Source organism: Lynx canadensis, chromosome B2, assembly GCF_007474595.2.
Source record: "Lynx canadensis isolate LIC74 chromosome B2, mLynCan4.pri.v2, whole genome shotgun sequence".
Taxonomy (NCBI): Eukaryota; Metazoa; Chordata; class Mammalia; order Carnivora; family Felidae; genus Lynx; species Lynx canadensis.
The window spans coordinates 133,683,704-133,755,792 of record NC_044307.1 but is presented as its reverse complement, the minus strand read 5'-3'; the positions used below and the strand labels follow the sequence as shown (position 1 = coordinate 133,755,792).

Sequence of the window (72,089 nt, the reverse complement as noted above, 5' to 3'; positions counted from 1 at the left end):
ACAATTTTCTCTTCTTTTGGTTTTCGTGAATGTTCTCTCTTGGATTTTTCCTCTTACCTGGTTCCAAGCTCCCACTCCTCACTCGTCGCACAAATGTTGATGCAACGGCTACGTTCTGTCGCTCAACCTTTCCTCTTTTCCCTCTGCACGCTGTCCCTGGACCATCTTATCCATCCCTGTGGCTTTAGTTAGTACATGACAATTACCCCCAACTATTTATCTCCAGAACAGATCATTCGCCAAAGGTGCGGACTTATGGCCCACTTCCAACCACCCATCTCACCATAATGACCTCAGGCTCAATGCATCCAAAATGGAGTTCATCCCCTTTCTGGCCCTGCAAACAGATTCCATCTCTGGTGTCCCGTTCATGAATGAATGCACCATTCGTAGAGGTGTCTGCAAAGTCATATATGGCCCCTCCCTCTCCTTCACCCCCACATCCGTTAATGAGGAGTCCGTGACAGGGACCCATATTATTTTTCAGGGTACGCTTTTGTCTAAACAGAGCTATTTCTTGTCTCTTGCAATTCTTATCCTCAGGCAGCCTGTTTGGAGAGAGAGGGAAAAGAAACTGGTCTTTTCCTTGACTAGAGAATGGCACGAGGTAGATGAAAAGAAAGAGCCACAGTGGAGCTTTACCCCTGAGGTGGCATCTCTTTCTTCCCTGTCCTATGACTACAAAGCCATATGCAGACCAGGCATGATCAGTATGCCATTTTCTTGCTCCTAGATCTAGGTGTGTATTAAAAAAGAAAAAAAAAATCATAGGTTTGCTGCAAAAAAATAATTCCAGGTACTTTAAAACGTAGAGAAAATGCAAGAATTTGCCCAATATATGATTGTCAAAGAAAAAGAATACAAAATTAGATATTTTTATGAACATCCAGACCTGTACTAATATATTACCACTAGCTACAACAATCTATTTAAATCAAAATTAATTTAATTAAATGTGATTTATTCATTTATTGGGGTGCCTGGGGGACTCGGTTGGTTAAGCATACAACTTCGGCTCAGGTCACGATCTCATGCTTCATGGGTTTGAGCCCCATGTCGGGTTCTATTCTGACAGAGCCTGGAGTCTGCTTTGAATTCTGTCTCCCTCGCTCTCTGCCCTTCCCTCACTCACACTCTGTCTGTCTGTCTCTCTCTCTCTCTAAAAAATAAACATAAAAAATTTTTTTTAAAAAATAAAATTGCATCCCTCAGTTGCATGAGCCATATCTCAAATGCTCAACAGTCACATATGTAATGGCTACTATATTGGACAGTGCGGGATAAAACATTTCCACCACTGCAGACAGTGCTACATGATGGTACTGGTCTAGACTAATATAATTAGAGAAATAAGAATGCTACATAGGGGCGCCTGGGTGGCTCAGTCGGTTAAGCGTCCGACTTCAGCTCAGGTCACGATCTCACAGTCCGTGAGTTCGAGCCCCGCGTAGGGCTCTGTGCTGCTCTCAGTCCAGAGACTGGAGCCTGCTTCCGATTCTGGGTCTCCCCCTCTCTCCGCCCCTCCCCCATTCACGCTCTGTCTCTGTCTCTCAAAAAATGAATCAACATTAAAAAAAATTGAAAAAATAAAGAATGCTACCTAAAGTAAAGGGGGGTAGGATAGAATGAGAAGAGAAGGCCAGTGGTGGATTCGCAAACAGCCGCACCCTTGGCCTTTATGGTCTCAGGAGAGGCGCTCACCACAAGAAGGAGGTCTTGGGGGACGCCCAGGGAAGGACTGCCCATGGATGCACAGAATGACAGCGTTCAGAAAAGCTTGAATGAGACTAGTCCAGATATTACCACCCACTGGTTCGTCCGCAGACAACTTCACTGCCCTCCCCCCAAGGCCCGAGCAATGGGTGTCACTGCTGGGGTCAGGCACTCAGAAGAATGGCTGCTGGTTCTGAGGTACCAAGACTCTGCTAACAAGTACACCTGAAGGGGCGGTTTGTGCGTGATTGGCGATTGTGTGCATTCGGCTCTTCCATCATAACCAGAATGTCGTGTATTTGCATTTTGACGTGCCTCATTGAGTGAACAAGAAAGCAGTAGCCAGCACCAAATAGCCACACCTATATTTCATTACAAATGCAGTCTCCACGATGGCAGGATTTAGGCCTAGTTCCTCCTAGTACTCAGAACAGTGCCTGGCACACGGAAGGAGTCAGTACACATTTGTCACATGGAAAATACTTTGGGCATGCAAATACCATCAGTCATATACCTCAAGAAAAAAAAAAAATTAACAATACCCAGCCTATAAAATAAAGTACATCCTCTTAGTAAATCTGAGAATCGGAGACCTGCTCCCAAGCTCTGAGAGACGTATCTTCCCTCTTACTCACCTACTCCTCCTAGACTCCAGAGCCACTGGCCAACGTCCATTCTTCCACAAAACAACCATGCAATTCTATCCCTTTAGGTGTTTGCTCATGCGGCTCCCCCATCTGGAAATCCCTCCCTCCTTCAATAGTCACAATCCGGTCCACCTTTGAAGGAAGGTGACTACTCACCTACATGATACACATCTTCTCTTTACTTCTGCCGTTGAGTACTAGGAATTTATCTGGCACCGTCTTCGCGTTTTCATGGAGCTTGAGTTGAGTTCTCCACACATCGTCTCCTCCTCCACAAGGTAAATCCTTTGTTCATTCCTCCTTGGGTGCCCTCGGAGCCCAGCACGGTACCTGCCGGGCACACACCGCCCAACAATTCTTCTCTAACGGGAGCATTTAGGAATTGGTTGGGCCTCCGTCCATCACACAGTCTTAATAGCGTATTGGTCAAACATGAAAATGAATTATGACGACAAACGCAACCAATTATTGGTCACTTACTGTATGCAAAGCACGGCACAAATAGTTCATATAGTCCCCACAGAGGCCAGGTAACTTGCCCAAGGCCACGTGATTTAGGTGGCAGAAAGCAACTCAAATCCCTGTCCCACCCCTTCTTTTCCACACCTGCTTGATCATCTGTAGTAAGTATGGCCTCATTGATTTGTTTTCACTTTGTTAACATTATTCTGGATGCTATTATACATAGCATGTATAGATATGAGTGATTATTACCCACAAATAACTTTCAATCTCTGCCATATGCTTTCCTATGATTATTAACTCCCAAATTTTTAGAAGCATTTTTACTACAAAATGTGAGCTACAACCTGTTAATATTTTCTCATTTGCCAACCAACATTACCATCAAGGGAAACATTGGATTAATTTTTTTTCTACAACTAGGTAATTCCTCAGAATCATTTTTGAATCATGCAAAGAATAAACTCACCCGTTATTGTACAGATATATTTATTCTCATATAAATTTTTAGAACTGATATGATTTCAAAGCTTCCTCAGGATCTCCAATGGCCCAGAGCAAGTTACCCTCCTAACTTAAAGAGCATTCTTTGGGAAACAAGGTGGAAATGGACACACTACATTTGTTGCTCAGTATTATTTCCTATTTACGAAGCCACATAAATTATAAATAGAGACGGAATAGTCTACTAAAAACACAACTAAGTAGCATAGTATCAAAATAATTAAACCTAATAATTGAACCTAACTATTAATTCGAGTCAAAAGATCCAAAGGAAAGATTAAAAAAACTTGGGGCTCCTGGCTGACTCAGTCAGTAGAGCATGAGACCCTCGATCTTGGGGTTTTAAGTTCGAGCTCCATGTTGGGTGTAAAGATTACTTAAAAATAAAAAACTTGGGGGGGGGGGCACCTGGGTGGCTCGGTCGGCTAAGTGTCCGACTTCAGCTCACATGATCTCACCGTTTGTGGGTTGGAGCCTGCATCGGACTCTGAGCCTGGAGCCTGGTTCAGATTCTGTGTCTCAGTCTCTCTCCTCCCCTCCCCTGCTTGCACTCGCTCTCTCAAAAATGAATAAATAAAATAAAATAAAATAAAATAAAATTAAATTAAATTAAATAAATAAATTTTTAACGTTTATTTATTTTTGAGAGAGAAAGAGAGAGAGAGGGAGAGCAAGAAGCATGAGGGGGCGTGGGGTAGAGAGAGGGAGACAGAGGATCTGAAGCAGGCTCTGCACTGATAGCACAGAGCTCGACGCGGGGCTCGAACTCACACACCGTGATCTCATGACCTGAGCTGAAGACAGATGCTTAACCAACTGGGCCACTCAGGCGCCACAAAAAATCTTAAAAAATTATACAACAGTGGGGTTATAAACATCTGACAGGCACTAAACTAAATGTGTGGTTCTTTCTTGGCCTTTCTTACTCTCTCAGTTGTGTATGAATTCACTCCACGAAGCAGGCTTTGTACAAGTGTTTCAACTTCTCCCGGTGGTAAGACACAGTCAGAGGCTCTGCCTCCTTCCTGACACTGCATTCAACAGACCTATTATCTTTGTAGATTGGACCTTTGTAACAGGGCACTCAATGCCAGAATACATCCCTCATTGGCTTATTTTTTTCTAATTATCAGTTGAAATTACACTAGAGTTTATGATACAAAAACACTACACACGAGATTTACATATACACATATATATTCAGTCGTTACATGCTTGCTTTGTTAACTCATTCATCAAAATTACATATAGCCTGGCTATTTTCTTTACTGAAAATGGCTACTTTGGTTTATATCAATGTTGTCTCTGGGGATTTTAAGCGTAAGTACAGATTTAATTTTTCATTCAGAAATCACTTTTGTGCCAATTCTTTCCTCACACCTCCCAAATGTATGAAACTGCCAAGATTTTCAGAAAATATATTTACTCATTCTTGGAATGTACTTGGAAGGAGATTAAAGTATGGAAAAATAAAAGCAGATAAATAGGATTTGTGGGCTAAAAGAGATATATTTAGTTCATTTTGTTGTCAAGTTCAAGAAAGAGAGGAAAAATAGGAAGGACGGAGGGAGGGAGGGAGGGAGGGAGGGACGGTAGTAGGGAAGGAAGGAAGGAAGGAAGGAAGGAAGGAAGGAGAGAGGGAGGGAGGGAGGGAAGGAAGGAAGAAAGAAAGGAAAGAAGGAAGAAAGAAAGTAAAGAAAGAAGAAAGAAAGGAAGGAAGGAAGGAGGAAGGAAGGGAGGAAGGAAGGAAGGAAGGAAGGAAGGAAGGAAGGAAGGAAGAAAGAGTTCCATAATTTGAGGCAGCAATTCTAATGTTTCTCAAAACTATACCTTAATCAATTACATCCATCAAATTATTACAGAAACTTGTCTTAACATGTATATAAATATTACCCTATTTTGTATTCGGTGGAGGCAATGAAATAATTTTCCAACAGGAGTATTTCTCATGCAGACACTGGAATTTTATTCAGATAAGACTATTGGAAGTTATGGTTTGTTATGTATCCAACTGGATAGTTATGATTCTTTAAAATACAGAAGATATTATGTAGTCTCACCCAGAGGCCCACTAAAAAAATATCTGGCCGCTAAATTCCTTCAGTTTATTCATCATGGAGATATTTCCAGGGAGTAGAAAGTACCGAGCATTGGTATAAAGCTGCTTACTCATTTTTCTAATTAAAAACAAGCAAAAAAAAAAAAAAAAAAACCCAACAACAACAACAACAAACAACCCAACAACTTTTAAACATTGTCACTTAAGACAAAACAGGGAGAATCAATCTGTGTAACTGAAATGGATTGGGGGGGGGGGAGGGGGAACTTTAAAAATTCCAAAATGCTCATTTTCCTCTCAGAATCCATAAGGCGATTTCAAATGGCAATTTAACACTCTTTAGGGAATGGGAGAAGAAAAGGCAATTTAAATCAGTGTGATAAAAATTAGTTTCCATTTCAAGCACCTGATAATATGCAATATGCTGTATCCATAATATGACTGGTGCCCACTGGAAGTCTTCCTCTCACAAATTCTAAGGACATCTAGGATAGCAGAGGTGAAGTGAACTTCCTAAGGTATTTAGCTCTGAGCCTTAGTTCCTGACCTGTAGAATGGAACAGGAACAGTAACTACTTTATTGGGTTATTATGAGGCTTCAACGGAATTTGTATAGAACTTGATCTGCCTTGTGAGTGTACTTGTGGGTTTTTTTTTGTTTGTCGGTGTTTGGTTTTTGTTGTTTTCATAAGGTCACCTAGTAGGGAGTTTAGAGTTTCTTTCCTCCTGGTCTCAAGGCCCCGCCCTCTTTCCACTATACCGCACATATGCTGAGCACAAAGAACGGGAGCCCAAACTCCCGGAGACATTTAGAAACTCCAAACACTTTCACAGGATTCCAATATTTAAAGGCCAAATAATAAAGTTTTAGCTGTCACGTGGAATTCTAATTACAAGAGAGAGTTTCTCTTACCCTAAAGCATGAGTGAGAACAAACCCCTACTTCCAACAGTAGGCACGTATACTGGTGCTCTATCATCAGCCATCATTATTAAAAATTGAAATACCCAACACACACACACACACACACACACACACACACACACACACACACGGAATATTACACAGCCAGAACAAAGGAGATCTTGCCATTTGCCACAATAGGGATAGACCTAGAGGGTGTTATCCTAAAGGAAATAAGTCATACCGAGAAAGACAAATACCATATGATTTCACTCATAGGTAGCATCTAAAAAAACAAAACAAATGAATAGCAGATAAAAGGCAGACTTGGGCCTATAAATACAGAGAACAAACCGATGATTGCCAGAGGGAAGGGGGTACAGGGATGGGCAAAATGGCTGGAGGAGAGTGGGAGATACAGGCTCCCAATGATGGAACAAATAAGTCACAGGAATAAAGGCACAGCGTAAAGAATATAGTCAATGATACCATAATACCATTGTATGGTGACAGATAGTAGCTACACTCGGTGGCCAGTGCGGCACACATAAGAGAAATTGAATCACTATGTTGAACCCCCTGAGACTATAGTAACATCATGTGTCAACTATACTCAAAGATAACACCTTTTTTTAAATGAAAACACCCAAATAAATTATTATCATTCCCTGGGGCAAGGTGCTAAATTCTATAAAATAATTGTTAAATCATTGTTTAAAGACTTCCCACAAGCCAGCGATGTCTGTGTAACACAGACTTCAGTAAAGCCAAGTACTTACCAATATGTAATATGTGTCTGTGGGATAAATCACGTCAGTAGACACGCTGGAGAACAACGCTAGCACGGGCTCAACTACAAAAAAGAAACAAAAGACGTTCTTATCTGGGTCCAAGCATTCGAATTTTGTTTGAGACAAAATTACTGCTACGTAATTATCAACAAAGTAGGAGGGCAGAAAGTAAAATGAGATGGGCGGGCAAAATCCCCTTGTAACTTGAGAGACCAGCGTATTTCATGGACACACGTTTTCCCAAACACGTATGAAACCAGGGTGGAGAACAATACGTGGAGAACTACAGTCGATTTTGACCAGCAGCGAGTGAGGTCGTGGCCACGTATGCACGTGTGCAAATGTGGCTGCCATTCCTGGGGACGTGACTGCCAAGCCACAAGCTCACAACATTTCGGCTGACGAACCATTTCATAACCATTTGAGGAAAGAATCGGTTCCTGTCTGAAAACCTGCAGACAACTTCCAGTAAGATCAACAAAAGTGCCCGCATCCAAACTCATAGACTGATTTGGATGAGATCCAGAAGTGACAAGGCGCTCGGGGCGGCTACATCGACAGGGCTCCTGCTGGCCAGATGGTGACACCATGGGGACAACAGGAGCAGGGACTGGAGGGACCTGAGTCGAAAGTGATTCAGAAGACTGTCTAAAAAAAACCTCATAGGATTACCTCACATTTACTTAGTGATCTTTTATGTTTATGTGTGTCTGAGTGATAAATCATAAACATCTGTGTGTAAATGTATCTAAGCTAGTTCTTTCGAGAAGTTGAAAACAAAAATCCTAATTGAGGGGCGTCTGGGTGGCTCAGTCGGTTGAGCGTCCGACTCTTGACTTCAGCTCAGGTCATGACCTCACGATTCTTGGGATGGAGCCTGAGTCAGGCGGTGCGCTGACAGCCTGCATCCTGCTTGGGATGCTCTCCCTTTCTCTCTACCCCTCCCCTGCTCGCGATCTCTCTCTCTCTCTGTCTGCCTCTCAAAATAAATAAATAAACATTTTTTTAAAACAAAGAAGAACAAAATCCTAATTGAAAACCATGCCGTGTAAGAGTTGGGCTGGAGGACTTCCTCTTGCTCAAGGGCACACGCTGGTGGTCTTGCCCTCTTGGATCTCAGACTTGACGAAATGCAACATATTTCCTACCTTCTTCACCTAGTCTGCTGACCTCCCAAACACCCTCTTGTAGGACAAACCCTGCTCTTGTCAATCTGCCCTCCTACTTCTTAATTTGTCATCCTCACGTTTCGTCTCATGTTAAATTTGGCCCCATAAAACATAAATACAGGTTAAGAGGACAGGCTTAAACTTACACTGTTGAGATTCAAATTCCAGTGTTCCCAATTAATGGCTGTGTGGCCATTAATTAACAAAATCCATCTTTACCTCAGCTCCCTCATCTGTAGAATGGGAATAATGATGGTATCTACCTCACAGGGTGACTGTAAAGGTTAAAGGAGAAAATACATGTAAAGTGCCTTGAACTGTCCTGGGCACACGTTAAATGTCCTTTTAAGTGTTGGCAGTTCTACTTTTTTTGAGAGCGAGAGAGAAAGAGAGCGCACGCGTATTCAAGTGGGAAAGGGGCAGAGAATTCGCAGGGGGCTCCGTGCTGACAGCAGAGACCCCCAGGCAGGGCTCAAACTCGAGAACCACGAGCATGTGACCTGAGCCGAAGCTGGATGCTTAACCCACTGAGGTGTCCCCGCCATTGTATTGTTTAATGTGGTTGTTTTGTCACCAATTCTGGAATGCGAGCTCTTTTTCTGACTTATCTTGCAAACAATTCAAGCTCAGGAGTCGGAAACCTCTCCCTCTGGCCCAGGCCTCCCCTTCCCACCTGCCAAAGACACTGCCTCGTTGACTGTGGAGAGGACTCCTACTTCTCCAACACCAGACCCTCTGTGGGTTCTCTTCCTCGTTAGCGTGTTCACCTTCCACAGGACCTCTTTGAGGGGGTGTTACCAACCTCACTTTTCTGGTGGTGCAACGGGCTGGCAGGGACTCAGTAACCTAAGGTCACTGAGCCACGTGCCAGGGGTTGCGATTTGCAGCCCGGGTCTCGTGAGTCCAGAACATTCATGCTCTTCCCTGCCTGCCACCTGATGCATGCACATCCACGGGACCAAAGAAAGACAAGGCATGTGACCACCGTACACCTGCCGGTTTCTGCTTACATGGTAAGCAGTCATGACAATACTCAGCAGCTCTGTGGGATTCAAACCCAGATCCGAACATCCTGGACCGACACTTCTTTTCTTCACCTTTTTTTTTTTGGCCTTCGTATGGGTTAGAAAGGAGAAGTAACCTTTAAGAAGAAATAACTATTTCCAGGGACAGAATCATGCGTTCACATATTTACGTTAAATATAGCTAGAAGGGGAGCATGTCCAAAATGCAATCTAAGAGAGAAGTTAATGTTTATGTAGGGAAGGTATCAGGATATGTTCGCATTTTGTCTAGCAGCATACCATACGCTCGCATGGATGCCATGAATACATTAAACATAGTTTGATTATTTTTAATTGCAGGAATTGATTGCTATTTTATTAGCTTTAATTGCAGGAATAGATGATACCCCTCTCACAATTCAGATTAAAACAAAAATAGGGCCAAAAGAAAATTGTAATTCAAATACGCGTGTCATTTTAGTATTTTCATGTGCCTTCACAGATTGCCATATTTAATACCTGCTGGCACAAGAAAACCTAAATGAGTATGTAAAATTTTTAGTGTTTTATTTATATTAGAGAGAGAGACAGAACACGAGCAGGGGAGGGGCAGAGAGAGATGGAGACAGAATCTGAAGCAGGCTCCTGGCTCCGAGCTGTCAGCACAAAGCCCGATGCGGGGCTCGAACCCACAAGCAGTGAGATCATGACCTGAGCCGAAGTCGGACACTCAACCGACTGAGCCACCCAGGTGCCCTTGTAAAATTTTGTTTTATAAATTATTTGCATTTATAGTTTTATCCAAAAGACAACAGGAAAGTCAGAGGCCCTGAAAACAAAATCCCACCCCAAGGTGAACTTCTGATAAAGAGAAACTTGGTTTCCAGGGTTTTGAGGTGAAAGGCAAGCTCTCCTCTAAACACAAAGGCCACAGGTTTCCTCCCTGTTCTCAGAAACCAGGAAACGCCCTGCTAGAACCAACTGGCACAACTTCAGGGTTCGGTCTCCTTAGGCTTTAGTCCTTCACTCATATGTCAATGTCACTGAGCACCTGCAGTGTCCCCCAAAATACAGAGGAACTACGGAAGTATGGGGAACACTAGTGGGGACAAATCAAATGAGCGCAGAGCCTCGTGCAAGCCACGGTAAAAACCAGACCGTGTCACTCCATGACTTCTCTGCTGAAGAACATGAAGTTGTACAGATACTGTCGCCTAAGCCCTCCGTGGCTGTGTCTACGTGATGCTGGGCCCTGGACACATTTACAGACCAGAGAGCAGCGAAGGTATAAAAAGCACGGGACTAGACAGCTACTCACCAGGAAAACCAAAGCTGTATTGAGGGCTTCCGATGTATAGGTCAGGATTTAGAAAAAATGAAACGTATATTCTTCACCCGAAATGGCTATTTTTGTAAATGTGGTTACGTAGACTAATTTCCAAAATGAAGTGGACGTTAAATTGATCGAGCTCAACGGATGTAAAAGAATGCATGCTGAAGATCTACAGTTCACCATCGGTGCTCATTATTCAACCAAGAAACAGATGAGATTCCACAGACATCCTGTTACTGGTACATGGAGAGATTTGAAAGTGGAGGAAGTTGGCCAAAAAAGTGTCCATAGTTACACGAATACACTCTGTCCCGGGGTAACTCTAGGAGGGGAAAAAAGGTAAATTTTTCATTTAAAATTGTTCAAGAGTACTCTTTTAAATTAAAAAATCCTCAGTGGAGCAGCATATGGCCTGGAATGAGACTAGAAGGTATTCATTTTCCAGTTTCAGATGAAAGACGTTAAAAACTGCCTTATGTGAAGCGATTTTATTAATGATATAAACCATCCCATGTTTTTTTACCAAACACTCCTTACTTGGGATTTCTATTTCATGCATGCAACTCCCCATTAAAAAAAATACATTCTAGTGCTGGCTGCCAATATCATGGACTTTTCTAAATATGCTTGATAGACCAAGGAAGAACTTGAAGCCTAAGATTTTAGAGCTGAAAGATGAGGCTTTCATAATGTGATGCTGGCCCCTGCAGAGCCCTGGGGCTGCTTGGACTTTTAGCATATGAGTAAAAGTGTTCTGAGGCTATGTCTCAAAAACTACGGAGCTAAGTTGAAATTAAGGCCAGTCTAGAGAGATGGGTCTCTTTTGAAGATGCCACGGATCCCTTTAGGTAGACTTTCCAGACTCTGAGACAAAAAGCCAGGATTTAGAGGGTCTGGGAGAACAAACGTCAGGCCACAAACTCCGGGCTCGCCAGTGTCTGAACCAGATTATGTTATCCCAGGATGCTTTTTACTTCTAACATTCTAATTGTTACATATTTCTTCCTAATAGTTACCCTGCATCTTGCTTGCTTTAAATTTATATTCTGCTCACCTTGAATTCAGTGGGAATAAAAACAGTCCTTCATCATCACCAAACATACCACACGTGGTGCCATTTATACAGAACCCACAATGCTACTACTGATATATATATATATTATTATTATATATATATATATATGCGCGTGTGTGTGTGTGTGTGTAATTGATGTTTTGGGCCTGCTTATCATGTGCTAATTATCGTTCTAAGGTCTATATTTATTTATTCCATTTGCTCAAGATCCTGAAGCCAGAAGGCAGTGAGGCCAGGATCTGAGTCTGGTAGACTCTAGATCTAATGATCCCTGAGATGCCACTTGTCTGTGGATGCATCACAACCTGTGGGTGATGGATATTCAAGGCTGTGGGAGCCTGCCACCTAATAGATCCCGCCACCCACCTCCTACTCTGGTGAAGCACAATTACTGGCACAAAATCGCATGCTATCACCCTGGGAGTACTTTTTTAGTTGGAAGTGGGGAGGAGGGGGAGGAGAAAGGCACGACATACGCGTCTATAACAATCACACAAATGCATCCAAGCACACATCGTAACGATTTATTTGCATTTTGCATGGTATGTGGGGAGCCTGGCTTTCTCCGGTCTTTCAAGTTGGAACTCTGATTTCCCATGCTACCCATAATGCTACATTACTGTAAACATTTATATATCGTCAATTTAAACAACACACATACTCTACGCCATTCACCGAAATGTAAACGATTACAAAAGAGGCCAAGGCGGAACCGCTGTGAAAGCCATAACATTTATTGAAGAGCGGACATATGTTTGCAAATCACAGCGCTGCACGGGCACACAATCCACGGTTCATGATGCTGTTCCAATTAAGCTTTTAATAGAGCCTTCTCATATAATCCGTTTTAAAGACAATTAATGAAAGGGGAAAAAAGGTGTCAGTTGCAATTACATTTGCAAAAACCAAACTGCAGCTTTTATTTAGAATGAATCTGTGCTCAGCTATGTAGATGTACACATGTGGATTATTTGGACCTATGCACGCATTTCTGGATGGGCAGAACTTCTCAATGAATAATGGCTGTAGTAACCCAAAAAGTATCTCAGACTATTGTCAGTCTTAGAGACCAGGACAACAACTGCAATAGAATTTCTACCATTTGCCCCAATTAACACACCACTTTGCCCTGAAGATGTTCAAGTCAGCATTTTATTGTTGGAATAATAAAGAGAAATTCATCTGACAAAGGGCATGATACAGAATACATCTATAGAAGACACTTCTCATCTTAATGTTGACAAGTGGATGTCCTTCCTTTTGTATCAGTGAAAGAAATTTTGGTCAAATTGTCAAAAAAAAAAAAAAACCCAAAAAAACAAAAAAAAACACCAGCTCCTAATGTGGAATTTAACCTCCCATTTTCGTCTAAAAGTTATCTTTTAACAACAACGAAAATAAAAAATAAAACTTCATTTCCAGGAATTTAAAAAATTGAAAGAAAAACATCAAAGTTGATAATTAAAAATAAAAATTTATATTATTCATTTTTCTGACTACTACCGTTTTGTTTTTTATGTGTACCTTTCATGGAAATACCTGTCACAGTGATCACGGAATAGAAATTTGATTTTATATCCTAGAGGTTAATAATATGATGTTAACGACAATTTTCTAATCAAAGAATCTGATAGTGTAAAACATCTGATGTAGGAATATCTAACCGATGACCACTGAGATTGCGAAGAATCTAGAAACTTCAGAAAGAGAAAACCTAGCTGATTTGATTGGCTCTGTGCTGTACTACTTACTTTGTTTAATACAGCATCTGTTATTAAAGATGCTTTGGTCAAAGCACAAGTTGTCAACTGACTTCTAAGCATTGCCTATTACTTGGCCCCTGGTCTGAACAGAGAACTGGCAATTTAAGGTCAGGCTCTTGCTCATTTCCTGTATATGTCTCTGGATATAATATTCTATTGTTTATTCCCTATTTTACTTTGAAATTCAGAAACCTTCTACCTGCCTGACCCTGATGTTTTGATACCTAATTTAATATTACATGTAAGAATTTATATAAACCAAATATTTTGTCTAAAAATGTAATTTTCTTTAACCTCTCTTTTTGTTATTCTTCAATGCCCAGGCAAGGAACCTGTTTACAGCAGTCAGACTCTTTCCAGAGAATAATCCAGATAGGCTCAGCTCAGTTTTCTGGCGGGTGCTTCCTAGTCACTGGTACATCTGGTTTCTCCTCACATAGAAAAGTTTGTTGATCTGCCATCATCTGCCAGGTACCTTGCTGGATTTATCCCAGAAGAATCTACGGGGAAATGCCCATTTGCACTCCTAATTTGTAAATCACAGTCACAAAATCATATATACTACTCACTAACCTATACACCAAATTTATAAATCTAAAGCTGTAAAAAAAGAAGAAAGTTGAAGAAATACCTTCCTATGTGTCTATGGGACTATTTCCTCAGCCTTGAAAAGTGCTGGCCTTACACATTTGCTCACTGTTTTTAAAAAATCACATTCTTTTCATTCAATCAATAAACATTTACTGAATTCCTACTGTGAGTGGCCACTGTAACCTTTCTATCCTTTCTAAAAGAAAGCAAAGGGGCCTTGTTCAGTGGGTCTAAGGCAGCAATAAGGACATGTCAATTTATGCTGGAGTTTTCTAGTCAGTTTTAAGGTAGTTTCTTTCATATAAGAGGAAATCACAGAGTAAAAAATGGAAGAGAGGAAGGCACTCAGTACCTATTTGTCAAGCACTGGGCCAGGAACTCTGTGGATGTTTGGTGCAGAATGCTAATAAGCCTCTTAGGAATTATGGAAGGTATTTATTTTTCCTATTTTATGGACAAGGATAAAAAGCTGTTGATTAGTTCAATAATCGTTCAAGACCATTCCCCATGCTACACTATAGTTTATGTTCTAAATTGATTCACCACCTGAAAAGGCAATCGGCATGATTCCAAAATTTGAACTAAGAGCCAAGGAGCTCCAAAGTAAAAACTCAAGGCTTACTGTTTTTGTTGTTGATTTCACAACACAAGATGCTGTAAACTTCTCTGGACTAAGAAACTGCTTGAGTACAGCTGTTCTAATTTGCTTAAATTCCTGTAGTGGGAGGGAGCCCTTCACATTATGCATTACCTAAGTCAAGAAAAGGCTGATTCCTCACTCCACAAAATTTTGTTGTAAGATGAACTGAACAGGAATTTTGCTATAATCCTCCAAATTCATAATATCCTCAATATTATGAAAGAAAAGTCTCTAACTAATATCTTTTGATGTTCTAGGAAATACAAATCAAGGTACTCCTCAAGTTCAGTTAACATATCTGTCCCTTACTTACCTTATCTTAAAATATTAAAGATATCATAAATGTTAGATAAAAGAGAAAATGCTACGAAATAATTATTCATCCTAAGAGTAATTATCTCCAGGTATAATTCATGGTAAGACTCCTTCCTTTCTCTTATATTTTAACGCTTACCTGATCTTCATTTAATGCAAAAGAATTAATGAGCTGCCTTTAATATTTCCCTACTTAAAGTTTTCTTCCTCTGGCTTTAGGTGAGAAGTCTTACAAGTCCATTGGCTAGTTAACCATTCTAGATTGTGACTCTTAATTTAGGTAGAGAATCATTATTTTCAGATTCCAACAGCAGACACAAAGAGATTTAAATGTAGCAAGATAACTGAAGTTAGACATAACACAAATAGAAAATAAAACTTTAAATGACCAGAGTCCCCCCCCCCACCTTTTTTTTTTTTTTTTTTCCGGTTGCCATAGATTGTATCATAATGCCCATGGTGAGCAGAGTTTTCAGAAATTGGGTCCTTTCTAGCAACAGGTCAAAGAATGCATGTAGATGTACATCTGTGAAATCTACCACCGATGCTGCACCTGGAAATGAGGTCGTGAAGAGGAAGCCATTTGTTATCACAATAAATTATATCTGTAATCTATACAGACCTCCCACTCCTTAAAAAAACAAAACAAAACAAAACAAAATCTAGCTTGGAAATTTTAAAGACTCTGGTTCCCTCAGAAAAAATGACGAAAAGGTTGACTGGAGTATGATCCTTACTTATCTGCAAGCAACATAGAGTTTAAAGGACAATTTACACATGCTTTTGAGCTTAATCTCCTTGCGTTGCATTTGAGACTGATTTTACAGTGTCTAAATTAATCTCTAGAAGTAGATAAACTATGTAAACCTTAGATTTTTAAAGCAGTACTGTGATAAAAATGCCCTTGGAGACCTTAACTGCTCACCTAGGGACCAGTATGCACCAGGAAGAAAATGAATGTTAATTGCTTTTCCTTTGAGAGTCTCCTACTCTTAAGAATCACAATGCTATGTAAACTTACATATCGTGTCTATTTCCAAGTAGTGTGGGAAAGATTCTGTAATGCAGGACTGCTCAGGGGCTCTCAGAAGCTGCCTGCCCTGGGAGCCTGCTGTGTATATCTGTGTCTTCTTTGATAACTTCCTTTCAATTATTTTTGATCCCATCAACATGGCTGTGTTTTCTAAGCAGGAAATAAAACTACTGACATCCAAAGGCAAGAAGAGTAAGAATCAGGAATATTCCAGATTTGTCTTCATTTCCTTCCCCTACTTCCTTCTACTCTCCTTTCTGGCTGTGGTTATGCGGCCAGTGGTTAGGTCTACCTCCCTGCCCCCCACAGGCCTGACATCAGCAACTTGGGGAGTGAGGTGGGACTGGACACAACACTGGCCTTGGCAGCCCCCAGGGAGTGAGGAAACTAGCTATCAAGTTACAGAGCTGGCTCTAGCCGGGCTTCTGGGAGGGCAAGACACTGTTACTGGTCTAAACTTTAGCCAGGTTAAATTTAAAACTAGAAGTTAGAAAAATTGGTCTTTCCTGGGTGATGTTCCTTAATTCATCAGCTTTATGATTCTACCTATATATGAAATGACTATAAAAAGCACCTTAAAATAAGAATTCCATCACCAAACTATTCTATATTGAATTCTATAAAAAAAAAAATCTCAACCCACGAAAACATGGTCCTATATGAAGCGAGAAGAAGATGTATGTTAAAATATAAAATGAAAGCTCCTAATTCTCAAGTTAAAGGCTAATGTGGAAACGACGTAATGGCAAGCTAATGCCAGAAACCTGCTCTGTGTCTTATATTACACTTACAATCAGTTATCACCCAAATGCCTCAGCCAACCTCATTTATTTCCCCCCAAGAATTCGGAGAATGGACAGGAGAGTTCCCAAAGTATGCACAAGACCTTATCTCAAAACTGAACTCAGTTCTTCTTTATGTGATGTTTCACTGCCTCATTTCTAGCTGTTGTAAGTTAGTTACCCAGTATACTAAGTTGATTATTCCAGAATTTTTCCAAGCAAAAAGTTAAGCTGATGAGTATTTCCAGGGTCATCATCCATGTCCCTTTTTTGAAAGAAGGTTCTAAATATGCCCTTTTCCAGTCTTCAGGCACCTCATCAGTCCTCCACGAGTTCTCAAAAATGATATCTAGCGGTTCTGTGATGACTTCGGCCAATTCATTAAGTACTCTAGGATGCCGGCCATGGGGACCTGTGGATTTGAACATATCGGGGTTATTTAGGTTCTCTTTTACCCATTCTTCCCCTAGTCCATCATGGATTTCTGCTCCTAGTTTTCTTTTAAGTAAACTCCACACCCAGTGTGGGACTCGAACTCACGACCCTGAGCTCAAGAGTCACATGCTGTACTGACTGCTGCTCCTATGTTTAAGTCACAATTGTCCTTTCTGGTTATCAAATGGACTTTTAAAACAATAGTTTTTTTTTTTTTTTAATGTTTACTTTTTGAGAGAGAGAGAGAGAGAAAGAGAGAAAGGGGGGAGGGGCAGACAGAGGGAGACACAGAATCTGAAGCTGACTCCAGGCTCTGAGCTGTCAGCACAAAGCCCGACGCAGGGCTCGAACTCACGAACCATGAGATCATGACCTGAGCTGAAGTTGGACGCTTAACTTACTGAGCCCCCCAGGTGCCCCTGAAAAAACAGCTTTAAGTCTCTGGGGTTTTTTTAACCTATCAATTTTCTCCTTGAAGCTACTAAATGAAAAATGTAATTTTTTTCAGGCCCAAGTCTTATTTGTCTTGTTTAAAAACATTGTTCTTTTTTTTCCCCCCTTTTATGTTTCTTGTAAGAACAGGCAAGTAAAGCAAAAAAAAAATAAATGAAAGTATATCTTGCAACAGTTTGTCTCCTGACGTCACCTCGCTCCCTACTACGCGGGAGCGTCCTTAGTAGCAGAAGTAACAGCAACACTTGGAGACATGCTAAAGGCCACCAATCTCGGGCTCAGAGGGCACATATCTATTCAACTTGTACCTGCAACTGCTAACTCAAAATGCACCTTCTGAAATAGAAAAAAGATTCACAGTCATCCTTAGAATCGTCTGTAGGCACACACAGTCACTTTTTCACGTAGGCATTTCAAAAGCGTAGTATACGCGAGCTGGAAAGAGATGGAGAACGATTTCTTAGGAAGCAGCCCCCTCTCGTAGAAATTGCCTGCTGTCGTGCGGTCATCTGTGCCGACGTTCTGGGATTGCTGTTACACTAATTATCACCGAGCTGTGATAGGCGTTGACAGTTTTAACCCCTTCTTTGTCACAGAGAGTCCTCAGAAACCGAAAGCCAGCGACAGATTATGGCTTCCTGCCCATATGTTGCCGCATGCCCCAAATCCCCTGATGGATCTAGAATACATTCAGGGGAGGAAGAAAGAGAGTGCAGAGGGGAAGAATGAGGACACGTGAGTCTTCCAACGCGATGTCTGATGTGACAGGCAGACCGTGCCGCTTGGATTCCACTGTTAACTTGTTTCGTTTTGTTTTCTAATTGGAAAGCTTTTGAAAAAGGTTGAATCAGTTGTGCGGTCTTTTGTTTTGCCTTTCTAGTCTCCACCTCTCCAGCCTCACCCCTCGTTTTAGCTCTTAAAACAGCTGTGTTAAGTGCCAAAAAAAAAAAAAAATGTATTCTAGACATCACTAAAAGACTCTTTTAAAGAATAATTCTGCACATTTCTCTAGGGTACAACAATTTGTTTTAGCATGTGCCATTTTCACCCCTGCTCAAATAGCCACCTGCTGATAGCAATATGTTAACTAATATGTCATTATTAATTAATGTGGGTAATATTATCCACCAACTGCATCGAAATGGAGAGAAAGTATTACTATCCATGCTCAGAAAGTTTCTTTCTCCGGGGAATCAAGCTCTTTCCAGGCCCTTTTTTTTTCTATATTACTAAGTAATAATATCATACTACTAATTTACATATTCAAACAGTCACTCCAATAAATTCACATCTAAGCTAACGCCTCTATCAAGATCACTTCCTGCTAGGAACTGTGGAAAAATCATGTTCAATCTATCTTGACAAACTATTTTTGCAGGGCGGTGGGGTGGGCGGGGGGGGGGGAACAAGGGGAAGTTCCATAGAGGAGGGAAGTCACCCTAATATAAAGACGGCAAGACTGTTTGGTGTAACGTTGTCATAGGTGAATGAATGGAAAGGCATTCCACCAAAAACTGTCTTGCCTATGCAGTGCAAGAGACTGCATTTCAAACAGAAAAGGCAGAAGAAAGAGCTTCAGGTTACAGCGTTAGGCATCAGGCATTTCTCAGATGACAAGAAGACCCCAGCTAGGATCGGGGCAGAGTCACAAAGGGAGGGATAAGGCAACACCATGGTGAGGACATTCTTCCTACAACGAAAGAGTCTCTGATGTCTGCCCAAGCTAGACAGAGTTCCGTCTGAAGTCAGAAAGATGGCCTCACCTACCTTGAAAGGTCATTTTTATTCTAGGAACCTACGAAAGTAAGGAAAATGCCTTTGGACAGGTTATCACCAGCAAATGCAGACACCTTCCGTATTATTAAACCCCTTAAAGACGTGGGGCATGAAGTCATTCACAAACCCAGCACCGAGCTGACAGCCTCTGAAACCTCGTGTGTGCCTTTGCTTCAACAAAAACAAATCACATTCATTAAACAAGCCCAGCCTTGCAATTTGCTTTGTTTTATTTATTTATTTATTTATTTACTTACTTACTTGCTTGCTTGTTTATTTATTGTTCTTTGGGGGAGAAAGCAGGAGGCAGACAAACAGGATTTCCGCAGTTGGGTCAATGGAGAGTTTCAAGATGTGAGCAGTCGCAGAGAGCTGTAATGAGCCCAGCACATGTTGGTTCATGATTGCAAGGAAACGTCACTAATTTCTCTGTTACAAACGCGGCTTCACGCTCTGGCAGCTGACATGCACCGTGACGTCCCTGATCCGGCTCCTGATAGAGCCCACTCTTCGTGTAGAATAGGAGCGAACAGATTTTGAAAATTCTGCCCGGCTTGCAGGGGATACCTGCTGGAAAGGAGTCTTCTGGGCACCGCCAGTCCAGCCTTATTTCGCACGGCTGCTCTCCCCGCCACACGTTTTTCATATTTCCTTTCCCCCCTCAATTATCTGGCAGATGCCTACCAAGAAAGAAGCTCTTTCTTCACTCCAAGAGAAATAATAATCTGTTTATATGTATTTATAGGCTTCTTTGGATATTAGGTTGACAAAAAAAATCATGCATGGCATTGCTTCAAATCTGGTCCTTTCTCAAAAACCATGAAAAGCCAAGCCTTGGAACAATAAATAGCAGGCTGTATTTTTGGTGCTATCAATGCTCCTGAAGTGTTGCTATTTTTAAAGGTGGAGTTTATGAAAAATGAATGCAGTAGTTTGTAATGTGCCAAATTATATCTATTTCTAGGGAAACACTGCTAGAAAAGAAAAGAAGAAAACAAGAGAAAACAAGAGAAGAGAAGAGAAGAGAAGAAAGGAAAGGAAAAGAAAAGAAAAGAGAAGAAAAGAAAAAAGAAAAGAGAAAAGAAAAGAAAAGAAAAGAAAAGAAAAGAAAAAAAAAAAGGGTTCTTCCCCAGCTGGCCTAATTCTCCCCTAACCTGCCTTTGAAATCACTCTAATAGTTATGGCCACACAAACCTAATTCTTGGGCTGAACGGTGACTTTTCAGTTTTATATGTTCTAGGCTATTATGGGGAGTGGGAGGGGCGGAGGGAAAGTCTTTCACTTCACAGATATTTGGCAATTCTCCTAATCGACGTTAGAGTTCCAATCCGAGAAACAGGGAGGGGCGGTGAAAGTTATTTAATGAATAAAGAAACTATTGTGCTGTAGTTAAAAATTAGATTTATGAGACTACATTTTTTTCTCGGTTGATTATTCTGATTTTTAAGTGATTTCAAGTCTGTTACTCTTTTTAGCTTGTGATTTACCCCCCTAATTAAAGGCAATCAGAGTTACACGGAGGGTGCCCGATTTAGAAGTTATTTCTCTGTTGTGTTATTATTCTAGAGGCTATAACTCCACTGCAGATATAGAGCCAACAGGCAGAAAATATCCACATTTGGGTGCTGGGATAAAGACATAAAACTGGAGAGTGAATATTAATAGCCCATGCAGTTTCCTTACAATGGGGGTGGGGAAAACACTCTCAGGAAAAAGTTAAGATTGATGGTACAAATGCCACGTTCTCTCCTTCTGGATGACACAAGGGGCACAGAGCTGAATGTGGTCTGGTGGTCCGGTGACAAGATAAAAGCTTTTTTTACCTCATGCCTTTCTCAAGCTAAGTTTACCAACATTCAGTCACATCACAATGCCTATCATTATGGAACGAAGGATGGTTGGAATTTGCTTAGAGAGACGGGGCTTAAATACAGCTTGGTTTTTTTTTGTTTGTTTGTTTGTTTTTTATGTTTATTTAGTTTTGAGAGAGAGAGAGGGAATATGAGCGGGGAGGGGCAGAGAGAGAGGGAGACACAGAATCCAAAGCAGACTCCAGGCTCCAGGCTGTCAGCAGAGATCCCAATGCGGGGCTTGAACTCATGAACCATGAGATCAAGACCTGAACCGAAGTCAGACGCTTAACCGACGGAGCCACCCAGGAGCCCCTTCAGCTTCGTTTCAACTGTAAACTTCTCCAAGGGCAGAAACCACATTTCATTCTCTTTATGTCTCCAGTGGCAACATACATATAACGTCACACACACGACTATCGCTGACCGATGGGATCCCCCACGGTGTAACGTTTACGTATCATTCCTCAGTGAGCTAAGTTCCTACGGGAAAATATTAGTCCGGCAGTCAACTGAGAGTATCTATTTCCAACAGAGAAAACATTTTCAGTATATGTCCACTCCACCAGTATGCATCGTGATGGTCACCTTTCCGTTCCTCGAAAGGCCTGGGTCCCCTCGGCTGCTGCACTAGGAAAGGCCAAGGCTGCCTCCCAGACCCCAGGAAGCTGGAGGATGCATACTTAACGTCACATAATTAGCTGGCATACATGTCCTTTCGCTGCTAGATTTCCCAGGGGATTCTACAGATTAAAAAAAAAAAAATAACTGACTTCGGAGTGACCTACGTATATTTTCTTTTTTTGACTTTAAACACAAACACCCAATGGGGCTCCTGGGTGGCTCAGTTGGTTGGGCGTCCGACTTCGGCTCAGGTCATGATCTCACAATCCGTGGGTTCGAGCCCCGCATTGGGCTCTGTGCTGACAGCTCGGGGCCTGGAGCCTCCTTCGGATTCTGTGTCTCCCTCTCTCTCTCTGCCCCTCCCCTGCTCATACTCTGTCTCTGTCTCAAAAATAAATAGAAACATTAAAAAATTAAAAAAAAAAAAATAAACACAAACACCCAAATGCTCTGCAAACTGTTCTGCGCCACGGTCCCACCTGTCTTCACCTGTGGTGCTTCCTCGCTAACTACTCCTTCGCCATCTATTCCCGGGGAAAAATTCAAGTTGGATGTAAGAAACCGCGCTGCCTCTCACTACCTCCTCTTGACTCCCACGGGTTCTAAACTTCACGCAGGACTTATCCGCCGGTTTTTCGGCAAATGGAAAACATACTGGAGAGGCTGGAAATGTTCTTACCCGCTCATTATTCAGAAAACTCTCAGAAACAAACGCAGAGGTTAAAGGACAAGTGTCTTTGTTTACATTATCCTCGGGGCATCTACCGATTTGACCATTTTTCCAACAGAACAGCTACGTAAATTCCCGATTTCTTAAAAGCACTTTGTTACACTCCTCACCGAATATTCTGGATGTGCTAAACGCCCACACATTGAGAACCCGTAGAGTTGTGGTCTGAAAGCTCCAGGAGACCAGGTTCCAAGGTCCCAACCTCCTCACTGCCCGGGGTCAGAGCCACATCTTACCTGTACCAGGAAGATGTTATCAGGATTAGCTACTGGGAATTCCGTACTGTTCTTTCAATAATTTTATAATAATTAATAGCTGTCACAACATGAAGCTGGGGCTAGGTCAGCGCACTTTGAAGAAGTTGGATAGTCGAGCTGAGGAAAATGGTAGCTGGAGGGGACAGTGGTTTTAAGAACCAAGATGGAGCTTGGACATATTTACAGACTGAATGGAAGGATTCCATGGAGGGAGACCAAACGCAAGAAAACAAAGGGATAATTATGGATCGTAATTATTACTTGGGACAGGAGTAGATATCCAGGGGAGGGATTCGTTTTAGAGGGGAGAGGGGTAATTCCTCATCAGAAATAGAGGAAAAGAACAAATGGGCAAGAATAAGAATATTCTTAATTCTTATTGGAATAAGATACGGATATTGTGCCCACGAAGGACAGAAATGGATGGAGCTCACATGCATCGGGGTGCTAGCTCAGTGAGGACCAAGCCAAGGCTATCTGCAGGGGAGAAGGGAGGTGTGAGGGGCAAGGGCGGGGTTTTAAGGAGAGGGGAGGAATCTGAAACAGCCACTGAGGGAACAGTGGCAGGAGCTCAGCATGACAGCGGCAGTAGGGTGGACTGAGCTGGACTGGACTAATGGGATTATAGAAAAATGGGCTTCAAGGTCTCCAAATACCACCCAAAGTCGTGATCAAGGCACAGGCCTAGAAATGAGTGATACAAATCCTGAACAAAAATAATGATACATGCTGGAGTGCTAAATACCAGTGTTCTGTCCCCCAGGGCAGCTCTTAAAACATACCTGGTGGGTCCCATTGATGACCGTCTTAGTCCATTCGGGCTGATACAACAGAATACCAGAGACTGGGTGGTTTATAAACAACAAAGGCTGGGAAGGCCAACCTCAAGGGGCCTACAGATTCGGTGGTGAAGGCTCTCTTCTTGGTTCACAGACCATCTTCTCGCTGAAGGGGTGAGGGAGCTTTCTGGGGGACCTTTTATAAAGGCGCCGACCCCGTCACCGATGCCTCATCCTCACGACCCAATCACCTCCCAAAGGCCCCACCTCCAAATACCATTCTAGGCATTAGGTTTCAACCTACGAATCTTGGAGAACACAGACTCAGTCTGCAGGAATGTTTGTCTCTAACCAGACTCAAGGCTGCCCACTGAAGGGTCTCTCTCTCTCTCTCTCTCTCTCTCTCTCTCTCTCTCTTCTCTATCTGCCTAGTCACTGTAAAAATCACCCATTATTATGTACTAATGGTCTCTGAAGACACCATTAGCACTAATCTGCTAACTCTTACTATGATTATCATCAATATGATTGCCCTTAATGGTATGTTTACAGTGAATACTGTAATTATTATTACCTGCCTATCCTAGCAACAGTAAACAACTGCTAATATTTATTAAGTGACCTTCCTCTGTGCCAGGCACTGTGCTGAGAACATCGTGTATTTACGCGAAGTCTCCATCACTCGTCACCAGAAGCCAATGTGATGCCTATCACAGACCCAGTTTTATAGATGAAGAATCTGAGGCTTTGAACTGTAGGTAACCTGGCTGGGTTAAAGCGCCAATCAGTGGCAGAGGGGGTCTGTCCGACAGCAGAGCCTCCTCTTATAAAAGGACGTCTGCACCCTATCATTTTTTTGAATTTTTTAACATTTTTATTCATTTTTTGTGAGACAGAGGGAGACAGGGTGTGAGCAGGGGAGAGGCAGAGACAGAGGGTGACATAGAATCCAAAGCAGGCTCCAGGCTCTGAGCTGTCAGCAGAGAGCCCGATGCAGGGCTCGAAGCCATGAACCATAGAATCATGACCTGAGCCAAAGTCGGATGCTCAACTGACTGAGCCACCCAGGTGCCCAGAGAGGTCTGCACCCCAACGTTTGTGATTGGGAATGTATAATAAATGGTGTTCCCCAAAGTGCCTATCACTTAGAATGTGAACTTAGAGATACGGCCTTTGCAGAAGGTTCAGGATCTCAAGATAAAATCATCCTGGATTTAGGGCCCACCCTAATCCTAAATCCAGTCACTGGTGTGCTTGTAAGAGGAGAACAGTACACAGAGAGACATACACAGAGGAGAAGCCCACGTGAAGACAGAGGCAGAGAACAGAGAGAGAGGCAGCCATAAGCCAAGTGATGCCAGGAGTCTCCTGACGCCGGAAGGAGGGAGGAAGGATTCTCTCCTGGAGGCTTTGCGGGGAGCACGCCCTCTCCCCCAAGACCTGATGTTGGACTTCTGGATTCCAGAACCATGAGAGAATAAATTTCCGTCGGTTTAAGCCACTCAGCTCTTGGCACTTTGTCATAGAAGGCCTCGGAAACTAATACAGAGCCGTCTCACAGAAAGATATAATTTCTCAAATGCTCTTAGGAATATTTTTAATCACTTCATTGTTTTAGGCAGTACATGCAAATGTGATTTTAGGCAAAAGGTATTTTTATTCAGAATATTAAATGCTGAGCATAATGCTTACTTAGATATTATATGCAATGTCATTCATAATATATAAGGGAAATTTTTGCTTCTTCACATTAAATAAATGATGCAAACTATTTAAATTAATTATATAAGAAAAATACGACTTATGAAAAATACATTAAAGACGATACACTGTGTTTATACATGAACTCCGTGTATATTAAAAAGCCGACTGAGATTTAACCACTTGCTACAGCATCAAAAATAGAAAATAACCAGAATTTGAAATGACTGCTTTTCTTTTGCTTAATGTCCACTGGTTTATTATTTGTTTGAATATTTATGATTTGCTTTAAATTGCAGGACAAGAGAAGGGTTCAGTGGCTATTTGCAAGCATTTTTCTACAGATAACAAACCATGTATGTGGATACTTTGATTTCCAATGAGTTAAAATTGCACATAATTGCCCATATTTTTTCTGTTTTAATATCAGTTATTGATGAATGAGAATTTAATGTGCAAGGTAAGCATATGTGAGCTCTATGAGGTTTTCATTTTAAAGAGGACAATATTTAAATAATTTTCAATATTTTCATTACAAAATACATTTAAAGGTCTATAATGAAACAGTCACTATTCCCAACCTGGAAAACTTTTTTTTGATTTCTCTGACAGCTCAGAACGCTCCAGCTGGAAAACACTGCAATTCTCTATTAGCAGTCACCAAACATTTGGTTCCAGGATCCATTTGTATTTAAAAAAAAAAACAAAAAAACAAAAAAAAAACATTGAGGATTCCAAAGAGCTTTTGTTTATGTGGGTTATAACTATTGATACTTACACTATTGAAATCACAACTGAGCAATGTTTGAATATTTATTCATTTAAAAATAAAAATAGTAAATGCATTACATGTTAACGTAAGTAAGATTTTTACGAAAAAATACATTTTCCCCCCAAATTAAGAAGCATGGCGTTACTTTTCATTTTTGGATATTTATTTAATGGCTGGTTCGACAGACTACTGGATTCTCACCTCATCCACATTTGATCTGTGACAATATGTTATTTTAGGTGAAGTATCTAAACAAAATCTAGCCTCACACAGATATGTCATTAGAAAAAGACTAAAAAAAACAAATAAAAAGGAAAATTATTTTCATGGTTTTATTTTTTATTTTCAAAAAATTTAATGTTTATTGACTCTTGAGAGAGAGAGACAGAGTGAGAGCAGGGGAGAGGCAGAGAGAGAGGGAGACACAATCTGAAGCAGGCTCCAGGCTCTGAGCCATCAGCACAGAGCCTGAAGCAGGGCTTGAACCCACAGGCTGTGAGATCATGACCTGAGCTGACGTAGGACGCTTAACCGACTGAGCCACCCAGACACCCCTGGTCTGTTTTCTACTAATGGACCTCTTTCCATATATGACTTGGTAACATCATGCATTGGTCATTTGGAAACTGGTGGATTCATGGGTTATGCAGCTCTTCCGAACAATACACATCATTATTCGATATCAAAAAAGTAATGTATTTGTTAATGTCACTGCCCATTTCATCAAAAAAGCCTTCGACATGGGAAAATTGTCAATCTCACTGTGACAGATGTAAGTTTTCCAAAATGTACTTTTATCTGAATATTCAGATTTTAGCATTAACCATAAATATCCGTCACTCACGTTCAAAAAGTTATCTGCTAAAAAAAAACACAAAAAACAAAAAACAAAAAAAAACCCAAAAAGTTATCTGCTAAACACCCAAGTCTACATACCACAGTTTGTTTCTCAGTCACTCTTTCAACTGAAAGTGATGTTCCACGAATAAAGCAGCCAATTCAGCGGGTAACTCAACAAGAAGAGACTTGGTTTGCAGAGTCAAGGTTCACACACACTTCCATTTGCAAAGGAAGTCTTTATGGGTATGTAGGAGAAAGAAAATAAATTTCTCCCTACCCTCTAGGTTCTTGGCTGAACTCACCCCTCCACCCCATAATAAAAGAGAGACTAAAAAGAGAAAAACAAATTTAATATCGTACAGAAGCCAATTTGACAATACGTTATCTTAAAAAATAAATAATATTGTGTGCATGAAGGCCCCAAAGATATGAGACCCAAAGAAGTGACAAAAACAGGCAGGTCTTACACCTTTTTGGCAAAGAAACAATAAATGCGTAAAGAATTGACAAGGCAAAGAAGTTGAGGCTTAGGGTAGTAACTTAGTAAAGAAATATCAAGGTTTGTTTACAAAGGCTCTTGGCCTTGAACTCCCTAGCTCTGATGGTAAGGATGACTCCTTTCCTCCTGGAGCAGGGGCCACCATTCACATGGAGATTTATTTTCTGCTCTCAGAGAGACAAAGGACAGTCAGAGCATCCTTCCTGCATCAGCTTTTTCTCATGGAACTTTAATTCAAAGTAATCAATATGCCAAAGTGGCATTATTTGGGGGAACCCGGCCCCTAACCCCCATGAAACAGTTTTCTCTTGGTCAGATTGAGTGTTTTTTTTGAAATGTACGCAGAGATTGTGATTTAATAAACATACGAATCTCCACTACTCATCAAAGACATTTTAAGGCAGATGACTTTCTGGGGCATGTAAAGGTGAGGAATACAATAAACCCTAATACAGCTGGTGTCACTGCCTTGATTGGCACCAACATGCCTGCGTTTTCGTTTTACTCTCCGGTTGCTTTTGTGCAACTGGTGCAAATGTCCACGGGGCAAAAATTCACGGGGTGAATAATGTCACAGTGTTGCTATAAAGTAACTATTACCTTGCAGAACCTAGAAGGGTCTCAGAGACCCCCTGAGGTCTGTGGCTCACACTTTGAGAACCACCGCTCTATACCACTTCTAGACGCAAGGGTCAAGTTGATATCGCAAAATCAGCACCAATCTCTGACCAACTCCTCAGTCTGGAATAGAATTCTGCCCTTTGAAATAAAAGCTCCTCGCTAATAATTGCTCTGCGTTTACCCTCCTGGCTCCCTATTTGCCTCAGCCCCAAGAAACTAGAAAGTCTGGAGCCTTCCTGCCATGAAAGCGAGTTGACTTTCTTCTCCTGTCTGGTGACAGAGATTGCAGGGATAGCTGGTCTGAGGGGGTCGGGGGCGTCTCTAAGGCACTGTGCCTGCCAGCTTTCACAACAGGAGCTTTTGAAGTCACTTGGGCAATTCTGAACACAGCCAGCCTGCCGCATCAAAATAACCGTGGTCTCTTGGCATCCCATCCCGGCTTCCCGAACACTGAAGCGTGGCCTCCACGGGGCCTTGACCTCACCTGCCAAATTGGAATGGGCAGGGAAGCAAGGCAACTGTCATAATCCTCTTTAGCAATTCCTTGCAAAGCATATTTGCATGTTTAGTGGCAGCCAGAATGAAGGACTGTCCAGGGCATCTGTGCGGTTTGCTATCTCTCTACCTCTTCTCTGGTGTTGGCAGGGGAAAAGAGGGACAATTTCAAGTGTCTCACAAAGGCCACACTCTCTGATGCCGTCACTCAGAGTCTCAGAGGCCATTGGCTCATTGTCTTAAAGGAAGAGTATTTATAAAGGCATCCGAAGAATCCTCAAGATGCTGGCCTTGGCCAAATGAACTCCAAAGACACGTGAATGGGTCACCGGAAGCCGCAAAATATGTAACTAGGACTGAGTTGCATCACACACCAGACGCCTTTACCACACATACTTGCTGTTAGGAAGTGATAGTTCCAGAAGGTTTGGGAACAGAGCCCAGATCAAAGGACTCCACAGTTATAGTTATAGTACAAGGTAGCTTAATGTCATTGTTTCCAGAGTAAGCCCAGTTGACTGTGTGTGTGTGTGTGTGTGTGGTGTGTTGTGCGCGCACATGTGTGTGTGGTGTTGAGGGTTAGGGATAGGGAATGGAGAACACAGGGGTACACTACCTGAAATCAAACCAGCCTACACTCCAGGTAGTCCTCAAGAGCCATCTATCCCTTTCTGCCAGGAAAGAAGTGAAATCCTCTGTGGGTTGGGGGGGGGGGGGGGGGGAAGCATCAGAAAGCAGTGCAGGACCAGGGATCCAGGCTCAGAATCTGAAATGAAACCCTAGGTTTACTGCTTCCTGATGGGTGGCCATGGGCAATCACTTAATCTAACCATTCTGTGCCTCAGTTTCTCATCTATAAAATGGGAACAACAGTAGTACCTACATCTCAGAGTGTTATTAGGAGCATTAAACAAGCTGGCTAATATTTCTAGACTATTTAGAACAGTATCGGGCACAATGTAAGCCCATATAAGTGTCTGGGTGTTTTTTTTTTTTTTGTCGTTTTTTTATAAGTGTCCTGGGTGTTTTTTCCTAACACTTACCCCATAAAAGGCATGGAACTCTATTTCTTCGTTCAGTCACTGAGTGATATAAACCCCCCCCCCCACAAAGGAGGCACAGATACTTAGGCACATCTTCAGGAAAAAAACAGAATGGATGTGCGGCAGCATTAAGTTAGTCATCCACAAATGTTATTAGAATAAATCATGAGTAATGTGTATGCTTTAAGCACTATCTAGCCATTAACTTTTAAATATTTCATTTAGCTTTGTGAAGCATGCCCTATAGAACATAACTACCATAGGAGTATAGTTCTCAGCTTGTTCAAGCACAAAGACCTCTTTAATTATTTTAAAACATAGTACAACATAGTACCCCGGCCCCCCCCCACACAGGGCATGTTAATAAAAAAGTAATTTTACTGTTATATACTTTTTTTACTTTCCTCTTGTCCGTTGATTGAGAAAAAAAAAAAATACCGCTTTAAAAGTGACCAAGAACCCCTTCAAATAAATGTATGCAAAGCAGGTTATTTACGTGGATATCCAACTGAGAATGTTTGATACCCAAACAGGTTCTACAACTCTTATTCCCCAAGGGTCCTGTCTTCTTTGGATTAGGAGCAACTTTGCCAGAGGGACAGAATCCTCAGAAGCTAAAATCACATTCTTGGGAACATTCAAATGTATTAAAATGAAGATGGGTTAACCAAATGAAAGTCAAACCCCAGAATCCCAACCTCAGTGTCACCCTTGTGGCCCCTACATTCTTGCATTGGTTAGCATTTGCCAGGCAAGACTTTTTAGAGCAGTATTTCAAGAAGCCAAAGGCCAACATTTTTTATGTCTTAACTCAGAATAGCCTGCTTTACTCTTCACACAATCTTCCACAGTTGGGCCTTACAATTTTTCATTGTTTACTCCTTCAGGAATCCAAACCACTGTAGCAAAGATGTTAAACAGAGAAACAGATAATCCCACGTAGTTTCTGCAGGAACCATGCCTGTTTCCAGAGATAATAGAATGGATCCAAATTTCATGGAACTAATACAGATCCATGGAAACCTCCCCAAGCAAAAAACACAGAAGCTCAATGGATTGGATATTTTCCAGAAAATTCAAAACCAGGATAACAAGGGATTTTAGGACTCCCCCACCCCTTCCGTTGATAGGAATTTCTCTCCTATGTGACCCGGAACACGATTCCAAGAACTGACTTTTGTCCACCCGGTAAAATAGTATTTAAAATAGATATATCCATCAGCTGAAATCATGTTTAAGAATGACTTCTTGTCTGTTTCTCATTCCCTTTGAAACCAAATGTAAAATAACCTTTCGCATTGCTGTATTTTACTACCACTTTAAAGGAGTTGTTTTTATTTTAGGATATAATGTGCAAAATCATGCTACTTAACACTACATTATTCACAGATCATGAAAGTTAAATACAGACACCTTGCTGATTTCCTAATATAGATTCAGCTAAGATTAGTTATGCATCCACCACTTAACATTCAGATTGGGGGGAGGAAAAGCCTTAGTTAAAAATCACACTTGCATTGTAAGTGCTTAGATTTTCATGGTTCATTTAAGAGCCTCACAATCAAGAATTTAATTATGTCAAAAAAAAAAAAAAAAAGAATGGTATCTTCTTAACAGGCAGGATTGCATCCCCCTCAACTTCTCCCCCACCCCCCCCCCCCCAAATGGATCATTATCTTTAACCTCTGTGGACTTGTTTTCTGACCTATGAAATAAGGCATTTGGTTAGGTGATTTTAAGATACCCTCTGGTTCTATCATGCTGCGATTTTAAGATTTCTAAGGAACAGACTAATGAGGAGGCGAAGAGGAAAAAGAGCCAAGATGCTATGGGAACCTGGCCAATTCAATTCCTAAACAAGGTGATGTTTCCCATGATGCCAGACAAATGTCCCACACCTCACTGTCGGGGGACTGGCAACCGGGCTGATGGGTAACAAGACACCATAGAACAACGGAGACCCCAAAACCTCAATTTTGATTTAATATTTGAACATTTGTCTCACAATATGCTATTCAACAAATCACTGACTCTCAAAAATCATGGCCCTGGGTGTTAAGGCACCAGGACGGAAGAACTAATAATAAGAGACTAGTGGGGCGGGGGGGGGGAGGTCTTGTTTTTGGATCAGCAAATCTAACAATAACTTCCAGGCTGAGTAACAAAGTGTTTATGCTTTGCAAGTTTGTATCAATGCACAGTATAATCCTTTACTTAAATTACTTAAATAATTCACCCTGGTGGTAGCCAGTGTTCTGACTGGTTCGACTAAATGACGGTCTGACTGGTGAGGGGTCTTGCTCCCCCACCAAACAACTCCCTCCGAGTTTCTTGCCCATTTGTCAAGGGTTTGCCTCGTGGGTGTTCATTTCCCTGCACTTCCTGTTCATACATGTGAGTTCTTAGCTCCCACAGGAATGCATGACAAAGCCAGAGGAGCCCCTGGATATGAAGCAAGAAGCACGGGCTTATGCCAACGAGCTGTCAGCCTGCACCCATGTGCTGCTAGCTAAGGCCTGTGTACAAGCGCTTGTTTAGCAGTGCCTGGAATACGAACCAAGGCCAAGATGGTTTGAACTGGCATACACAAGCATCCAGGCATGTGCAGCAGTCAGGGTGGGCCAGTTACGCTGCAGGAACAAATGCCCCCACCGTGTCAATGGCTTACAACAACAAAGGTTTGTTTTTCAGTCACGCTATAAGTCCAATGTGGGGCTGCTGTGGTTCTCTGCCATTTTCGTCACTCCAGGACCAAAGGGGACAAAACGGTCTCCATCAGGAGCATTGCCAGTCAATAGGACTTGAGAGAAAAGGTTACATTTATGAACCATGCGTAGTTTTGTCAAGCTTTTGCCTACAAGAAATTCACCTTCTACTCACCTTGCGTTGACCAAAACAGGCCATACACCTATTCTCGGTTCAGGGCTGGAATGTATGATACTCTGGCGGGGGGAGGGGGGCGGTGCAGGGATGGGGGCGGGCAACGCAGGAAGGATGATGTGGAGCAGAGTAATTAACACAATCTAGCACACTACGCCTTCACTTTCATGGAAGAAAAGCCAAGGGTAGGAGGAACAAATCACTTCAGGGAATCCTGTGGAAATTCTTTAATAGCACCAACTTTTCCGTGGGCACATGGCCAGCCAGTATTTAGAAATATGAAGTCCCAGGGCACTTGGGTGGCTCAGTCGGTTAAGCATCTGACTCTTGATTTTAGCTCGGGTCACGATCTCATGGTTCACGAGATTGAGCCCCGCGTCCGGCTCTGTGCTGATACAGCGTGGAGCTTGCTTGGGAGTCTCTCTCTCTCCCCTTCCCCTGCCCTCCCGTTCTCTCTCTCTCTCTTAAAAATAAGTGAAAGAACATTTAAATTTTTTTTTAACGTTTATTTATTTTTGAGACAGAGAGAGACAGAGCATGAACGGGGGAGGGGCACAGAGAGAGGGAGACACAGAATCGGAAACAGGCTCCAGGCTCTGAGCCGTCAGCCCAGAGCCCGACTCGGGGCTCGAACTCACGGACCGCGAGATCGTGACCTGAGCTGAAGTCGGAGGCTTAACCGACTGAGCCACCCAGGCGCCCCTAGAACATTTAAAAAAAGAATAGAAGCTTTAAAAATAAAAGCAAAAAAACCCAAGAAGTATTGAGTCCCATTCAAAGAAAGCAGATCTTTTACCAATGAGAGAGGAAAAAAAAAAAAAAAACGGTGGTGGGTGATTCCTCAGGGGGAAGCGTTAGAAATCGTCTACTACTTATGCCATAAATTTCTTCATTTTATAGATGTTGAGATGGGTCAGTTCTCAGAAATCACAAATGAAGTGACTCGTGCACAAGTTCGTGACAGAGCTGGGACCAGGCGTCAATCAATTCTCCGTATTCCCATTCCAGGGCAAAGTTGAAGGAAACATTGCCGTTATAACTTTATATTCAAGTTGCCTGAAAGGTATCTATATTTTACAGAAAATATATTCTTTTCAGATTTAACAACCTCGCGTAACAATAAAACAATTTTAAATAGCTAGGTTAGCCCTACACTGACAAGATAAAGTCCAACCTAATTTATTAGTAAGTATTCCTGTGAGTAAGCATTTTACGGTCAAGGCACTTATCTACCAGCCTCGTGACCAGAGACATCAAGTGCTTTGTATAAACAGTTAAGAAGCATCAGAATTCTGTCGGACGAAAGGACCAAGAGGGAAAAGGCCAGACGGGCCTCCCTCTAGAGGAAAGCAAACGTAACCTCCAGGCCCTTCCTTCACTTCATGTGCTTCACAGACCAATGGGGAAAGGGTGGCAAACCATTTCATTCGGTTATTGATTCAATCAATATTCACTGAGCACCTACCACGTGCACAGGGCAGTTCGAGCCACAGGGCTTACAGTGAAAATCTGAGGCAGCCGAGGTCCCCGCCATCGTGGGGTGCACGCTTTATTTAGGGAAGGGGTACAGAATGCAGAAGAGAAACAATTAGACGTGCAGATAACCAAGATCATTTCAAATTACAACCTGTCTGTAAATCTAGCAAAAACAGTGACATGGAAGTGAGAGGTGGGGTGCCAAGCCGTACGTGATGTTCTCCCTGAACAGGCAATCGGTAAGAAAAGTACAAAACCGCTTTGGTAAAATCACAACATGGTTTTCAGCAGCAGTTAGCAGCATTATCCCATAAGGGCTATTGTTCCTCTATTAAAGATCTTGGGATGAGTTTTACCTTCTGTGCTCTCTACCTCCCGTTCCCCACTAAATCTCTCCCTTAATTGGCCATTACGATAGTTCTTCTGGCTGTATGTATTAAATGCAGCTTTGTGATTATGGTTCTTAATTTAAAAATCAAGCAAGGAAGCTTTTTATATGCCCCTTACCTAAATTCAGTTGCTTTTTTTTTTTTTTTTAATTTTTTTTTTTTTCAACATTTATTTATTTTTGGGACAGAGAGAGACAGAGCATGAACGGGGGAGGGGCAGAGAGAGAGGGAGACACAGAATCGGAAACAGGCTCCAGGCTCTGAGCCATCAGCCCAGAGCCCGACGCGGGGCTCGAACTCACGGACCGCGAGATCGTGACCTGGCTGAAGTCGGACGCTTAACCTACTGCGCCACCCAGGCGCCCCAATTCAGTTGCTTTTTAAGTATTTTCTGTATATCACAAAGCCTTTGAAAGAAAATTCATCCTTTCTCCTCACAAACCCTAGCCACCCTACCGGCCTCTAATTCTTGTTGTAGAAAGATCTCTTACCTTTCAAAACCACAGTCTGGGGCAAAAATGAAAACTTCCTTTCTAAACCATCTTGGGCAACACCCATGCCTTTGTCCAACGCCCTCCCTTCCAAGTATGGGTGGACCTGTGAATGCGCAAGAGGTTCCTCTGATTAGGTTACATTATCAGACAAAAGGCAGACTCTTGCGGTGTCTTCCAGTGCCTAATCTAACCCTCGTGTTTTAAAAGTATGGCGTTTTTCTGACTAGAAGACAGGAAGTCAGAGAGATTGACCCAACCCGCCACCACTGGCTTGAAGATGTCGAGAAGATACTTGAGAAGAAACGCAATTAGCATCTCAATGCAGAGTGGCCCGGTCTAACAGCAAAAACCTGGGGACCCTGGACCTACAGCTGCAAGGAACTGGATTCTCTCAATAACTTAATTAAGCTGAGATACAGATTCTCCCCCAAATCCTCCAGATAAGAGCTCAGGCTGGCTGCTCCCTTGACTGGCCTTGTAAGACCCTGACCCGGTCCAGCTTGCCCAGAATGTTGACCTACGGAACTCTGAGCTACTAAACGAGGGTTATCTTTAGCCATTAAGCTTGTGATAATTTGTCATGCAGCAATAGAAAACTAATAGATGTAACCAGATTTGTCAACGGAAGTCTTCTGTTAAACAGCTGAATGACTCTTCCCCGCCTTCAAAATGTGCACCATTAATTCTAATGAAAGGAAGGGAATTCTCTGGGGGGAAAGGGGAGGATGGTCAGTGATGGAAAACCAGGACCCAAGGTGGGACAGACCAATGGGAAACACGGTATCATTTACCTGCCCAGTTGCAATGTTACACTTGGGCTGGACCACCAACTCCTCTCAAGGAAGGAAAGGGATAGATGGACTGGGATAAACTGAAATGCTCCAAGCCACAAGTGATGGGGATTTGGAGACAACCAACTGATTTTCTTTCCTATTCTTACTACATGGGGTGGGAGTGAGAAGGATGTTGTCGTGTCATGTTGATCATGCCATCCTTGTCACGCCTTTATGGCATTTCTCCAATTATAAATTCACATGCTTGCATGCAAAGAGTTCAAAAGCATTTACAGAATGCAGCAGAGACACTGCTTATTCACCTGACACCCCCGTCTCCCCCCTTTTTCTTGGCACAAAGGAAGGCTACAGTTCTCAGGCTCCTCTACAAATAGGTGGGAGACATCTGATGGCATTCTGGCCGACGGGATGGAAGCAGAAATAACCGAAGTCATTCCCAGGCCATACTTTTTAAAAAATATCATGAGTCAATATCTAGTTCTCTTGTCCCTGAAGAGGCCATGTGTTGAGATGATAGGTCGCTGGATGGAGGGAGCCTGGGTCTCTGAGTCATCAGATGGAAGAAAGTCTCCACCAACACACTGGACTTTGCAGGAGCCAGAAACAAGTATTTGTTACATTAAGGTTTTGAGAGTTGGGGGGAAGGGGTATTTTCTTATTACAGCATAGCTTCCTAATGCAGGAGTCCCTCCATCTGTGATACGAATGTGGGCTCCTTCTCTCCTACTACCTTATTCCACCGAGCTCCCCCTTCTTCTTGTGATGATGTGAGATGATAAATTGCCTATGTGACGAGGTGAAGCGAGGTAAGCGACGTAGGCACTGTGACCTAGCACGAGGTTGCTACTGACCTTGTGAAGCTACGTCAGAAAGAGGATCACCTGCTTCCAGACCCTGATTAACCGTGGGTGACGCAAACCGCAGACGGCAAAACCACAGATAAGGGGAAGACTACTGTCTTAACCCACCCTGAATAAATCACACACGTTTTCTCATTGGATTCGATTTAACAGGTTTAGACAGAGTCTCTTCGTCTTCGACTTTTTCTTGATTTGGTACAACAACCAAGCATTTACACAAGAACATTAGCACAGGCATTTGAATATCAAATTTAATTACTGTAACAAGAAATTCATATTCTGACACATCTGATATTTACGCTGGGTGATTTCTGTCTTACATAAAACCACAATGAGGAGCATATAAATCCTGATCTTTTGTATACATGTGTAAATATACTATATGTATACACACACGTAAATTCACACATATACAATAGTTATTAATAACAGGAATGACGGAATAACAGTGGAAACCATGACAAACTCCTTGCGATGCCAAATGAAAGTGTGCTCAGCCAGGGGCACCTGGGTGGCTCAGTCGGTTAAGCGACGACTTTGGCTCAGGTCATGATCTCACAGTTTGTGAGTTTGAGCCCTGTGTCAGGATCTGTGCTGACAGCTCAGAGCCTGGAGCCTGCTTCGGATTCTGTGTCTCCCTCTCTCTCTCTCTGCCCCTCCCCAACACACACACACTCTCTCTCTCAAAAGTAAATAAACATTAAAAAAAATTTTAAAAAGAAAGTGTGCTCATCCTTAACTACCGCTCAGTCTCCCACAACCCCACCCCCAAATCAAGAGAAGGGCCTACCTCTCTGATCCTTTCCAGACCAATCTAAGCAATGTCAAGCTAGAACAAGAATAAGTTTAAAACAAAAAAAACTAGCATTTGTTTAACAGGGAGAAGGACCGGCAATGAGAAGTCAAAATCACTTTCCCAAACACTCGGAAAAGGTGTTAACCATTTGTAAACCAGGAAGCAGAAGTGAAGGCACCCGTCTCTTCCAACCCCATCACCCATTACCCCACTTACTTGAAATGAATTTCAAAGGGCCTAGGAAGTGACAAAGGGCTAATACATATTCTTTAATGTACAAGATTATAATTAACCTAACGTCTGTTTCAAATTTACTATTATCTATTAAAGAATAAATAATTTTACAGCCCTCTAATATAGGTCTTAAGCTTTAAATCACTGACCATAACTAATAAGCAACTTAATAGCAAGAATGCCCTAAATAGAACCACAGACTGCAATTTCACTGAGCATAAATCATCGTCATTTTTAATGCAAAGGCAACAGCAAATCTCGGTAATTACTGGGTGCATTTTGAATCACTTTTATTATTACTGCACTGGCCCCATTAAAAATCCAAAACACTGAACTGCATGGAATATAAAACTGGAATTATGATACCCTACAAACTCTAATTGAAATCCATAAATTTCCTGCTAGTATTCAGAATTATTTTGTTGCCAAAGAATTTCAGCTATTCAGAATTAATTTTGAAAGCGTTTGCTTTGTCTGGAGCCGTAAGTAAGAAGATTTTATACCGCCAAATTTGGAGAGTCAGATCTAAAACAAAACTATGTGGATGGTTTCTTTTTTTTTTTTTTTTTTAATTTTTTTTTTCAACGTTTATTTATTTTTGGGACAGAGAGAGACAGAGCATGAACGGGGGAGGGGCAGAGAGAGAGGGAGACACAGAATCGGAAACAGGCTCCAGGCTCTGAGCCATCAGCCCAGAGCCCGACGCGGGGCTCGAACTCACGGACCGCGAGATCGTGACCTGGCTGAAGTCGGACGCTTAACCGACTGCGCCACCCAGGCGCCCCAGGTGTGGATGGTTTCTTATTCATTCAGGACTTCACCTTTCTCAAGCAAACCAGAATTTGCAAAAAAAAAAAAAAAAAAGAACAGAAAAATAAAATAGAATATACCATCCACAAAAAGAGTATTAATTGGTGCATCCCTTCCAGAATCACTGCCGTGCCTAAGGAAGCCCTCACCCACTGTACAACAGGGGTGAGCCTCCACAGCATCAGCATTAATCTCCTTACTAAAAATGAGAGGCGCCTGAGTGGCTCAGTCAGTTACGCATGCGACTCTCGGTTTCAGCTCAGGTCACGATCGTACAGGTCGTGAGTTCGAGCCCCGTGCCAGGCTCCACGCTGCCCGTGCAGAGCCTGCTTGGGACTCTGTCTCCCTCTCTCTGTGTCCCTCCCCTGGTCACTCTCTATCTCTCTCTCTCTCTCAAAAATAAATAAATAAACATTAAAAAAACAAACAGCAAAAAACCTCCTTACTAAAAATGATAAAGACATGTCACTAAATTCATGAAAGGGTAATAATGGCAACATTATTTGTGTGCGTAATAAGAAGTGATCACAGGATGGACCACTAGCTGTTGCGGGGGGGGGGGGAGGGGGCAGCGGTGAAAATACTATGCACATAACTTCCTGTGTAAATTTAATGGCTAATGATTTAATAACGGCCTCATACGTATTCCATAAATACTGGCCTTCGTATGAATGTATGTATGTAAACAGAACGTTTACTATTTTACATCATGTGGCTGAGCACGTAGTGCGATCATCCTATTAAAATCAAATTCTGTATCCGTTGACTCTTACTAATTTGCCTGATGTCCACAAAGGAGGGTACCGCCCTGGAAAACCAACAATTTTCTTATAATCAGGTTGTGCCACCATAGGGAGCCTTTTCATAAATTATATGTCTCCTAATTTTCTATTCACAGTACGCTGGCATCTTAAGGGCCGTAATCTCCCTGAAGGATCTGTATTTTAAACATCCCTTTTCTACCTTTAAAAAGAGAGGACTTCGTTCCTTTGAACACTCCAATCCCACTCGGCATCACCCTGCTATCTTACGCTCTCCAGGACTGCCTTGGCTGCTCCTTCCTCCCCACATCTTGCATCCGACTCAAGTCCCATCCTTTCTGTTGGAAATACCCAGAGCACCCCATCCGAAAGAATTCATCCTCCTCATTCTAAAGGTTATTTGTAAGGGAGCTCAAACTCACGACCCCGAGATCAAGAGTCACATGCTCTACCAACTGAGCCAGCCAGGTGCGCCCATTCTCCTTATTCTAAATTCTGTCTTCGTTTGACAACCATCCTGATTTCCTATCTTTGCTGCCTTAAGCTCTCTTTGAACTTACGCATTTAATAGTCCACAAATTTGTTTTTCTCATCAACTCAAAGTTCATCAACAGAGACCCTATCTTAGTGCTGAAGCATCCAAAAAAAACTGTCCATGATTCTATTTTTTTTAATGTTTATTTTTGAGAGAGAGAGAGAGAGAGAGAGAGAGAGAGAGAGAGAGAGAGTGGAATGGGCAAGGAGCAGAGAGAAAGGGAGACACAGAATCCAAAGCAGGCTGCAGGCTCCGAGCCGTCAGCACAGAGGCCAATGCCGGGGCCTGAACTCACAAACAAGAGTAAGCTACACCTTTCGGTGGAGAGAAAGGATTTTGTGGACAGAGGGAATGTAACCTCAAATCTGCTCTTGTCCTTCTGTGATCTTGGGACGCTGGTTCATTGGTTTAAAAACCCGGGATTAGAGAGTACGGTGAGAATGGCAGCGATCAGTGATTCTGGCCCCCGCTGAGGCGGGGAGGCTGGGTCCTGTTCCTCGTCCTGCCCGGTCATTCAAACTCCTTCTAGCTCTGTTTTCAAGTTTGAGACTCCTTGAGAGATTCTGCCTCAAAAAAAGTTTCTACAGGAAACAAAAGACAGAAACCTCCAGTCTTTTCGCCTCTGACATGCATGTCCCTGCAGACACCCCCATTTTATAGAGCAGAAAACTCAGGCTGGAAAGGTAAAAGGGCTCCTCTCCCTCAGGACCGAAAATGAAAGCAGCCAGTGGCCGAGCAGGGGTCTGCCTGCCACGTTCCACCTGTGGTTCTGCTCCTCCATTCTGGGTGCAGAAGGCCATCTCCACAGTGTGGGCGTAGGCGAGCTGCCCTCCTCGCCCTCTGTCGCGGTCTAAGCCACAACAGAAGCTGCACTGAGGCTTGTGATGAGCAATTCTATGTGCCAACCTGCCTCGACTATGGTGCCCAAGTCTTTGGTCAAACACAATCTAGAGGTGGCGTGCCTGGGTGGCTCAGTCGGTTAAGCATCCGACTTCGGCTCAGGTTCGTGAGTTCGAGCCCCACGTCAGGCTCTGTGCTGACAGCTCATTCTGGAGCCTGTTTTGGATTCCGGGTCTCCCTCTTTCTCTCTGCCCTTACCCCACTCACTCTTTCTCTCTCTCTCTCAAACATAAAGAAACAAAAAACCAATCTCGAGGATGCTGTGAAGATATTTTTTAGACATTTAAATTAGTACATTGTGAATAAAACAGATTATCCTGCATAATATGGGTGGGCCTTATCCAATCAGTTGCAGAGCTAAAGCAAAGAAGGAAGAAGGAAGGAATTGTCCCTCTGGGCACCAGTCCCAGTCAAACCGACAATATCACCTCTTCCCTGGGCCTCCAGCCTGCTGGCCTGCTCTGCAGATTTCAGACTTCCCAGCCCCACAGCTGTGGGAGCCAATTTCTTAAAATCACTTCCACCCTCCCCTCCCTCCCCCCTCCCTCCCTCCCTCCCTTCTTCTTTCTTCTCTTTCTTTCTTCTTCTTTCTTTTTTTTTTTTTTTTTTCTTTCTTTCTCCACGTATCCCACCCCCACCTGGTTGCTTCGGTTTCTGTAATACAGGGCTCTTCCTTCTGCTGGATTCACAGTGACTCCCTCACGGGCTGTTGCCACCACTGATGTTCTTGAGAATCCTGCTATCTTCCCATCTCAATCTGAGAGCTTGCCTGATCTCTTAAATGCTTTGTTTGCTTGAGCACAGGCAGGAAGCCTCAGGGCTTCTTACTGGGGCTTTTCCCAGGACTTTTACCTAACTGCATATGCCCTCAATTTTCTAAGCTTCACCTCCATACGACCCAGCTCCAGTGGACTGATCTGGGCTCCTACATTGGAGTCTGACCTATGAATGTCACAACCTTCTGGAAGCACTGCTAGACTCCTCCTCTGCCCAAGGCCTGACCATTCCAGGGTGGGGAGGGCAGACTCTTACTGTAGGTGCATTGAGCATGGAGAATAAAATAAGACCGCGCCTTCAAATCTCAGTTCAGGAGTTAATAATTAACTGAAGTTAACCTTTACTATCCCAAGTCTTAGATGTAACTATAATAAGGCCTCCTCGGTGGGGCACTGCTAAATATTTGGAAACTGGCTTTCTGGAAGACCGGGGGCGGGGGGGGGGGATATATGCACATATACATGTTCATACATTTATTATTTTACTGATATAAAGGATGTATATTGCACAATAAAGTTTATAATACCCCTTATTGTGAATTCTATATCTCCACCTGATTCCCACAGAATACTTTTGATGGTTTGGGCTGAACTCATAATTTTTTCTTAATGGTTTTTTTGGGTTTTTTTTGTTTTTTCTTTTTTGAGAGAGAGACCCCGCACGTATGAGCGTGAATGGGGCAGAAGCAGAGAGAGAGAGGGAGACACAGAATCCGAAGCAGGCTCCAGGCTCTAAGCCGTCGACACAGAGCCCGACGTGGGACTTGAACGCTTGAGCTGAGCCATGAGATCAGACCTAAGCCAAAGTCAGATGCTTAACCAACTGAGCCACCCAGGCGCCCCTGGGCTGAACTCTTACATTAGGAGCCAACATATATGATAATAATGAGTATATCTGTGACGTGAATGTTGGTTGATATGTTTGCTCACGCTAACGAGCAAGATGAAAATGAAGGCAAGTGCCCTGTTAGTACACATTCCATTCAGTGTGACACTCACTGGGAGCCTGCCAGGCACCAGGCATGGTATCCTCTGGCCTTGGGGCTAAATGGATGAGTGAGACATGGGCCCGCCTTCGCATCTTAAGAACTAACGAGACTTAAAACAGCAATTATCTTGCCAATAATCTAAAATTACAATCACCTACTGCAATTTCAGGCAAAATATTTTATTTAAAAAAAATTTTTTTTTAACGTTTATTTATTTTTGAGACAGAGAGAGACAGAGCATGAACAGGGGAGGGTCAGAGACAGGGAGACACAGAATCTGAAACAGGCTCCAGGCTCTGAGCTGTCAGCACAGAGCCTGACGCGGGCTCGAACTCACAGAACGCAAGATCACGACCTGAGCGGAAGTCGGCCGCTTAACCGACAGAGCCACCCAGGCGCCCCCAGGCAAAATATTTTAAGTGCTTGGCCAAATTCACATCTACAATTTATGTAAGCGTAACCGATTATTATGACGTTGGTGTAGCTTTCACATGTGGACTCAACTTTATTCACATAAACAAGATTAAAGTATTTTTCTAAGACAATGGAGCAAAATGAATTGAGCATTTTAGACTCTGAAGAATCTCTTTGATCTCTAAAATTGAAAAGAGAGAGAGAGAGAGAGAGAGAGAGAGAAGGAGGGAAAGAAACAAAGCAAGTAAACTTATTTTAAATCCCTGAAAGTTTAAATGTCTGGGATAATTGAACTATATATTCTGGTTTTCTTGTATAGACTTCTCAAGCCAAAAAGGATCTACAGTAGGAAAAGAAAAAGGCCTATGTTTTATAAACAGAGCACTATTTAACGTGCTGTAGTCAAGACAGTTTACAATTTTAAATAAAACTAATTCCAAATGAAAGTAGGCCAAGTTCGGAGGTTAACTTGGATTAACTTGGATCTGTGCACCATGACTTTGTAGTTCTCAGAATAACAGATTAAGACATCAAACAGCAGAAATTGCAAAGAAGGCTGATTAGGCCAAACGCCCAGGGCTCAGAACCCAGAACGCGACGCTGCTCCCAGAGTTTGGGAACCACTGACCTGGCCTGAGTCTCCCTAAGACCTCACCTCCACCCAAACACTTTGCACGCCTACTCTCTCCCTCCCACTCGGTCATCCTCTGCACTTACAGCAAGTCCTTTGTCTGCACGGTTTGCATCTCACTGGTTGTTCTGCTTTATTAAGTTAATTACACAATCCTCAATAACCACCAGAAAGATTTAAAAACAAAACCACAAGCCAGTGGTGGCTGAGGAGGCAGGGGCCAGAGCTATATGGCACATAAAATGTCAGCTAAGGAAGGAGTCGGTTGGCCCCAGAGGGCACCGTGGGTGGCTTCGCTTTGTACTTCTCTGCAGAAAGGAACTGGGCCTTGACATGCCCTATGACTTACAGAAAGCTGTCTGCACCTGCCTCCCGCACACTGCGTGTAGGCTCTGCTCCCAGGGAAAGGCCAGCAAGTCAACTGTGCGTGTGCGTGTGCGTGCGAGCGTGCGTGTGCGTGTGCACACAGCAGAGGAGGAAGTCGCTGTGTTGCCAAAAAACATGTCTCCGCTAATATCAGTGTGGTTCCTATCCACATCACCGCTACGTAGAATTAAAACTCTATGGTTCTTACCAAAGAGAACTCTCAAACACAAACAACAAATATTCTCCTTCCTGCAGCAAAACTTACGTTTGACAGTTCTTTTTGCAGTTTTTTTTTTTAACAGAACCTCAATATCAGAAAAATATCTTCCCCGTATATGTAAAGACCAATCCACTTTAAAGAAAAAGAGAAAAACCACAAGAAGAAAAAATACTGAAATATCCCAACTGTATATATATTTTTAATTTTTTCTTTTTTTAACGTTTTATTTTTTTGAGACAGAGAGAGACAGAGCATGAACAGGGAAGGGGCTGAGAGAGAGGGAGACACAGAATCGGAAGCAGGCTCCAGGCTCTGAGCCGTCAGCCCAGAGCCCAACGCGGGGCTCGAACTCACGGACCGAGAGATCATGACCTGAGCCGAAGTCGGACGCTTAACCGACTGAGCCACCCAGGCGCCCCCCAACTGTATATATGTTTTAATGTCCTCTCAACCCATCTCTAATAAAATTTTCTTACTAACTTGATTCTTTTATTTTTTTTAAGTTTATTTTTTTATTTTGAGAGAGAGAGAGAGAGAGAGAGAGTGCATACATGCACAAGCATGCGTGGGGGAGGGGCAGAGACAGAGAGAGGGAAAGAAAATCCTGCTCGGGTTCTGTGCTGTCAGCATAGAGCCTGACGGGGAGGGGGTGGTTTCGATCTCATGAACTGCGAGATCATGACCTGAACAGAAATCAATAGTCAGACACCTAACCTTGACTGAGCCACACAGGTGCCCCTAACTTGATTATTTTAAACACCCAGTTTAAAGCTATATTGGAGATACGGTCTCTAAATAGATACTTAGGGTAAAACGAGGTCATAGGAGTGGGTCTTAATACACTACGTCCAGAATCCTCATAAGAAGAAATGAGGAGATTAGAACACAGACTAAGGGGCCACCATGTGAGCACGCGGCGAGAAAATGCTCGTCCATAACTGAGGAGGGAAATGTCAAGAACCAAGTCTGCTGACACGTTGATCTCAGATTTCCTGCCTCCAGAACTGTGAGAAAATAAATTTCTATTGCTTAAGCCACCAGGCTATGCTATTTGTTATGGCAGCCCTAGCAAATTAATACGGTCAGCAATTAAACCCACCTCCCAACCATGCAGGGAGCCCCTGTTCCTGAGTTACATGCTTTTGACCAATACAAGCAGGAAATTCAACTGCATTGGAGCCACCTGTACAAAGATTTTTAAGCCAAGCCAGAAGATGGAGGGCAGGGGGGACACGATAAATGGGTGTCTGTGAAAAAGAGATTGAGAACTCTGAGGAGAGAAGGGGAAGAAATCAAGGAATGTTAAGTCAAAAAGGAGACTTGTAAAATACATAGGTTAAGTAACTCTCCAGGTCACAATATATCCGACGGTTCCAGTCAGTGGAATAAATCCTAATCCCTGGCATGACAGAAGAGTGTCTCAACAACTCAGCCCAACCCTATGCTTCACGTGGCACCATATAACCGGCCCCACACCTGCCAGCACCGACGATGGACCACTCACCAAATCCATATCTATCACTTTCTCTTACTCTGAGACGTTGCTTACGCATCTCCTGTGTTCATTCAACAAACTTGCAACAGGTGCTGGATATACCAAAGTTTATAAAGATAGGTAAGATCCTTGTAGAACAATCTTGTTCCCTCCACTTCCGGTTCCTAGTCTACCTCTTGGCTCTGCCTTGTGAATCCTACCTATCCTCCCACCCCGGCTGTTCTCCAAAGTTCCTCCAAACCCCCACCCACTAGGAACAGTTCTCACTTTGGTGCTCCTAGAGAATTCTATTTATATTTCACTCTGGCATTCACATTATATTGAAATGTTATATATACGTGCTTCATTATATATTTATCATGTATGGATTTGTGAATATATATGTGTGTGCGTGTGCACGTGTGTGTGCATGTGACTAGAACAGATACTGACACTGACACAGATCTCCCTCCAGATTATAAATTCCACGAGGACATAATTATACTTGAGTCATCTCTGAATTCCCCACATGACACCTACCCTCTGTGCTCAATAAATATTTGCTGAAGGTAATTAATAATAGTAATGAAGAATAGTCAGTAATATGCTAAGGCACAGAACTAAACAAAATATGAAACTCACCAAATCCAAGCTGAAACATTTCTAGGTTTCCAAATGCTTTCTCTGCAAAACACTGGTCCTCATTCCCTCTACAACTGTTCATGCTTTTCAGATGAATTGCGACAAGTCTGTATCATCACGCTTGAACTCTGCCCCAGGAATTCATTTCTAGCAGGTCATTTGAAGAGTGCGGTATCGAGGTGACATGAATGAAAATGTCAAAAAGTGGCCAGGTGCGGTCTCTGTGGTATATCCAGGATAAACAGCCAGAAGGTTGGACCTGTATCTGCTTCCCTTATATTGGTTTAGAGACTGATGTCTTATCGTCATCATGAAACCATCTAGCTTTCCAGAAGGCACCCTGGCTTTCTCGGTTGTGTTTTTCTACCTGTAGACAAGCATATCAACAGACAGATTCCACCAAGCAGCAGAATTTGTGTAGCACATTCAGGGACATTGACGGTTCCCAGTGCTTCCCTTGAACCTAGGCTGGCAGACGTTTCTCTCTTCCTCAGACTGTGACACAGACAGGCATTGGCTGATTCTGCCTCGTAAGAACCAACCCCCATGGTTCACACCTCAATTAAAATCTTAACGGCTGTCTTTAGGAGGTTGATGGCCGTGTTTTAAGTTTGACCTTTCCACTGTGACTAACGACAATGCCAAATCACAAGTGAGAAAAAGTTGGAATCCTATTCCTTGGAACCTCTAGCTACCTGTACTTTGTGTATCAGTTGATTGAAAGATCAAATACTATTTACACAGATTTAGAGGTCCTTTTTTGTTTTGTTTTAGTGTTCCAGGGACTTTAAAAAATGTACTCCCACTCCCAAATAGGCCAAACTGATGGCCAATTTGCCTCCAACGCATACTCCTAGGGTTCCAGCCATATCATCACCTCCCCCATAAAATCTTTCTCCCTCCAGATTAGATACCTATCCACGACTCCCATAACAGGCTCCCACGCCTACTCATATGCTACTTACCACAGTCAATGCACTGTAATCCCCACCGACTGATTGGTCTGTTTTCACAGTAAGTTCCTGGAGGGCACAGACCAAGCCTTACTCTTCGAGATAATTCTACCACTCAACCCAATGTCTGACATACAGAAAGTACTCAACCAAAACGAAACAAAACTCTGAAGGAACACAAAATGATCCCATACAATGGTAAACAGTAACATTCATCTAAGTTCTTAGATCAGGCCGTCAACAACAGGTGGAGCTCTCGACCACTTTCACATATAGAAGCTAAAGCTGCCTCTGGGAACGCACGCTGGTGCGCTACTCTGGGAAAACAGTATGCGGGTTCCTCAAAAAAACTCAAAATAGAACTACCCTGTGGCCCAGCAGTTGCACTACTAGGCATTTATCCACGGGATACAGGTGTGCTGTTTCGAAGGGACTCATGCACCCCCATGTTTATAGCAGCACCATCGACAATAGCCAAAGTATGGAAAGAGCCCAAATGTCCATCGATGGATGAATGGAAAAAAGAAGATGTGGTATGTACACACACACACACACACACACACACACACACACACCACACACTGGAGTATTACTCGGAAATCAAAAGAATGAAATCTTGCCATTTGCAACCACGTGGATGGAACCGGAGGGTATTAGGCTAAGTGAAATTAGTCAGAGAAAGACAAAAATCATATGGCTTCACTCATATGAAGACTTTAAGAGACAAACAGATGAACATAAGGGAAGGCAGACAAAAATAATAGAAAACAGGGAGGGGGACAAAACGAAGAGACTCATAAATATGGAGAACAAACGGAGGGTTGCTGGAGGGTTGTGGGAGGGGGGGATGGGCCTAAATGGGTAAGGGGCATTAAGGAATATACTCCTGAATCATTGTTGCACTATATGCTAACTAATTTGGATGTAAATTTTAAAAAATAAAAAATAAATAAATTTAAAAATTGAAATAAATAAATAAATAGAAGCTAAAGCAGCCTCAACATCCTCACGGAGAGCATTATTTGAGGACTTATTATGTTCTGGGAATTTTTCTAAGCCCTTATGTGTACTATTTAATGAATGATCACACACACACACAAAAATCAACCAAGATCTGTAGGACTGGTATCTCATTCATAGACAAGGAAATTAGGTATTAAGAAGGTACTTAACTCAAGGCCACTCAGAGAGCACATCGTTATCAGACGTTGCCCACATTTTTAAAATCCCATTTTAAATCATTTTCTGAGAACCTACTACATGGCCTTCTGGAATTTCACAGCATTTTTTTTGGATGGGTTTGTTGATATAATTTGAACACAATAATTTGCCGTTTTTATCTATTCAGCTCAAAGAGTTGGCAAATGTATAGTCACATAACCATAACCATAATCAAGATTGTGTAGGCAGTCTGTAGTCAGTCCCCTCTCTAGCCTAATCCATAGCAATCACTGATCGTCTGTGACGGTCACCATAGTTTTGTCTTTTCTAGAATATCATATAAGTGGAGACAGACTCAATGTATTCTTTTGTGTCTGGCTTCTTTCCTTTTGCATAACACTTTTGAGGTTTATCCACATTAGGTAAGTATCAGTGATTGGTTCCTTTTTTGTTCAACAGTATTTCATAGTATGGATATTTGACTATCTTTTTCCATTCACAAGTAAAGAGGTTTGAGTAGCTTCCAGTTTGGGGCTGTTTCAAGTAAAGCTGCTACATATCTACGCAGCAAGTCTTTGTTATATATTTGGTTTTAACAGGCTTTTTAATTCTAATATCCATTCTAATGGTGTCTTATTGTGGTTTTAATTTACTTTTCTCTAATGACTAATGATGTTGAGTGTCATATGCACAACTAAAATCCATAGATCTTCTTTGATGAAGGTCCAAATGTCCATTTTCCTGGTGAATTGGCTTTCTTCTTATTAGTAAATTGTAAGAGTTCTTTATAGATTTTAGTTTGCAGTTCTTTACCACTTTTGTGCTTTGCAAATTCTTTCTCCCAGTCATTGTCTTGACCTTTTCTTTCCTTAACAATACATTTTAAATGTATCCCTTGACAGTGTAATTTTTAATAAACTTTATTTTTCAAAAACAGTTTTGGATTTGGCTGAAAAGACAGTACAGAGGATTCCCTGATAATCCTTCCCTCAATTTCCCTAATTATTGACATCTTACATTAGTATGATAGATTTTTAATAATTCAGAGCCATTGTTTAAGTTTTTACCTGGCAGTTTCAACACCCGAGCCATTTCTGGGTCTAGTTCTATTGACTGCTTTTTCTTTGGGTAGGTCAATTTTTTTTTTTTTTTTCCTTTTTCATTTGCAGGTCTTGTATTTTTTTTTTTTTTTTTTATTAAATGCATAACATTGTATGTAAATGAACAGCCAAGACTGAAGGAAACTGAGTTTACTTCTAGAATGGGCATATCTCTTCTGCTGTGAAGCTATTTCCGGAAGCGGGTAAGTCAAAATAAAAGTAGTTGAGGTAGCTTTGTAGTTGGTGGTTGCTATAGTACTCTTCAGTTCAGCAAAGGCTGTGAATTCCTCTAGTAGTGCGTTCCAGCCACCTTGCATTTCAGGTGAAGCCTGGAGTGACAGAGGATTTTTCTTAGCGTTCCTCCTCCACACTTACATCACAGAGGGGGCCTCTCTGTGCCCACGTCCTTCCCCAGCTTTAGACTTGCTATTCCATGGAAGTCTCATAGTGGAGTCAAAGGAGTTTTCTTTAATCTCCTGCTGCAGCCTCTGTCTTTGATAGACCTTGTGTACCTAAGCTTTAGCTGTATGGCTTTCTCAGCATTCCTACTTCTTTCAAGCATGAATAACAGTCAAACTCAACCTGGTACTGTTGGTGGCTGTTGGGTCTACCCAGTTATGGTAGACCATTGTGTAGTATCAGTTCTGGCACAAGGGATTTCCCACCCCTCCCCTGGCACAGATGACATTTATCTAGTGTCAGTGCAGTGTCTAGCTCTCGAAGAGGGCAAGAGCATGCTTTCTATTCCTATCCCAACAACTGTCCATCTTTGCCCAGATCCAGGTGTTTGGGCAGGTTTCCGGCCCTCCCTCTATGACAGCCTCTATGTCCTCTGATAGAAGTTCTGGGACACTAGTGGATTCTGTGCCTACCTCGCAAAGGTAGCTGATCATTCTCCACCAGCCTGTTCCACCGAGGGGCTCTCTCTGGCTTCCTGCTCCAGTTCTAATGTTTCTAATGTTTCTCATGAGCATCTAATGGAGGCCTGTGGGCAAAGAGCCGACAAGTAGATACAGATCTTCTGTGCGTCTAAGGTCCCTGAATATTTGAAATTATCACGCCAGCCCATACTTGGCCTTTAAAAATTCACAAAAATTTTAGTTGTTTTCCTCATATTTTCTTTAATGGTTGCTCTGCCAAAGACAGAAGGCTCTGTCCCTTCTCTCCTTTAGATCATGTGGTCGTCTTTAGACCTCAGGTCTCCGATGGAGTGAAAAAGGGCATAATGTTGTAGGTTATTCATCCTTTTCTCAAAGTTAAAGAGCAATGTCTTCTTATGGCTTTCTACACCCTATGTGAAAGGAGATTTATAGAGTTCCATATCATGTAAAACGATAATCCTACAGAAAGTGTTGGTTCCATAGAAAATTATAGTATAACCACTTTCTTGTTATTTTGAAACTCCCCTTTCCTCTCTTCCTATGCAATGAAGTCACTAATCAGGATGTGACTCTTTTGTTCACACTCAGATGATCTGAAAATATCCTAGACATACTTCCACTAAACACACATGATGTTCATAGATGTAGCATGGGTCTCAGTCTTATTGGAACTGTACAATATGGCAACTAATTCTTCACAGCAGGTTCACTCCCCCTTTCCCAACTAAGGTCTAGGAGAGAGCCTGTTTCCTCAGATTTATATTTGCTAGTCACTGAATTTCTAATATTTATTCTTAATTTTGATAGTAAAATAAGACCATTTAAAGGGGATACTTATTACAAAGGGGTAAGTAGATCTTTCAAGCAAACAAATCAAAACTTGAATGCTAAAAAAGTATCTTTAAAAGCGCTTTTCGTTGGGGGGCGCCTGGGTGGCTCAGTGGGTTAAGCGTCCAACTTTGGCTCAGGTCATGATCTCACAGTTCGTGGGTTCGAGCCCCATGTCAGGCTCTGCGCTAACAGCCCAGAGCCTGGAGCCTGTTTCGGATTCTGTGTCTCCATCTCTCTATCCCTCCCCACTCACACTCTCTCAAAAATAAATAAACATTAAAAAAATTTTTTTAAAGAGTAATTTTTGTTGGAAGACTATTATTATTATTATTACAACAGAAGAACCACATACATGATCAAGATATTAATGAACCATTTCCCCTTGGAAGTGTCCATTTCTAAGAAAACTAGCCTTATCGCTTTGTAATCACATTTTTCTTTTCTTTTTTTTATTTGATTGGGATGTGGTACTAAAAATAGGACTACATACTACCTAACTCATTTACCAAAATGACTTTCAACTGTTACCAAATCTTACCTCAAACACCGAAAAATGCCATTACAGATATTTAAAAGCTGCTGGAGGCTACAAAGCAACTCCAATTAACTTCTAGAAGGATTCTAAGAAAGAATCATTTGCTTAAATGTCTGGTTCCCAGGGGTGTCTGGGTGGCTCATTCGGTTAAGCATCTAACTCTTGATTTCAGCTCAGGTCATGATCTCAACGGTTCGTGAGTTTGAGCCCCATGTCGGGCTCTGCACTGACAGTGTGGAGCCTTCTTGAGGTTCTCTCTCTCTCCCTCTCTCTGCCCCTCTTCCACTCACACTCCTTCTCCCTCTCTCCCTCTAAAAATAAATTAAAACATTTTTAAAAAGTCTTTAAATATTTAAAAATAAAATAAAGTACAATAAAATAAACGCCCAGTTCCCATATTATTCTCCCCTCTATCTAAAAGAAGGAATGCCTCTGATCTTAAGAAGATACCATAAACTAAATTGCAAGGTGTGGATCTAGCAAAGACATTATCATGGTGAAAGTTCCTAAAGGGCTAAACCAAAGAGAACCAATATTTTTTTTTTCAACGTTTATTTATTTTTGGGACAGAGAGAGACAGAGCATGAACGGGTGGAGGGGCAGAGAGAGAGGGAGACACAGAATCCGAAACACGCTCCAGGCTCCGAGCCATCAGCCCAGAGCCTGACGCGGGGCTCAAACTCACGGACCGCGAGATCGAGACCTGGCTGAAGTCGGACGCTTAACCGACTGCGCCACCCAGGCGCCCCGAAAGAGAACCAATATTTGTTTGCACTTTGGGACACAGTTGGAATTCAAACACAGTTAATGTTTGCTAATCACTTTGTCAGACGATAGAATATGGGACAAGACATTAGATCCTCAAGTTGAACAGGAGCTGTTTTTTTTTTTTTTTTTCACCAAATTGGTGTGATTTAATTTACGTATGACTTACTTTCTTGTCTCCTTCTGTTGATGAGTATTTGTAATATGTGTTCAAAGAATGAAGGAATTCTCTTTGACTTAAATCAAATACAAATTATGGACTCATTCTACCATTAACATCCTTGAAATCTACACTAATTAGCATGCTATATTTTTAAAAAAAATTTTTTTAAGTTCATTTATTTTTGAGACAGAGACAGACAGAGCATGAACGGGGGAGGGTCAGAGAGAGAGGGAGACACAGAATTGGAAGCAGGCTCCAGGCTCTGAGCCATCAGCCCAGAGCCCGATGCGGGGCTTGAACTCACGGGCCGCGAGATCGTGACCTGAGCTGAAGTCAGATGCTTAACCCGACTGAGCCACCCAGGCGCCCTATATTTTTTTAAGTAAACGTGAAAATCTCAAGACATTCCCAGTCCCTACCTCACACCTGCTTTTCACCAACTGAAAGGCAGCTGCCAAATCCCAAAAGCAGAGTTTGAGGCAGAACTTGACAGCAAAGATGATCATGGGCTCTGGGGTGAGTACACCTGGTTTCCAAAGAAGATCTGCTAACTGGGTGACTTCGGACAAGTTATGTAAACCCTTTGAGCCTCATTTCCTTCATCTATAAAACAGAGATGACAAAAACATTACCACAGAGGCTTGTTATGAGGATTGAATGAAACAATATGGGAAAGCACTCAACAAATAATATATATTGACCGTTATCAGATATTATTATTATTCTGCATACGTCAAAACTGTTTCCTTATGTTCTATCTGAAAAAGCTACCAAGAGCAAGAAGCTTATCCTAATTTGTGCGAGTCTGACTGAAACAGTAACTCTAGGTAGGATGGAAAATGATATTTTAGCTTTCTAAACTCCACGGGGAGAAAAAGGGAGGAGGTTCAAGTAAGAAGAGAAGTCTCCTCCAGATGTGAAGAGTAAAGTCAAAATATCCGTAACTAATGGCCATATGGTTGGATTAAGAATAAATCGAATTTTCACAATTAATGAAATCAAAGCACAGGGGAAAGGTTTTTAGAATATGGGTTGAGTTCATTACCCTAGGGGCTCTTGCTTTTTCAATTTGCCTGCTTTCAGAAGAACAACATCACTCTCTCTCTTTCCCCACAAATCGCATTTAATAGAATTGAGCACGTGCATCCCCAAATAACAATATTGGGGGTGACACAGAATGTCATACTTCCTGTCAGAGAGCGAGATTGATGTGGCTCAACAGTTGAAGCATATTACTGTCCCACTGCTTTAATAAGCGATCAGAAAACGATCAGAGGATTCAGTTCACCACCATTTTCAAGGTAAGTATATCCATATAAGGGGTCATGTTAACAGAGATAAATACACTGGCCCAAAATGCTGTGCCAAGACGTGGCAGGAACAACTCTGATTTAAAAAATGACACCGCGGGGCGCCTGGGTGGCGCAGTCGGTTAAGCGTCCGATTTCAGCCAGGTCACGATCTCGCGGTCCGTGAGTTCGAGCCCCGCGTCAGGCTCCGGGCTGATGGCTCGGAGCCTGGAGCCTGTTTCCGATTCTGTGTCTCCCTCTCTCTCTGCCCCTCCCCCGTTCATGCTCTGTCTCTCTCTGTCCCAAAAATAAATAAACATTGAAAAAAAATTTAAAAAAAAAAAAAATGACACCGCAATAAAACTCAAAGTTAACGCCACCAACCTAACTCCAACTCCCCACCACCTCTCGGTAATGAAGTACATCTCAAAGGAGTAAAATTACTTTGCATACCCTCTGGCACAACTCTAATCTCTAATGGATGCAATGTGCCTATCTTGAATTTTCTCCTACTGTATAAACCTAATGAAGCCAGAGACACGGTGGATCTGGGTGATCCCAGATAGCAACTAATGTACCACCTTTTCTTCAGATGACTTATGAATGACCGTGACTAGAGCACCAACGTTGGATGCAATTAACAACTTATCAAATTACCAGGTTTTTTTCTTTCACATTTAGGTAGAGCTCCTTTTCACCTTAACGGGATCTACTGTAGGAAGCAAGTCTTCTGGTTGGGTGGCGGTTCCTTATGTAAAATATTTTCTCTTCATAAAGATTATCTAGAGCTTTATTACTTTCTGGCCATGAAAATATTGCCCCTGCTTAATGCAGCACCACTTTTGTCAATCAAGAATTTCCCAGAGGAGCATTTCATAACACAGCAGTGTTCCATTCTGTGTTGATATATGGTTACTTGAAAGTGGTTATATCTTTATTGCCTGATTGATGGCTAGCTTGGGAAGAGCTGGGTGCATCCTACTCTGCAAACCCAGCTGATTTCTGCAAACCCCGCCGAATTCAACACCTGATAGAGGTATTTTCTCCAGAAACATAACATTCGTGGACTCCGTTGTTAATTCTTGCCTCAAAGACCTTTTAAGGAAGTCATTCTATTTGACCAGTCAAGAAATGTTGAGATGTAAATCAAGGACTCGGTACAATATTTCTTACTGCGTCTTCCAATTGTATCTTTGTTACACATTGGGCTGTTGTTTCTATGCAAAATCAAAGACCCAAATTAAAATGAATGCCACATCAATTTCCTTTATAAGGGTTTTCAATTTAACACGGCATCTGGCAAGCAGCCCCTTGTATTTTCCACCAAAAGGCCTGGGGGGGGGGGGGGGGGGCAGGAAGAGAGCAGGTGCCCTGTGAGGGTTGGGGGTGCAGTAGGTGGACAAGAGGGAGAATTCTCGGAAAACAGTAAAACCAACAGGGATTCAAGTTCAACCCGACTCCCTACCCTCCTCAGAGTTTCTGCTCTGTGGTTCAAACACAAAATGTCTGCACAAACCAGAAAAATAAGTAGTTACCCACAACTATGCAGCTGTTGCCTTCTGAGCCACAGGCTGCGGGCCTAGCCCCATGTCTCACCACTGTGACTTCCGCAAAGCCATTGGCACAAAGTCAACTGTAATAATGTCATGACAATAACTGTCGAAGGGGTTACAAACTGAAGGTAAATGTCAAGCATTATTCATGAGAGAAAAGATATGCAATGTAAAAAAAAAAATGTCATCACAAACTGGGAGTAAGAACATAATTCCTCCTCCCAAACTCAGGTTGCTTCAGAAGACATTGCTTCATTATTGACTTCACCTCAATGATGTAAGGATGGTTTAATATTGAAAAAATCTATTAACGTAATACTACATCACAACATTAAGCCCAGTAAGAAAAGCACTGTCGATTATTTTTAAATTGCTGAAAATATATTTAATAGAATCAAATATCCACTGCCAATAAAAATTCCCACAAATTAGAAAAATGAAAATAATTTTTAACATTATGAGGAGAATCTTACAATGAGAACCAGTGGCAGAATAATTGCAAAATGTCTGCAGCATTTCCATTAAAATTTGGAACAAGACAAGAACACAGGAATGAAAGCTAGAATTCCTATAAGGTGCACGATAAAATTGTCATGTATGTATGATTACATATAACATCAGATCTTTACCTTATATTTATACTTTATATCATGCACCAAAATAAACTTCAGATGGATGAGAGAGTGAAATGTAGAAATTAAATGAACAAACAAAAGGAATAATGGGAGATGTAAGTAAATATGAACTTATTTTGGACTTGAGAAGGGGTTTATAAGGGTAAAAGTGATCACAAAGATAGAGATTAACTATATATATTCTCTACTTAAAAAAAAAAAAAAAAAAAAAGGAAAACCTAAAAAGCAAATGATCAATTCAGCAAAATATTCTCAATGGTTATAGCAGGCAAAAATATTATACATGTTGCTGTGATTTAAAGAGCTTTTTGAAATTATGAAAAGAATACTTAGTTTCAATAGAATGGTAAGGATGTGAACTATTTAAGGTGTTCATACAGAGAATAGCTTCATAATCATAAGGTTAAGAAGTAGATAATATTATACCTATTTTATAGATGAGACAACTCAGATTTAGAAAGATTAAATGACTTATCGAAGTAAATGGTAAAAAAAAAAAAATAATTCAAATTCAATTATATCTGAGTTTGTACCTTCTATATTCCACCAGTCTGAAAAAAAATACTAAAATTATTGGCAAATTAGAATACATAAGAGTTTTAATTTTGGGGGCATACGGAAAAAAAAACCATAAAATTCTAAGGTAAACCACCATTCTGGGAAATAGCTCTATAAACCACTATGCAGTAATGATCGTTTTCCTTTATATATAAAAAGTTCTTGCAAAGCAACTGGGAGTAGTCTGAGACCACAGGGGAAGAAAAAAACAGGCAAGCACCATGAACAGGCAGTACATAATTATAAATATTAAAAGCCATAAATACGAAATTATGTAAACTGGTAATCTAAGAAATCTAATTCAAAGAACAACGAAATACTCTTTCTCAAACATGCCATCTTCAAATGACAAAAAGTTGTAACAATCAATAATAATATGGGTAAGGTTTCAACCCAATAAGAAATGATTATAAATTATGGTATTAAACTCAGAGAGACTACTTAGTATAAAAATCATTTTTCAAATGATATCTGAGATACAGGAACAGCCTGACCCTTATCCATTAACAGTGTAACACGAAATCTGTGCACATGTACAAAACAAATATTCTTATATATAAATGACTTTTAAAGAGATACACTGTATCATTAGAAATTGCAATGTAGACTGTTTTAAATTTCGTCCTGATCTGCTTCAGTGTTCTCCAAATTTTCTCGGTTCAGGATGATTAATTTTCAATCAGAAATGCTTTCAAAATGTTATGATAAACATAATGACTTATCCACTATCAATAAGCACACCTTAAATCTGTAAAGTCCTCCTAGAACTTAAAAAACAACTTCATAAATATTATCCCATTTCATTCACACTATAACCCTGTGAGAGGTGCCAGCACCACTCTACAGAAGAAACAGCTTCTCTTAAACTAAAATGATCACATTGTTTAATGTCTCCCAGGCAGGGCAGAGGAAAGGGTTCACCTCAGTTGTAGGCAATAAAAAGGTACCTAAAAACAAAATAAACCTTTTAATTATAAACATGCCCTACAGACAATTCTAAACAATGTTAGTGGTCTAACACTTCTCCCTGAAAAAGTCTTTGGTCTAAATTACTTACTGTAGCTGCTGCAATTACTTACTGTTCAGTTTTAATGGTATGTGTATTCACTTCCAATTAGCATCTTTTTATGACCTGTCCTTTAAATGAGCACCGTGTTCTACATGACAGTTAACTCCGAGAACTCCCAGTGATACAGCTGGCACCAACCCACAGACTTGGTTCACAAGAGTCCTTTTCTAGAATAAGTACAAGTCTGTGGGTTGGTGACACGTGTCTCTTATGCTACTATTATATATTCCTAAACAGGATATTTGAAATAAACAGTGATAGGAACCATGATTTATAAAAACAAAATAAAAAATAAAAAAAAAAAACAACTTAAATTGTTTCAGTTCTATTTGTCTTATGTGACCACTTAGAGTTTTTGTGTTGAAAAGTCAAAACAGGGGCACCTGGGTGGCTCAGTCGGTTGGGCGATCGACTTTGGCTTAAGTCACGATCTCACGGCTTATGAGTTCGAGCCCCACGTGGGGCTCCGTGCTGATAGCTCAGAGCCTGGAGCCTGTTTCGGATTCCGTGTCTCCCTCTCTCTCTCTGCCCCTCCCCCACTCATGCTCTGTCTCCGCCTCAGAAATAAACCAACATTAAAAAAAATTGTTTTTTAAAAAGAAAATTCAAAACAGTGAGACAGCACAAATTGCAAAGCATAATACTTCAGTCTGGTTAAGTGCAAGTTTTATTTCATAGATAAAATGTTTGTTAAGTTTAAATACTTTTTTTTTTTTTAAGTTTATTTAAACTCAGAAACGTGAGATCAATACCTGAGTCAAAATCAAGAGTTGGATGCTATACCGACTGAGCCACCTGGGCACCCCAAGTTTGAATATCTTAAAATTAAAATGTATTCCTTATTTTAATTGTTAATTGCTTTAAAACTAAAGAAGAAATCAAGAAAATCATTACTATATACTATCCCATGACTATTACTTAAGATAATTTTGTCAAACAGAAGTGGGGTGTTAAAAAATTATACACCCTGGGGGTTAAATACAGTAGACATACCTCTAGTCTTTTTATAAAAGTTATGACAGATTCTAGGGAAAACACCTTAAAATTTGGAACAGCTGTTCCTTCTGATTTGGGTAAACAAAAAATACATACCAATTATTTTCCTTATGTTTTGAACGTGTTCCAAATAAAGTAGGTCTTATTCTGTTTGTATTTATAACCTTATGGAAACCTAAGAGTAAGATTTTTAGAGCTCATCAGACCATTTATTTCGATTAGAAGCAGTAATGAAATCTCTTTAAACTATTAGATGTCACTTAATCTCTATGTAAGACAGATTGTATCCTTAATGTCTCTTGGCACGATCCACAGTTATTTACCCTTAATAGTTTTTATATTGACTGAAAACGAGAATTCCCTTCCGATCCCTCCCAGGCCTCTCAAGTCCAAATCAGCAGTTGATCTGAAATAACATTTTTTCATAAAACTTAGAATATAGCTGTTAAAAACCTATCAACTCAAGCTTGGGTGGCAGCGAGAATAAGCCAAGGACTCCACGCCATCTAGCTCTGCACAGGCTGTGACGTTGAGAGGCCATGACCATCTTGGTTCCTGGTGAACTTTCCCTCACTATGGGCACTGTTTCTCCAAATATCTCAGGGCACCCTTGTATGTTTCGAGGACCAGCCCTGGTCAAGCCCGTGGCATCTGACCCACCTTCCTTTAAGAACATTCACTTCAGAACATACTTCCAGTGAGCTGAGATCAGAGCAATGACATAATCTAAAAATAAGTGCATTTATATCAAAACCTGTTGTCTCTTTCTTATCTGTCACCGTAAACCTCATACAACTACCTAAGAGCACACCAGGTTCGCAAAGGAATTCTTAACACTGGCGTGCCTGCCCTTAGCATCTTCTCTGCACTCAACAGTGAGAGGGAAAAATGAGAACTCTGACTTCCGTAACCCTGGTGAAAGCAGCCAGAGAGCAGAGCTTTCTAAGAGCAGCAGGATGGGCAAAGGAAAAGCCACACACACCCGCAGGAGACTACCCACACCCCGATTAGCCCATCGAGTGCTGCGGCTTACTAATATCTATGTAGTTACCAAACTCCTCCCCTTTAGGGCCACAAGCACTGGGCACTAATTATCTCCTCGTGGAGCCCATGACTAGTGCCTTACTCTTCGCAGATACGCAGGGAATGGACATTGGTATTTTACACAGCTTTGTTGAAGAGTTTCCATCCTTAGGACGTGGGTACACCATAAAAGCATATTTTTAAGGATGCAAAAGTAGGAAAAGGATATCATAAAATGTAAAACTACTTTACAAGTCATACCAAGAAAAAAAAAATGCTCCATCTGTTCTCAGATGCCGTCTTCCATTTCCTATTTGTATCGAATGTCATTACTCATAATTGTCAGATTTGATTCCAAATCACTCTAGGTATTTACCCCAAACCGGATCCACCTTAGAAGAACGAAGGCTTGTCACCAGTGAAGATGTTCTAGAGTGTTCTGCAGACGCCAGACCTTCAGAAATGTTTTGAGTAATGGAAACGCTGTGATGGATCAAGTGACTGTTTTAAAGATTATGATCTAATTTTGAATGTCTAAATTCTGAAATGTTTACATTTTTACTTTTTTAATGTGTATTTACTGTGGGGGGAGGGGTGCTCCAAGAGAGGCAGAGAGAATCCCAGGCAGGCTCCGCACTGTCAGCACAGAGCTCGACGTGGGGCTCAACCTTAGGAACTATGCGATCGTGACCCGAGCTGAAATCAAGAGTGGGACGCTTAACCAACTGAGCCACCCAGGCACCCCTGAAATGTTGATATTTTTAAAAATCATTTTCATTATTGTATCTTCAGGCAAGAAATGAACGGACATAGGTTGTAGTAATAATCTGCCACTCATTAATTACCAAACACCCCGATAATCAGGAAGGGGACCTGAGCCAATGGGATTTTCTGTACAAAGCTGACAGAAGGCCACTATGATGGAGGCTGCAGCACCTGAGCAAGATGAGGTATGTGTGGCGGAACAGGGACTGCAATGGGGGGCACTTAACCTGAACAAAGGTTCCTCATCTGGCAAACGCAATTTTCTCAATGCCCAGAAAATCCACCAGGCAAGGCCAGCAGCAGACCTTCAGTGACCTACCCCCCAGGGGCCATAGCAACTCTCCAGCGCCTCTGTCGTCATTTAGTTCACGGGGTTCTCGATCACACGTCCCTCCCGCCGATGATGCCGTGCCGCCTGGACCTAGCGGACAAGGAGTCGCAACTCCCCTAGACTTAGTGGTACGAAATTTGCACGTCAGAAGGTGAGAAATCTGACACACACTGAGGGGCCTTCCCGTGAAGTGTTCAGGGGCCCTGGAGTGCGGGGCATCTTGAGATATCCTCTCATAAGGGAGGAGAAGTTATGCCATCGGGCCCCTCCTAAAACCAGAAGGGAGGCACGGCGCCTAAATGGGCCCATTGGGGCTTCAGAGGCAACCTCTCCCTCACTGGAAAATGCCGCCCCAGCCCTTTCACCAAGCTGCTCGTTCTGAGTTCGGCCCAGAGCAAGAGAAGGTTCTGCATGGGCAGCACTGCCACCTGGGCCACGCGCTCCAGCAGACCCAACGGCGCCCGACGTGACAGGTGGCACATACAGGGATGCCCTCCAGAGACTTGGGCGGCCCCTGTAGGTAAACCACAGTGCAGACCCTTAGGATTTTGGAGCAAGACCCCATGGACACGTTAAACTGGGACCTGCAGCCCCCAGAACCATGAGAGAATAAATGTCTGTTGTTTTATGGACCCCGTCTGTGGTACTTTACGACGGCAGCCCCAGGAAACGGATACAAATTATAGCCTCCTAAGTTCTTAGCGCATCTCACCTCCGTAAGAACCTTGTGACCTAGTCACTGGTGTTGTCCACTTTTCGCAGGGGGGCCGAGACGACCCCGCACGGAGCACAGCTGGGGCCTGGACTGGACAGTCTGGTTCTGAGCCGGTGGTCTCACCCACCGCAGCCCGGTGTGAGCGGCGAGGACCGACGAGGATGCGCAGAGCTCTCTCCCATCTGGATGAGCTCCACCAGCTGCCATCATGCACAGAACGCAGGCCAGTCCAGGGTGGGTGCTCGGGACAGGTTTGAAGCGTGGGAAGAGCAAGTGACGGCTTTGCAGGTGACTGGAGGGCGGCCGACATGCCCATGGATACCTGATCTTCCATGACGACTGACTTCCCCCGTTAATGGCGGCCAGCCCGCTGGCAGGGTCTAGACTGCACATCCCCAAGGATGAGCACCTTCTTAAATTTTGTACCCTGGTCCTGACCCTGCTTTGCAGGTCTGCTTTTTATAAATTCCTCTTACTTTTTTTGGAATGTTTACTTATTTTTAAGAAAGAGAGAGAGAGAGAGACAAAGCACAAGCAGGGGAAGGGCAGAGAGAAAGAGAGGGAGACACAGAATCCGAAGCAGCTCCAGGCTCCGAGCCATCAGTACAGAGCCCGACACAGGGCTCGAACACACGAACCGTGAGATCATGACCTGAGCCAACGTCAGTGCTCAACTGACTGAGCCACCCAGGCACCCCAGAGGTCTGTTTTTTAAATGACCTGTCCAACCAGCCATTTTAATTCCCAGCTCTTCTTTGATGATACTTAACGAATAAGCATACTTGGATTTTAAATTTCTTCACTGATAATCTGCATTCAAGTTTTGACCAAAGTTGATCTTTTTTTTTTTTTTTTTTTTTTTTTAACATTTGAAACCAACCTAAGTGCAGAATTCACCAACTCTTGGCATTTGTGGAGACAACGTTGAACTGTTTTGTTTGTTTGGAAAGGCAGACTGCCCCATGCACAGAGACTCACTGGGATGTGTCTGGAGTCTTGGAAGCCTGACTGCCCGACGTTCCACAAATGGACCTTGAGAGCTTGTTTGGAGGTTCTAGGAGGGCAGTGCAGCTATTCATAGACCCTTGACCCAGGAGCAGCCCTCCCCTATCTGGGAAGGTCATCCTCTTAGACTCAGTGTCGCCTTGAGGAGGAAAGCACATGGAGCGGTGAGGGAGGAAGGGGACACCTGCCTAGCCAGCCAGATCAGCCCCATCAACCCTGGCGATCAACAGGATGACAGATGTCACAGCCAGATAGCCTTCGCATCCTACATTCGACTTTTATAAGGTGTCATTTTTGCATGTCAGACACTGGGCGAGGCCCTCCAACATACACATCCATCAATCGTAAGCAGGAGCCATATCTTTCCGGTTCACCGCGAGACTCCTAGGGCCTGGCCGCTGGATGGCGGTCATCGAGAGAAGGTGACCACCAGTGGACCCGAGAGCTGGACCCCAGCAAGCGGAGGCTCCTCAGACTCACCCCCGTCTTTGGAATGAATACCCATTGGTACGTTCCCATACCAGGAACCACTTCGAGAACACAGCCTTTAGACAGTAATGTGCTGTTGAGAGCATCTGGATGATATATATGACCATGACCCATTACGACCTCTGTACAAACTTTTAAGATTCTGGCAGGCGGGTGCAGAGAGCTACTCACCACACAGCACCCAAGACAAGCCTCACTTGTCCCTTGCTTATATCAGACCTGCCACCTACCAACCTGGACTGGTCTGCCTCTCTCTCTGGTCTCTCTCTGCGCTCCGTGGACAGGGGCCAGTTTCAAATTTCACCTGAGGAACTCTGGAGGGGATGTTTGCTAAGTAGGTGGACGGACAGATGGACGGCTAGACGGCTGGCTGGCCGGCTAGGAGTCCATGTACGTGGAAACTCTCCGGAAAGTAAACTATAAAGAGCATGAGGAAAGTCGTCTCACTCCCAGCCCCTTCTTTCTAGATGGATCTTCATTCGCCAAGGCTGCAGATACTTGAGGACATCGACTTGAGTTGGGAAAACTGAACTTTGCCAGCTTCCGATCTGTCCCTGATAATTTCACGAAGGTGGAAGAATTCTTCGGGAGGAATATTTATGGTCAGTTCAGCTCTGCCAGGACCCAGGGCCGAACTCTAAAGTTATTTTCACCAACTTCTGTCTTTCCTTTCTGACTATTTCTTCCGTATCCTCTCCCTGGCACAGACACAGAAGCCCTCATGCCGCCTGTCCTTCATCCCAGGCCATCTCTCCCAAACATCCATTAACAGGCCTGTTACCACAGGCATCTTGTTACATAATTAAATTCACGCTGAGGTATGAAAGAAACCTAACACTCTGACAGCATTATTAAATAAGGTTATAGTAACTCACAGGTTTTTCTTAAAGTTTATTTATTTATTTTGAGAGAGAGAGAGAGAGAGAGCACACAACCGGGGGAGGGGCAGAGAGAGACTCCCAAGCAAGACTCCACACTGTCAGTGCACAGCCCAATGTGGGGCTTGAACCCACAAACTGTGAGATCACGACCTGAGCCGAAACTAAGAGTCAGACGCTTAACCACCCAGGTGCCCCTAACTCACAGCTTTAACTGGAAAGGAGATGTTTTTCAAATGAAAAAGTCAAGAAGCCTACCCCGTCTGCTATCTATCCTGCAGCCTGCTTTCTGCTTTTCCAAGTCTTCTAGGAAACAGGATGCCTTTATAGCCCCATAGCATTCCCCTCTACCACACCACAGTCCAGAGCACCGCCAAACTCCACAGGACTCGATAAAACTTATGCACAGCCTGCAACTTGCACCACACACACATGCACGACGAGGGTGCCTTCTATACACGTGTGGTTACGCCCATCCTATAAATACTGTGTCATGTTCAGGCATAGCCGTAGCACCAGATCATAACACCCAATACTTGTATATGACCACAGCCTTCTCCCCTAAACCTCTAATCCCTCCACTTCCCCCTCACCTGGCATCAGGCGGTCAGAGAAATGAGGACTTCTCAATGTCACCCCCACAATGTTCCCAGTCTCCTTGCCCATCCTTCCTGTGCTCCCTCCCACTACGGAGGAGGAACTCCTCTCCTACTAGAAGCAAATCCACCTTTTCCTTCCAACGCTTTGGGCACGATTCCCTCCCACCTCCTCCAAGACTTTGACCTCCTGGGTGTCTCCCTTTCTCTGGCTCTCTACCACCAACACTTCGACACGTTTGAGTTCTTCTCATCCTTAAAAATAATTAAACAGACAAACAAAAACGCGACCCCGCAAACCCCTTCCCGTGACGGAGTCTACCTTCTTCCCTAGCAGTAGCCTTGGTTCTGTCTTCTCTGCCAAACTTCACCATGCCGGTGGTACATCTGTTCAACGGAATATGGTTCAGCGCTAAAGAGAAATGAGCTGTCAGGCCATGAGGAGACATGGAGGCGCCTTAAACACACATTACTAAGTGAAAGAAGCTAATCTGAAAGAACTACATACTGCGTGCTTTCAACCATGGAATGTTCTAGAAAAGACAAAACTATGGAAAGAGTAAAAAGATCAGGGGTTGCCAGGGTTTTAGGGAGGAGGGAGAGTTGGAACTCAAGAGGATTTTTAGGGTAGTGAAGACACTGGAGACACTCTGTATGTTTATACCTGAAGGCAGCCTCTTCCTTCCCAAACTTTCTCTTCTGTCAGGTCCTGTACCTCGTCAGGGAACAGCATCAGAATCCGAATCCTGAAATCCGCAGGTCCTCCCAACCTCTCCCCTCTCATCCCTGTCAGCCAAACGGTCACCGTGTTCCGTCCATTCCACCTCACAATTCCCTCCACTGCTCCTCCCCCACTGTCACTACCCAGTCCAGGCCACCAGCAAATCTCTCCTGACCCTACAACAACCTAAACTGTTTACCCTCCCTCTGGGCAGGATCCATCGAGAGCTCCCCTCTTAAGATACTCTGAACCCCTAAAGATGAGTTCAAGGCCATCCAGGACCAGCCACTGTCTGTCCCTCATATCTTGCCCGTTTCCTCCAAGCATTCTGGGCTCCGTCCAGACTGAATTCCCTTAAGTTCCTGTTGCCAGGTTGCATACCTCAACCTCCTCCCTTTCTGGCCTTTGCACATACTGTTCTCCCTCTCTAGAACACTCTTCCCTTAGGATCCTTGCTCATAGCAAACCTTCAAGCCAAACCCTTCCCAACCTTCAGCTCTCTGACCCAATGTCAGTTTTGGAAAGCCTGCCCAGACCCACCTCCCTGCAAATGAAGTTGGACGCACCTGTCCATGGCATCATGTGCTACCCACCAAAGCAATCGTTACTGTTCATTCCATTTGATGTCTTCCCTGCTAGACCAAGCTCCTCGAGGGCAGGCTTCTGCATCCTGCCAAGCACAGGGACCGGGAGCCTAGAGGCTTGGCACAGGGCTCGGAGCTTGGTGAGTATGGAGATAATATGTGTAAAGCTTGACCTAATATTTACCCTGTGAAAACATAACCCCATTCCACTGAGGCAGGAATCACAGCAGTCACAGAAGCTAAGTACAGGACAGAAAAGGGACCCATCCAATGCTTTTTTATTTCAAGCAGCGTTCGTTCTTTGCAAGCTCCTGGTTTTCCAAAGCTGCAGACTTGCTTTGGGAACCAAAGGGGAACTTACTTTGAACTTACATTTTAATTACTTTCTTTGGAAAACCAAAGGGAAACTTACTTTGAACTTGTATTTTAATTACAGCCTTTGGAAAACAAAGAGGAACTTAACTTTTTTACTTACATTTTAACTCACCAAAGAGGGGAAAGTGGCGACAGTTGGTAAGATGCACAGCACCCCCAACATTAACCCCAACATTAACTGTTTCCTGAGGCAAATCCTACAATCCTAACGTCCTCTCAAGTGATTCTTGGGAAAACTCCTCAATTTACTTTCCTCTCTAAAGATTTGCTATCCCTGCCTTGATCATTCATGGTATGACCCACTTTCAAGCCACCTAATATTCTTACCAAAATGCAAAAAAATAATCACAGGGATCAACGATGCAAATGACTATAAAGGAAATGTAAGGCCTGCTTGAATAAGCAGAATCCCAAATGCACATAATGAACCACCTACACGCTCTGACCATGACCGAGCCAAGGAACTTGGAGCTATTATAATGTGGATCACATTCTGAAGGAAAAGTCCTAGCACTATCTGCCCACACACAAGCTGTGCCAGAAAACAATTCTTAAATCATGTAAAACCCAAAACTTTAGAGGCAATGCACACATAAGTGACACATTCAGAACGAGCAACATGATTTGGCACTATGGCTCACTTGTATGTTCAATGCCACGTTAATTACACCTTAGTTCCTATTATGTGTTTTTCTTATAACAGATGTATAAAACTACACCAACAGAACTTTTTTTTTATAATTCAATTTGTCATCTCTATGTTTTTGGTCCCCAGTCGGAGCATCCGTGGAGGTCCAAAAACACTTCTGCCCCCATTTGATTCCTCCATCAGTTTAAGAACCAGAATTAAGTGTATATGGAAAGTGAATAGGGTGTTATCTTTTTTATCAAGGATTGTTATCGGATTGATATGGAAGTTGACTGAAATCATCATTTACACGGAAAGTAAACAGTATTGCAACACGAGGTGAAATCTTCTTCTCTAAATCGCACTTGCTCAAATGAACTACCATATGGACACCATGATCTAGGCAGGAGGATTCAGTCCAAAGTCTGCACCCAGACATTTCACATCCATAGAATTATCGACCGCTTCTAAATGGAACAAGAATCCTTCTCAGCTTCTAAGTTTGATATCTATGCCTGTATGTTTAAGTCTCAGGACCAAATGTGATACTTCCTGCACATCACTCCCTCCAGCTCAGGCTCTCCTCTGCCCTCTTGCCTGTACTCAGCTCTGTTCCCGAAGAATAAGCTAGTGGCACAGTGATACATCTTATTCTCTGTATCCCATTCTGGCCAGGCCTTGACCTATGTCCTCACCATGTGCCCACCTGCTCACATATTCTCAGCCCACACCCACTTCACTTCCTGGAATGTAAATCACAAGAGTCTGACACCTTGAACTCCTTTGATCTGCTGTCTCCGGGAACGAGCCTTTAGACTGATGGTCCTGTCCCTCTATCCACACCAGACAGGACTAACTCTACCTGCCTGGGAAAAGCGTGCTTTCCTCTCTACTCCCCGGTTTGGGGCCTACATCGGTTATATCGGTAACACAGGGTGGGTGACTGGGATACAGGTTTAATTTGAGGCAAACTGTCTTCCGGACCTGCCCTCTCTATATTTTTATAAGACGAATGTCTACTCTCAAGCAAGTTATCCAAATTGCCTTTCTTGCAAGATAACATGTGGATAATATCAAACGCTTTATTCCCATCTACTCTATCCACTTTTTACCAAGTTTTCGCTTGCCCTTCCTGAAAGCTGGACATTATGACCTGTACTTAAGAACATAACGCAACGCAAGTGACCAAGATGAGCACAGAACATGTAGATAATCTGCGTTCCCCTGTTAGGGTGCTGTGTTTACAGCCATTCCCCCCACCCCCACCCCCCCCTCACCCCCCAGCTGCAGCTCCTTTACCACCATTCCCCCCTGAGCTTCTCTATAGGATTTCCAGCTGAAGTCCTCCCTTTCCTGGGTAAATCCAAGCAAGTTTGAGGATCACCTGTGCTGTCTACTTCTCCCTTTCAAGGCAAAGACCCTCAACTTGGAAGGCTTCAGGAACCTAAACGGAACAGACTCGGCTGGAGGGAGAGCTCCTGTGTGAAAATAAGACTTCCTGTTCATTATTCAAGGCCCAAACCTGTATTTGAGCCTTCCTCACAGGGCAATTTCCATAACCTCCCAGTTCCTTCCCCCCCTCCCTCCCCCCCCCCCCCAGAATTCCTCACTGGCCACTGAAAATCTCACCTCCTTGGACTGTGCTCTCCCCTCCCAACCGCGAGTCCACTCAACACTTTCTAGAACTCAGAGTGGCTCCTCCTTTGTGGCATCTGGATTAACAGTAAACCAAATCGGTGACCCAGCACAGACCCCGGCAGCACACCCTCCGCGGCCCCATTATCTTCAGTGTCTTTAGCACAGATTACCTCCCTGTACTCCAGGTGAGGGAACTCATCCCAAGTGGCCACACATTTGTTTTACCCGCACCCCCCCCCCACCCCCGGTCCGTGTCAGTGGTTCACTTTACAAACGTGCAGCACTGCTGGGATTTGACTTTATGGAATTGGGAATCACAGGGCTTGACTTCCCACCCTTTAAAGAGTTCGTCAATTTCCCTCTGGAAATTTCTCTAAAAGATAAGGAAAAGGATGAGAAAAAAAGATCGACACCAAGGTAGGTATTAGCCACCGTTCCGGTACCTGCCGGACTTAAACACTACCACAGAGGGTGTCTGGAATTGCCCTTCGCTCCTGGAGAAGCGCCGCTCATTCCGGTTCCTGGCAGGTGAGCCCCAGACACTAAGCGGAGACTTGGTCCTCGTTTAGAACTGACACCTGGGTGCGGGATCTTGCCTTACCGACCGCTGGTGACACCGGGAAGGAAGGACCCAAGAGCGAATACGGAAAGAACAGACGAGAGCATCCCAACTACCCAAAGCATCCTTGGCCTCCCCGTCGTCACCTGGCATGCGCTGCCGCCGCTGGGCCGTGTCCCCTCCCGCCGCGCGCCCCGCGCGGTCCGGGCGGCGCCTCCTTACCTTGCGGGAGTACGGGGGCTTGCTCAGGTGGATGCCGTCGCGGACGAGCTTATCCCTGATCATGATCTTCAGCTTCAGCTTGGGGTAGCTCACCAGCTCCCTGCTGCGGGGGGCGGTCGTCTGGCTGCGGGGGTCCCCGCGGGTGCCCGAGGCCGGGCCGCCACACGGCTCCCCCCGGCGGCCGGTGGGGACGGTCACCGCGGGCGGCACGGGCGGCGGCTGCGGCTCCAGCGTGAAGTAGAGGCCGGCGGCGGCGGCATCCTGCTCCCGCAGCCGGCGCACGGCCTCCAGGATGCGGCGGCGGTGCGCGGGCGCCAGCACCCCGATGGCGTCCAGGTCCGGGTCCCCGATCTGTTTGCACACCTCCAGGTCATCGTAGCCGTTATCCACGAAGGACTCCGCGTACTGCGGGAGCTGCAGCGCTTTCAGCCACTCGTAAACTATGTTGGTGCACATGGTGGGACTGGAACCCCGCCGGCAAGCACCGTCCCAGCGCCCGAGCGGCACGGGCGACACCAGTTCTTGGAACTTTTAATCCTCTCCTCCAAGGGGAAAGAGAAACCGCCGCGAAGTTCTCCGTGTAAAGGAAAGGAGAGGGCCGGAGCCAGAAAGCCAGCAGAAGAATCCCGAAGAGGGAGAAGCGTAAAAGCGGCAAAGTGAATTCCCCAAGCAGCCTGGAGCTCGCAGGCACTGGCGGCTGTGCGAGCCGCTCCGCTCCGCGCCGCCCCTGGATGCGCCGCCGCCGCGGGGAGGGGCGCGCGGCGGGCGCGGGAGGGGGCGGAGGCGGGCGGGGCCGGCACAGCCCTCGGACTCGCGCCGGGTCAGCGGCGCGCGGTGCCGCCCCGGAGTTTGCTCCGCCGGGACCGGCCGGGAGCCGCGCGCCGCATCTCGCCTTCCGGCGGCCGGTGGCGGCGTCTGAACGCGCGCCCCACGCTGGGGAGGCGGCTCCTCCGCGCAGCCCCGCGGCCGCCCTGGAGCGCCTCGTCTTCGCGAGTGCGGGTCACCGCCGTCCTCCCGGCGCGCAGCGGGCGGCTTCTAGGCTGCCCGGCTCCCAGGCTGCCCGGCTCCCGCGGCTGCCTGGGATCGTTCTGTGCATTTCTTTTTAATCCGATTTCTCTAGCTCGTGGAAATCTCACTTGGTCGCGAGCCGCCCCGACTTCGGCCGGCGCGCCCGCGGGCAGCCCAAGGGCACGTCCCGCTGCCTGACCCGGCCGGGCGAGGCCGTGAGGCCAAGTTGCCCTCCTCCTTGCCCAATCCGAGTTAGCTCCCCTTCCTCGGAGCCGGCGCGCAGGCCGAAGCCAGGCGGTCTGGCTTCTTCCGTGGACGCCCGCCCAGAGCCCCGAGCCGCGGCGCTTTAGCCCGGCGGGTGGGCGCGACGAGGGGACCGCCCGAGTCCAGCCGGCGCTGCGTGCCGCCCCTCCTCGCTGCGGCGGGGCGCGCGGGGCGGCGGAAAAAGCTGGCGCTCCTGCCTGGCTCTCCCCCCCGAAGCCCCCGAGTCTGCGAAAGTTTGGGATGGGTCGGACCTTTCCCCTGGGCCGGCGCGTTCCACCCGGCCCCCCCACCCTACTTTCTGCCAGGTTCTTTCATCCTCGTCTCCAGTGTGCTTTCAGTCCGGTCCGCCCACCATGCAGTCCGCCCGAATCTCCCGGGTGGCTCTGTCCCCAGGGACGCTTCCGGCGACCTGTCCTGGAGCCCAGGGAGCAGAGCTCACACCTCCCGCCCGGGATCGCGAGGACACGGACACACCGCCACCCAGCCGGCTTTAGAGGAGACGCTGGGACACCTTGGCGCGCCGCACTTTCTCTCCAGGGAAGAGAATCGGCCGAGTTTCCCCCTTTTTCCCAAATGCCTGGGCAAACGCCTGGGGGTGGGGACCCGAGCGGCAGGTGGAACAGAGCGAGTGCCTCGACTACATTTCCTGAATTATCTGACCTCTTCTTGGGGCTAAGAGAATTTTGGTCGAGGTACTCGATGGGGCAGGTCTCCTCTCTTTTCGCAGAAGGGCGATTCAACTTCGCGCCTGAGATATTTGAGGACCGAAACTGGGCGCTGTTCCCGGAGGAGTCCCGGTGGGGAGTGCCATCCGCTAACCTGGACCTTGGAGACAGACTACTGATGATTTCAGAGTCGTTTCCAGAATTGCGCATTTGGCTTTGGGGGGTGGGGGAGGGGAGAGTCCTCTTTCCCTAAATCAGAAAAGCTTAACCCCTTAAGGGACACATAGCCCTTAAAGAAGCAAACGGCAGCTTTGACCCTTTTGCCCGGAAAAGCACCCCACCTAGGCGCACCCAAAATGTTCCCTACAGTTCGGGGGGGGGGGGGGTCCCGGGGCTAGGGTGTCCGGGTTTCTGAGCTCAGGCACTAGCGAGCGGATCCCACGTTATGAAGAGCCGCCAGGAAGAACCTGCCAGGAAGGGACCTGTTGCAGGGTGGGAGGAGAACGAGCTCGAAGAGCTGTCGGGCTACCTGTAGCCCCTCGCTCCTGCTGTGATCAAGGCCACTCCTTCCGGAGCCCGAGCTGGGGCGGGGCGTTTCTCCCCGACGCTGGGATCCAGTCCTCGCGGCCCCGCGCTGCTGTCGCCTCTCCCACGCCAAAGCAGACTCACAGTGCCCCCTTGCGGTCGCGCAGGCGAATTTTAAGGCGTTGTCCAAACACGCTTTATTCAGTATAAGAGAGTGAGCCGAATCAATCTTTGTATTAGTTCCCTGCCCCACCTTTTAAATGAAGAATTTTTACATCACGTTTACCTTTGTACCCCAACGCTCTTTCCTAAGGACCTTTGATCTTTAGGAGGAAAACATTCCAGCAGTTTGAATTTTGCTGCTAAAGACATAAGTTATAGAAGATACTTACTTGGAACTCACTATATGTCAGGAATCTATACATGTATCTCCACGTATCTAAGTAGTATTACATTCAGCATCTTACAGAAGAAGAAATTGAGGAAGCAGAACACTAAGTTGACCCCTC

The 72,089-nt window shown here is 43.6% G+C and overlaps 1 protein-coding gene across 1 annotated transcript; it reads right to left on the bottom strand.

Moving 5' to 3' along the window:
* Positions 1–13,157: 13,157 nt before the first annotated feature.
* Positions 13,158–69,810, bottom strand: SAMD5 (sterile alpha motif domain containing 5). The gene is made up of 2 exons (XM_030316554.1): positions 69,119–69,810; positions 13,158–17,196 (listed from the first exon to the last, which is right to left on the bottom strand). The coding sequence occupies exons 1-2, from the start codon at positions 69,572–69,574 to the stop codon at positions 17,134–17,136; spliced, it is 519 nt and encodes a 172-aa protein (XP_030172414.1). The 5' UTR covers positions 69,575–69,810; the 3' UTR covers positions 13,158–17,133.
* Positions 69,811–72,089: the final 2,279 nt, after the last annotated feature.

Bases quoted from the DNA above. Each gene is read 5' to 3' on its own strand.
- SAMD5 (XM_030316554.1), bottom strand. From the start codon at position 69,574: ATGTGCACCAACATAGTTTACGAGTGGCTGAAAGCGCTGCAGCTCCCG. The intron at 17,197-69,118 runs GTAAGGAGGCGC...TCAAATCCACAG, and splicing joins AGCCCCCGTACTCCCGCAAG to GTCCCCATGGCCGGCATCCT.